The 72,089-nt window shown below is 44.3% G+C and overlaps 1 protein-coding gene across 2 annotated transcripts; it reads right to left on the bottom strand.

Annotated features, from left to right (window-relative positions):
* Nucleotides 1–26,325: 26,325 nt before the first annotated feature.
* Nucleotides 26,326–53,653, bottom strand: tp63 (tumor protein p63). 2 transcript variants are annotated; one of them, XM_056275871.1, is made up of 13 exons: nucleotides 53,518–53,653; nucleotides 46,422–46,679; nucleotides 36,528–36,714; nucleotides 36,305–36,420; nucleotides 35,263–35,372; nucleotides 35,036–35,160; nucleotides 34,710–34,792; nucleotides 34,440–34,564; nucleotides 30,946–31,107; nucleotides 30,865–30,881; nucleotides 30,439–30,586; nucleotides 30,107–30,200; nucleotides 26,326–30,011 (listed from the first exon to the last, which is right to left on the bottom strand). In XM_056275871.1, exons 1-13 carry the CDS (start codon nucleotides 53,557–53,559, stop codon nucleotides 29,715–29,717), a joined length of 1,764 nt encoding a protein of 587 aa, XP_056131846.1. In that variant the 5' UTR covers nucleotides 53,560–53,653; the 3' UTR covers nucleotides 26,326–29,714. The 2 variants fall into 2 exon arrangements, with proteins under 2 accessions (XP_056131846.1, XP_056131844.1); XM_056275869.1 differs by lacking the exon at nucleotides 30,865–30,881 and having other exon boundaries at nucleotides 30,962–31,107.
* Between the last annotated feature and the right edge of the window lie 18,436 nt (nucleotides 53,654–72,089).

Raw genomic sequence — 72,089 nt, 5'->3', positions numbered from 1 at the left:
TAAGCTACTTTACATCGTCTACAGTTGGTTCAGAATGCAGCTGCTAGACTACTAACTAGAACTGCATATCCCATATTACCCCTGTTCTTGCATCCCTCCATTGGCTTCCCGTAAAATTCGGAATACTCAATAAGATCTCATTAATTACTTCTAAAGCACTGCATGATCTTGCCCCAGATAGAGGTGCATCTCAAAAAAATTAGAATATTGTGGAAAAGTTCATTATTTTCCGTAATTTAATTCAAAAAGTGAAACTTTCATATATTCTAGATTCATTACACATAAAGTGAAATACGTCAAGCCTTTTTTGTTTGATTTAATCTTGATGATTACTGCTTACAGCTCATGAAAATAAAAAAATCCAGTATCTCAAAATATTAGAATATTACATAAGACCAATCAACAAAAGGATTTACAATACAGAAATGTCGACCTTCTGAAAAGTATGTCCATTTATGCACTCAGTAGTTGGTCGGGGGTCCTTTTGCACGAATTACTGCATCAGTGCGGCGTGGCATGGAGGCAGTCAGCCTGTGGCACTGCTGAGGTGTTATGGAAGCCCAGGTTGCTTTGATAGCGGCCTGCATAGTTCGGATCTTCTCATTCCTCATTCCGTTTCCCGACCACTCCGATCCTCAAGCCTCTGCCATTAACCCATCCCTCACTCCAACTGCAAAACAACAGGTGACCGCGCCTTTGCGGTTTTTGCCCCAGGCCTATGGAATAATCTTCCCCTGTGGTGGACACGTATTGGGGATAGAATTCACCCCAGGAACTAAGGGTTAAGTCAGGGTTGCCCTGGCAGGTTAACGCAGGGTTAAGTTATGGTTGTTCAGCAAGTTTTCTGATGCTTCTTGCCGCCTCCGCTCAGTCGAGCTGTGGTTTTGTTGTCTCTGATTTACCGTTGATTAAAGAAAGTTGCCTACACGGCTAAAGTGTGAACCTACGGTCTTCTCCGTTCCTTCGGCTCTACACTGGTGACCCCGACGTCGGTTTTCGGATAAGTTTTCTGGAACCACACACATTATGGCTACGAACGCCGTTGCAATTAAACTGCCGGAGTTTTGGGTGTCTTCCGCGGCTACATGGTTCGCGCAGGCTGAGGCACAGTTCGCGCTCAGAGACATAACAGCGGACGAGACCAGGTACTATTACGTAGTGGCAGCGCTGGGGGCGCTACGGCTTTCAGGATAAGCGGTTTCATAACCAACCCACCGGCCGATGGTAAATACGTCGCACTTAAAAATCTCCTCCTTGAAACTTTTGAACTGTCAACAACGGAGAGAGCACGTCGCCTCTTCGCAATTCAGGGCTTGGGAGATGGCAAACCATCGGAGCTAATGAGCAGGATGTTAAATCTCCTGGGTCAAGAAAAGCCATGTTTCCTGTTTATGGAGCTGTTTCTGCGCAACACGCCGCCCCACGTCCAGACTGCGCTCGCTAACTCCACCATCACTGATCCCCGTGAGCTGGCAAAGGAGGCTGACCGATTCTTCGTCACTACACAACGTTCCTCCCATGCCGGGGTGCTGGCTCCTACCTTCACTGGCCCCCCGCCGACATCGCGGGCGTGGCCCGACGGTGGCGCCACAGCGTCAGACCGCTACAAGCCCTCTGGACTCTATGTACCACGCTCGATTTGGTGCGAAAGCTAAACGGTGCCGTTCCCCCTGCAACTACAGGCCGACGGGAAACGAGAGGGCCAACACTCAGTAGTGGCCATGAGTGTTGGCGATACGAGCAGGCTACTCTTCATCCTCGACACTGTAATATTTGCTAGTAATATTTGATTTGCTAATGTCCCTTACGGCATTCCGTAGCGCCACAACAAAGTCACGTGATGTACGTAACAACGTCAGTGGGAATCCGGTCGGTGAATAAACACCCAGCACGAGAGAAGTCGTCCTTGCTTTATTAATGTTATAAGTTAACATAGCCAGAGGGCACAGACCATTACATGGTGTCAGAGTAGCGGAGTTTAAATACCCAATAGGGATTCGTACGGCGTTCCAGCTCCACGGATGGACTGGGAATCGGCGAACTTACCTGAAGCATGGAGACGATTTCGACAAACAACGGAGCTAATGTTCAAGGGCCCCCTGCGCGGGAAGAACGAAGAGGAGAAATGCAGCTACCTCCTGCTCTGGATAGGGGGGAAAGGGCGCGATGTGCACAACACTTGGACACTCAGCGGAGAACAAGCCAAGAAGCTAGAAACGTACTACGATAAGTACACTGAGTACATCACCCCCAAAGCAAACCCGATTTATGCCAGATATAAATTTCATGAAAAGATGCAGGGAGAGAGTGAATCCTTCGAACAATCTGTAACTGAGCTAAAGCTCCTAGTCAAAGACTGTGGCTACCCAAATGCCGACGAGATGGTCAGGGACCGCATCGTGTTTGCCACCAACTCACCCAGAGTGAGAGAAAAGCTACTTAGCCAGGGAGCTGAGCTAATGCTAGAAAAAGCCATAGATGTAGCCCGCTCACACGAGCTAGCAAAGCAACAGCTAAAGTTTATGGGCCAGGGCAGCACACATGAAACGGTGCACGCAATAGGCAGAAAGACTTACAAACCGAACGCACCCAAAGCAGCTAACGCTAACTTCAGACAAAGGGAGGGTAACGTTAGCACCGCCGCCAGGGCGTGTAGCTATTGTGGAGGGCTACACGGCGCTAAAGCCACTTGCCCAGCTAAGGGTAAACAATGCATTAAATGCAAGAAGCTCAATCATTTTGCTAAAGTATGCAAGTCTAGCTCCCAGGGACAGACAAAGTACTACCGCGGCACAGTACATGCCGTCGGAGAGAACCCAGAAGAGTACACCACTGACAGAGAGCAGGAAGAACTGTACTTCGACAACATTACAGTGGAGAGCACCGCTGTGGGAGAACAGACAGAGCTGTACATAGACTGCATCTCAATAGAGAACAACGGAAAAAGCAACGAGCAGGCTTACGTAGAGGTTGGAATTGGCACACCTCCACAGAAGGTAAAGTTTAAACTAGACACTGGGGCACAGGCCAATACTATTCCCACCAACCTGTTCCAGGCGCTGTTCAAAAATGTGACACTGAAACCAGCAATACACAGACTCACTGAATATGGAGGAGGCGCGCTGAGCGTGAAAGGCACATGCAAACTCAAATGTAAGTACAGAGACAATGCAATGATGCTGGACTTTTACGTCATTGACACAAACGCCCCACCAGTCATGGCAATGAAAACATGCCGTGACCTAAACTTGGTAAAAATAGTGATGGCTGTGAGCGAGGAAAACAATGTCACATCACAGAGCATAATGGATGAGTATGCAGATGTTTTCCAGGGAATAGGAGAGTTCCCAGGCGAGTGCACCTTCCGCGTCACACCAGATGCAACGCCGGTCGTCTGCCCGCCACGCAGAATTCCCATCGCCCTACGCAGCAAACTGAGGGACGAGCTTGACAGCATGGAGAAAGGCGGCATAATCTGTAAGGTAACAGAACCCACAGAATGGGTGAACGCACTCGTCATTGTTGAGAAGCCAAAGACAGGCAAACTTAGAGTGTGTTTAGACCCCAGAGCTCTTAACAAAGTGATACAACGACCTCACTACCCCTTCCCCACGCTGGAGGACGCCACCACAAAGCTCGCTAGAGCTGAGTACTTTAGCGTGTTAGACGCGCGGTCAGGCTATTGGGCCATCAAACTGAGCACTGAATCCTCAATGTTGACGACATTTAACACAGTGTTTGGCAGGTATCGTTTCCTCAGACTGCCATTCGGAATCGTGTCCGCTCAAGACGAGTTCCAGAGACGCGTGGATGAAACATATGAAGGATTGGACGGTGTGACGGCCATAGTGGACGACATACTAGTGTTCGGCAAGACTAAAGAGGAACATGACCAGCGTCTCAGAGCGATGCTGAAGCGCACAAGGGAGCGAGGGGTGAGGCTCAACCCCGACAAGTGTCACATATGCGTGTCCGAGGTAAGCTACTTCGGCCACACGCTCTCACACGAAGGCATCAAACCAGACCCACACAAGGTGAAGGTGGTCAAGGACATGCAACCCCCACAGAACAAAGCAGAGCTGGAGACAGTCCTCGGCATGATCAACTACCTCGCCAGATTCGCTCCACACCTATCACAGATAAACTCACCCCTCAGACAGCTTCTGAAACAGGACAGTGAGTTTGTGTGGGATGCAGTCCACGACAAGGCGTTCCAAGAGATGAAGAATCTCATTACACAGCACCCAGGTCCAGTACTCTCATATTTCGACCCGCAGAAAGAGCTGCGACCTCAAGTGGATGCATCCAAAAGTGGCCTTGGGGCTGTCATGCTCCAAGATGGCAAACCAATTGCCTATGCGTCCAAGTCACTCAACAGCACTGAAGAAAACTACGCACAGATAGAGAAGGAGCTCTACGCTGTGGTCTTCGGCTGCAAGAGGTTCCACGAGTACATGTACGGACGAAAAGTGATGGTGGGGTCAGACCACAAGCCTCTGGAGGCAATACTAAAAAAGCCACTGGCAGCAGCACCACCCCGGCTGCAACGGATGATCCTGGCACTCCAAAAATACGACATCCAAATCATCCACCGCCCCGGTAAGGACATACCGGTGGCCGACACACTGTCACGCAAGTCAATAGAACACCACGACAGTGACCTACAGGAAGGGATGGAGGCCCAAGTGCACACAGTCCTCAGCAACATCCCTGTGAGCGACACAAGACTCACAGAAATCAAGCAGGAAACAGCGCAAGATCCACAGCTCACCGCACTCAGACGAGCCACACTCACTGGCTGGCCAGACACAAAGAAAAAGTGCCCGCCCAGCATCCAGGAACACTGGAACCACAGAGCAGAAATCTCAGAAATGGACGGTATCCTGTTCAAAGGTGAGAGAATCATTGTCCCCCAAAAGCTTCGCAAGGACATGATACAGCGCATCCATGCCAGCCACCTTGGCGTGGAAAAAAGCAAATGCCGAGCAAGAGACTTACTGTTCTGGCCTGGCATGGGGAAACAGATCGAGGATACGGTAGCAGACTGCAGCATATGCCAAGAACGGCGCAGCACAAATGCAAAGGAACCAATGATGTCACACGCCATACCCGAGCGGCCGTGGCAAGTGATAGGCACAGACCTATTCACATGGAACTCACAGGACTTCATAGTCACTGTGGACTACTACTCCAGATTCTTCGAGCTAGAGAGACTTTACAGCTGCACCTCATCTGCCGTCATCATGAAGCTGAAAGCAGCAATGGCTCGACACGGAATCCCCGAGACTATCATCAGCGACAACGGTCCGTGCTACAGCTCTGGTGAGTTCCGCAACTTCTCACAGACATGGGGTTTCTCACACACCACCACAAGCCCCCACTACCCACAGAGCAACGGCCTCTCCGAGAAGACTGTCCAGACGGCCAAACGCATCCTGGACAAAGCCAAAGCTGAGAACAAAGACCCCTACATGAGCTTACTGGAGTATCGCAACACACCGGTGGACAACCTGAAATCACCGGCACAGCTACTGATGAGTCGGAGGCTGCGGTCCATTCTCCCATCAACAGCAAAACACCTGCAGCCACAGATCGCCAGTCAGGATGATGTTCACAAAAGGAGAGAGGTATGTCAACAGCGCCAGCAGGCGTACTACAACCGAACAGCCAAACCTCTGCCCCACCTGCCCACAGGCACACCAATCCGCTTCCGGCAGGAGGATGGATCCTGGAGACCTGCAACTGTGGAAAGACCAGCGAACACAGACAGGAGCTACCACATCCAAACCAAAGAAGGTCAGATCTACCAACGCAACCGTCAACACCTGCGACAAAGCAGAGTGAACACTCACACTACACACACACACACTTCACAGCAGACTGTTACCAGCGCTAACAACAACACACAAGCCCATCAGCAAGAGCATGCTGAACCTCCAGACACGAACAATCAGCGACAACCAGACACAGCCTGGTTACACCACGAGGTCAGGTCGCACGATCAAACCAAGACAAATCCTTGACTTATGAATGTTAAAAAAAGAGAGAATTTTACACCAACCTGTACTATACCTGCTATGTTTTGAAAATAAATATTTACAGCGTTCTCTTACCTTGTGTACCTACCTGCTGTTTGCAGTTGCCAGTAATGAAATGAAAAAAAAAAGATGAAATGTTATTACGGTGTCACATTTAGACAGTGAAGGAAATGTTTTACACTACTTTGTTGCAGTCCAGTTATATAAGAGTTCCACTTTCATATTCTTTCTTATTAAGATTGTATTCGCTTATAAACGTGCTCAACGTGGTCTGTATCTCTGCAGAGAAAGCAGCACTTTTCAGAAAAAGGGAGATGTAATATTTGCTAGTAATATTTGATTTGCTAATGTCCCTTACGGCTTTCCGTAGCGCCACAACAAAGTCACGTGATGTACGTAACAACGTTAGTGGGAATCCGGTCGGTGAATAAACACCCAGCACGAGAGAAGTCGTCCTTGCTTTATTAATGTTATAAGTTAACATAGCCAGAGGGCACAGACCATTACAGACACCATCTCCGGTCGGCGATTTTTCTGTGACACGGGCGCGCAGAGAAGCGTGCTCCCTGCTACTGACGTCGACATCATGGCCGGGGAGCGGGGCCCCCAGTTGGCGACGGCTGACGGTAGCCCTATCCACACCTACGGCGTGCGGTCTGTAGAACTGTGTTTTGGTGGACAACGTTTCACGTGGGAGTTCGTCATGGCCAATGTAACGCTTCCCCTCCTCGGAGCTGATTTTTTGTGCGCTTACGGTTTGCTAGTTGACATTCAGAACAGCCGTCTGGTCGACGCCTTAACCTTCTCCTCCTTCGCATGTACGCGGGGGAAGCGGCCTATGCAGGTCTAGCCAACTCTCTCTCAGAGGCAGACAAGTTGAACCGCCTCCTCGCTGAGTTCCCTGACCTCACCCAGCCTACCTTCTCTGCACCCACCGCTAAGCATGGGGTGGAGCATCACATTGCTACGAAGGGGCCCCCGGTCTACGCCAGAGCCAGGCATCTCGACCCCGCCAAACTCGCCATTGCCAAGTCTGAGTTCGAGCACCTGGAACGCATGGGGATCATCCGCCGCTCTGACAGCCCTTGGGCGTCCCCACTCCACATCGTCGCTAAGCCTGATGGAGGTTGGCGCCCATGCGGGGACTACCGCCGACTAAATGACGCCACCACGCCCGACCGCTATCCTGTCCCGCATATCCAGGACTTTTCTGCAAACCTGTCTGGCAAACGCGTCTTCTCAAAAGTCGACCTGGTCCGTGGTTATCATCAAGTTCCCATGCACTCCTCGGACATCCCCAAGACAGCGGTGACTACCCCATTCGGCCTATTTGAATTCCTACGAATGCCATTTGGACTCAAAAACGCGGCCCAGTCCTTTCAGCGGCTGATGGATTCAGTGCTCCGTGGCCTTCCTTTCATCTTCGTCTATTTGGACGACATACTCATCGCCAGCGCCTCCGAGGAAGAACAAAGGTGGAAGCGGTGGCGGCCTTTCCGCGCTCCCAAACAGCTCGTGCGCTCAGGGAGTTCATCGGGATGGTGACATTCTACCACCGCTTCATTCCCCCGAGCCGCCTTTATCATCCGGCCACTGTACGAGGCGCTGAAAGGCAATTCCCCCAACCAGGCGGTTGACTGGACAGCAGAGCGGGACCGTGCGTTCACCGAGACTAAAGCTGCGCTCTCCCAGGCTACCCTGCTAGCGCATCCTTCACCTACAGCGCCTATTTCCGTAACCACGGATGCATCGGACTATGCTGTTGGTGCGGTTCACGAGCAGTGGGTGAGGGGGGCTTGGCAGCCTTTGGGCTTTTTCAGTCGCCAGCTTACACCCCGAGAGCGCAAGTATAGTACTTTTGACAGGGAACTCCTCGGTCTCTGGCTCGCCGTCCGGCATTTCCGGTTCCTGCTAGAGGGCTGCGAGTTTACTGCGTACGTGGACCACAAGCCCCTCACGTTTGCCATGTCCAAGACGGCCGAGCCATGGTCCGCTCGCCAGCAGCGACAACTCTCCTACATTTCGGAATTCACTACCGACATCCAGCACGTCGCTGGTAAGTCTAACCAGGTAGATGACTGCCTCTCTAGGGCAGTGATTGGAGTGGTCCACCTAGGCCTGGACTATGCACAGATGGCCGCTGACCAGGCCACGGACCCGAGCATCCTCCGTCTCCGGACCTCCGACACGGGGCTCCGCCTGCAGGACGTTCCTTTCAGCGACACAGGTGTCACCCTCCTGTGTGACGTCTCCACAGGACAGCCCAGGCCCATCGTCCCGGACAGCTGGAGACGACCCGTGTTTGAAGCTGTGCACGGCCTCTCTCATCCAGGCGGTAAGCCATCCGTGCGCCTGACCTCTGCTAAGTTTGTGTGGGAGGGACTTAAGAGAGACGTGAAAGCGTGGGCCGACTCGTGTGTTGCCTGTCAGCGGGCTAAGATACACCGCCACATTAAGGCGCCCCTGGAACGCTTCGCAGTGCCGGAGAGACGATTTGACCATGTCCACGCCGACCTGGTTGGTCCCCTACCCCCCTCCCATAGGTTCACCTACCTCTTCACTGTGGTGGACAGGACTACGCGCTGGCCTGAAGCTGTTCCCCTGGCATCCACGACGTCTGCTGATGTGGCCCGGGCTTTTATTGGGTCGTGGGTCTCACGTTTCGGTACGCCTTCCGACCTTTCATCTGACCGCGGGCCACAGTTTACCTCAGAGCTATGGAATGCTGTGGGTGAGGCTCTGGGCGTCAAGCTTCACCGCACTACCGCCTACCACCCTCAGGCGAACGGCCTATGTGAGCACTTCCACTGGTCCATGAAGGCTGCGCTTCGGGCTACTCAAGGACTGCAACTGGGTCGACAAGCTCCCATGGGTCATGCTGGGCCTGCGGACCGCCCCGAAGGAAGACCTACCAGCCTCCTCTGCGGAGCTGGTGTACGGCACGCCGCTGCGAGTCCCAGGCGATTTCATGCCCAACGCGTCCCTGGTCGGCTGTGGACCAACGAGCCTCCTTGCTGGACGGGGTCAGAGCTTTCACACCTGTCCCTACCGCCCAACACGGCGCTCCGGTGTCCCAGGTGCCCCCAGGTCTGCAGTCAGCGGACTACGTGTTCATCCGTCACGACGCACACTGCTTCCCTCTGCAACCCCCTTATGACGGCCCCTTCCGCGTCCTGGAACGGGGAACTAAGCACCTGGTGGTGGATTTTGGGGGCACGGCCGAGCATGTTTCAGTGGACTGAGTTAAACCCGCACACCTGGACTTGACGCAGCCATTGGAGTTAGCCCAACTAGTCCATGGGCCAGAGCCCAAAAATTCCTATTTCGGTACACTCAAGGTGGCAAAACTTACTTATAATTTTTGAAAGGATCCATGTCTGTAGATTATATTTTGGTATGATAACCATTCCTGAGTGGCAGCTATATCACAGTTATAAGCTCATGAAGTTAACCACCCCCTAAAGTACATTGCATTTTAGACGCTGGTGCATATCCTGGTTTAGCCTCATGGTCAGGACATTTTTCAATGTTCTATAATATTGTCTTTGGTATCATTTTAAAGGGGACCTTCTTAGCTTTCATTCAAGCCCTGTTGTGGATATTTCTCACAAATATAGAGGTCACTTGAGCTCTTCAACCCGTCAATAACACACATCTTTCTGCAATGTTCGCCTAAACTATATACTTTCTTTTAGCCCTGTCGCATCTAGGAATATCAGGGACACAAAACACAAAAACTGGAATACTCACAGGACTGTAAAGATTCAGGAAATGTATAATATACCCATACTATTTCATTGTGTGAGGTGATTGTGAACCTTAAATTAGAAGGGCATTATTACTAAGAAACTAACTAGACCAAAGCCAGTTAGTCCATGGGTCAGACCAGATATCGATATCACCCAAGGTAACACAACTTCACTGGTGCCATTTTATTTGGTACACTAACAGAAGTAAAATAATACATGATAACCTTTCCAAATGAGCAGCTATTTCATTTTTCTTTCAGGAAACCTGTTTCTGTGCCTCTCACGATTGTGTATTTGCCCAGATTTTTACAAATATAGCATTTCAACACCCCTGGTACTGATTAGCCTAGCTTAAACTCTGGGACAGTTCTTAGTTGGCCAACAACCAAGGATAACCAGTACTGTGTACTTCCATTCATTGTGCTAAGCTAGGCTAACGTGCAGCCAGATAGCTTTCTACTAAACACATATAGAGGAAACTGGTATCTATCTTCTTGTCTCACTCTGGAGAAGATTGTAAGCTAATTTCCCATAATGTTAGCATGTTCTTTTAATGTATATGTTAATATGATTAGTTAAAGTGGCTACGAGGAACTTTCATCTTGCGTTGATTTTAGCGGCCTCATGTGGACAAAATACAGCTGTTGCATAGCAACTAGGTAATGCATCTATTTGTGGCTATGTAAGATAAATAATGGTAATATGACGCTGGTGAAGCAAAGTAAACTTTGTTTTAGTAGTGTTCATACACCTAAGTTACATGTATTTGTTTGTATGTGGCAGGTGAAAACTGACTGAATATGGCCACTGGTGAACAAGCAAGTTTTTACCCAATACCAAAGCGCCCACGGGTGGAGTGCATTATCCACTGTTCTGATGATACAGATAAGCTGGTTTCACTGCAAAGTGTCGACTCATGGAGAACTCTGCTCAGGGCAGCTCAGATACGAAATCATGCACCAGTTTTGAAACTGGCAAAAGACATTCCTGAGGGACAGATTCCAGCAATCTACTACCACAGAAAGTGTCGCAGTATCTTCACTATGAAGCAAATTCTTGATGGCCTCCTTGCAAAAGAAAAGAAAAGTTGTGTCTCTGCTGAAGAGAAACAATCTAAGAGAGTAGCTCGACATGCTCCAAGTACATCTAGGACTTATGATGCAGAGTGCATATTTTGTCAGAAAAACAGCAAATATTCCAAGAGACAGAATACGAGAGAAGTACTGGTGCAGTGTCGAGAACTGCGAGCTGATGCAAAGATCAGGAGTGCAGCCACAAAGAAAAGGGACAGCAGAATCCTTGCCATTGTGAGTAGAGACCTTGTAGCAGCTGAAGGGCACTGCCACAGGTCATGCTATAGACTTTACACCAAAGAAGAGGTTTCCAAAGGAGAGGTTGCCAGCAATGAAGATGATGATGCTGCAGCCCAGTATGAAGCTGCTGTGAATAAGGCAGACAATGAGCTGTTCCTCTTCATCAGGATGGAGCTTTTTGGCAATCCTCAAGTGATGACAATGACTGATCTCTCTTCTAGACTGGTAGCTTCAATGAACTCCCAAGGCATTGCCCAAGTCAAGGAATCAACCAAGAAGCACATAAGGCGAAACCTGGAGAGTGAGTTTGCTGGAGCCTTGCAGATATTCCCTGATGAGAAAGGAAAATTCCTCCTCTATCCCGATAACTTGTCCATGAGGGAACTTGCCAAAGAAAATCAGTCTCTCAAAAGGGAGCTGCAGACCCTGAAAAGTGTCAGTGCACAAGATGTTATAGCCAAAGCAGCCATCAAATAGAGAGCAGACATTAAAAGTCAAGATGTTCCTCAAACCTGGCCGCCTGAAGTCAAACCAGAAGCAGAATGTCCTACCATTCCAGAGTCGCTCATTATCTTCCTGTACTCTCTACTCACAGGCTCAAATGATCCTGATCATGCATCCCAGAGAGTGCAGTGCCTTCTGCAGTCATTTGGCCATGACATAGTATATGCAGTGACATGTGGAAATACCAAGCCTTCCAAGCACATTGTTCTGCCATTCAGTGTCAAATCGTTGACAGGAAATGTAGAGTTGATAAACATCCTCAACCGACTTGGTCACAGTGTGTCCTATTCACAGATGGAAGAGATCAACACTGCCCTGTGTCTCCAGAAACTCTCATCATCAGGGAGTGGCATTGCCCTTCCAACTAACATCCATCCTGGCATATTCACAACTTTAGCCTGGGACAATATCGACCGTCTTGAAGAAAATGTCAGTGGTGAGGGAACATCTCACAGAGTCAATGGGATTGCTGTGCAAGCAAAGCCAGTCAACCCACTTCCTGTCCAACCCATGCCCACTGTTCCCAAAACAAAGAAGAGAAGCATTGATGGACCCCCACCAATGTTACCAACTTACAATGCTGGACAACGGGTAGGGCCACCACAAAGCAAAAAGTCAGATGCCGATACTGCAGCCAATACTAAGCTTGCCAGAGAGAAACCCCTTCTTTGGGTCCTAGCACGCATGTCACAACAAGAAGAACAGTCAGTCAGCAGCTGGACAGGCTTCAACATCCTGACTCGAGGAGAGATGACGGTCATCCCCGACAATATAGGCTATCTGCCTACCATCAATGCTCCAGCGACACAAATGTCTACTGTCAACGAGGTGCTTAACCAGTCACTGAGCATCATGCAGTGCTTAGGCCTGAGGAAGATTGTCTGTGTCTTTGACCAAGCCCTGTATGCGAAGGCTGTCGAGATCACATGGAAACACCATGACAAGTTCCATGATATCATCGTTAGGCTTGGGGTATTCCACACCATCTGCACACTGCTGGCAATAATAGGAAAGCGTTTCCAAGACGCTGGACTCAAAGACCTCTGCATTGAGTCTGGCATGATTGCAGAAGGCTCAATTGCTGGTGTTATGGATGGCCGCAAGTACAACAGGGCAGTGCGACTACACCAGCTCCTGTATGAGGCTCTCATGCGACTGCCCTTGAATGGTTTCCTGTCCTGGTTGGAAGAAACTCACAGGAATGACATGGTTCACCTGAATGAGACACTGAAGACCATTGACAGCCTTGGGAAAGAAGTCTCACAACATGCTTTGAAGGAGGTCCTCGAGAACAGCTCTTGTACACGCATCATGGATCTATTTGAAGTCTACCGTGAGTTCCTTAGAGGTGGAAACGGCAGCCTCTCGAACTTCTGGATGTCCTATTTGGACATGGTTGAAATCTTGTTGGGGCTCATCCGAGCATCCAGAGAGGGAGACTGGATGCTACACTTGGCTAGCATTCGAGCAATGATCCCATGGTGCTTTGCTTATGACAGGATGAATTATGCACGCTACCTCCCCTACTACTACGCCCAGATGTCTGAGCTGCCCATCACACACCCAGATGTGTACACAGAATTCATGGAAGGAGGCTTCTCAGTCCAACTGGGCTCCACCAATCCCTTTGGCCGAATCCCTGTTGACCAAGCTATAGAAGAAACGGTGAACAAAGACACCCAAACAGCTGGAGGGACAAAGGGATTCAGCTTGAAGCCAGGAGCTGTGACCAAATATTATCTCACAGCTGAGTATAGAAGCATGTACCTCAGACAGCTGAGAGACCTGACAGGTCAAGGCAGGTGCAAATGGTCTCATCCAGATCTACAGAGTCCAAGGATCAAGAGAGATGAAGCAGATGTCCAGTCTCTCATGGACCTTATGGAGAATAACTGGCTCAATCCTATGTCCCCTGATGAGATTGATTTGGTTAGCCTCTCCACTGGCAACATGGCTCCACCTGATGTGACCATAGATCTCTTGAGAGCTCTTGAGAAAGGAGAAGAGGCCTACCAAGCATTCCAGCAAACAAGGTTAGATGCAGACCCACCACCTGTGAAATTCCACGACAAGATGACCAAGCAAAGTCTGAAAACATTCTCCAATGTCAGCACAAAACAAGCTCATGGAAAGAAAGCACAGGATGTGGTTCTGAAGGCAGATAGAAACCTTTTCAGTCACATGATCCTGGTGGCTGAAAGCAGGAAGGTGAATCTGAAGGATGTCCTTGCCTACCCATTGGGCCCACTACCATGGGCACTGGCAAATGCTGATGGGTCCTTACGAAAAACAAACAAGGCTGCACTTGTCAGAGAGCTTTGAAAGAATGTATCTCCTGCAGAAGACATCCCAATCCCATCTACTTCCATCATTGATGGGATGAGCCTGGTCCAAAAAATGAATGGCAACAACAAAACCTTTGCACAGATGGCAGAGTCAGCCTTGACCCAGGTCCTCCATGAGGGAGCACAGAGTGGGAGGATTGATGTTGTTTTTGATGTCTATCACCAGACTTCGATCAAAGTTGCTGAACGACTGAACCGGGGTGGAGACATCACTCTCCAGTACAAGAATCTTGCAGGGGGACACCACGTCCAGCAGTGGAGAAACTTTCTGTGCAGTTCCTCCAACAAGACCAGTCTCATCAAGTTTCTGGTGGAAGAGTGGAAACTCCCACGATACAGAGCTATGCTGCATGGCAAGGTGTTGTACATGACCTGTGAGGAAACCTGCTACAAGTTGACAGAAGATGGGTGTGAGGAAGCAGCAGAACTGCACTCCACACATGAAGAAGCTGACACCCGTCTGCTCCTGCATGCATTGCATGCAGCAAATGCGGGCTCAAAGTCAGTTATCATCACAGCTGAGGACACTGATGTCATGGTGCTTTGTCTTGGCTTCCAGAAGGACATCACCTGTCCCATCTACCAGAAGTGTGGGACTCAGAACCGCACACGGTTTGTCGACATCACCAAACTGGCAAGTTCACTTGGAGACAGCATCTGTGACAGCCTAATTGGCTTACATGCCTTCACAGGCTGCGACACTGTCAGTGCATTCGCTGGTCGAGGGAAGCTGAATGCCCTGAAGATAGTGAGAAAGCACACTTCCTGCCAAGAGACTTTTAGTCAACTGGGACAGACATGGAATGTGAGTGATGAGCTGTTCCAGAAAATTGAGCAGTTCACCTGTCGGATGTATGTTGCTAATAGCAGCACTGCTGAGGTGAACAAACTGCGTTTCCAGCTCTTCTGCACCAAAAGGGGAGAGGTTGAGTCCAGCCAGCTGCCACCATGTAGAGACTGTCTCTTTATGCATGTTCAACGAGCCAACTATCAGGCAGCAATATGGAAGTGCTGTCTGCAGGCTAACCCTGTGGTGCCAAGCCCTACTGAGTATGGATGGACAGACGATGAAGGCAAGCTGGCCATTTACTGGATGCGCTCCCCACCTGCACCAGATGTGGTCTTGGAAATGCTAACATGCAAGTGTGTGCATTCATGCAAAATGCCAAGCTGCATGTGCCTGTCAAATGGACTTCCATGCACAGACATGTGCAGGTTACAGACCTGCAGTAACCAAAAACAGCAGGATGGTCCAGAACTGGACTTTGAACTTGGGGAGTCAGATGATGAGAGAAACGAGCAGTTTGATGAATGACAGTGTGATGATTCTGATGGTATTACTGTGGTAGTAGTCTATTGATGCACAGGATGTTGATTCTGGACTTGGTTACCCAGAGCTTGATAACAATAATGTAACCATATTCACATATACCCATTACCCTACCCATTACCATTACATATACCCACTAATGATATGGGATTACATGTATCATTGACTAAGTAAATGTCAATGTTGTTTAAAATATTAAAATAGTTCATTACCTCACTATGGTATTCCTTTTTATCATGTATTTTGATTGTGTATTTAAACAAATGTATAGAGACCAGTTTGTGACCTAACTGGCTTTGGTCTAGTTCTCATTTAAGGCTCACAATCACCTCACACAATGAAATAGTATGGGTATATTATACATTTTCTGAATCTTTACAGTCCTGTGAGTATTCCAGTTTTTGTGTTTTGTGTCCCTGATATTCCTAGATGCCACAGGGCTAAAAGAAAGTATATAGTTTAGGCGAACATTGCAGAAAGATGTGTGTTATTGACGGGTTGAAGAGCTCAAGTGACCTCTATATTTGTGAGAAATATCCACAACAGGGCTTGAATGAAAGCTAAGAAGGTCCCCTTTAAAATGATACCAAAGACAATATTATAGAACATTGAAAAATGTCCTGACCATGAGGCTAAACCAGGATGTGCACCAGCGTCTAAAATGCAATTTAGTTTAGCGGGTGGTTAACTTCATGAGCTGATAACTGTGATACAGCTGCCACTCAGGAATGGTTATCATACCAAAATATCATCTACAGACATGGATCGTTTCAAAAATTATAAGTAAGTTTTGCCACCTTGAGTGTACCGAAATATCGCCTGGCCCATGGACTAAACCTCCTCGTCGCGGTCGTCCCCCGGCTCCGCCTCCTCCCCCCGTGGAGGCCCGCGCTGCCTCTTCTGCTCCTCAGGCCGACCTCCACAGGCCCGCGTCAATGCCTCCCAGAGACACTCCGGCCCCTGTTATCCGGAGCCGCCGCGGACGGCATGTCGTCCCCCCGCGCCTGCCTGACTTCGATTACTAGGGCGAATTCTGGGGGGGCTCATGTGGTGGACACGTATTGGGGATAGAATTCACCCCAGGAACTAAGGGTTAAGTCAGGGTTGCCCTGACAGGTTAACGGAGGGTTAAGTTATGGTTGTTCAGCCAGTTTTCTGATGCTTCTTGCCGCCTCCGCCCAGTCGAGCTGTGGTTTTATTGTCTCTCTGATTTACCGTGGATTAAAGAAAGTTGCCTACACGGCTAAAGTGTGAACCTACAGTCTTCTCCGTTCCTTCGGCTCTACACCCCAATCCATTAGATTCGCCGAAACTTTGGGCTGTTTTAAGTGGCTTCTAAAAACCTGTAGAGCCGAAGGAACGGAGAAGACCGTAGGTTCACACTTTAGCCGTGTAGGCAACTTTCTTTAATCCACGGTAAATCAGAGAGACAACAAAACCAAAGCTCGACTGAGCGGAGGCGGCAAGAATAACCAGAAAACTGGCTGGACAACCATAACTTAACCCTGCGTTAACCTGCCAGGGCAACCATGACTTAACCCTTAGTTCCTGGGTTGAATTCTTTCCCCAATACGTGTCCACCACAAACCCATCTTTTCAGGCAAGCCTTTTTTTTTATAGATTCCCACACCGCCTTCTGTTTTCATTCGTTTTTCGCTTGGTCTGTTACTCCTTATGCCATGTTTTTATATTCATTCAATTTAGATTATGTATTTTGTGGCGTTCCCAACGCAGAATATTAACCAGTGTGGGTTGGTTGGTTTTGAATGTGCACATTCAAATGTGATTGGTGCTGAATGAGGTGGAGGTCAGCTATTGGGTGTTCCTGAAGAGTATATAAGGCAGAATCGCCACCAGGGCGTCCTCTTGGTACTCCGCTCTACTCGGGATAGCTAGGTTGTTACAGCGTAATAATAAATATACTACGTTACTGTCATAAGTCTGCCGTGTGCACTTTCCAGTTATCTACTTAAACAGTTTTAGAACAGTATTAATGTTTCATACACCACAGTTTGGCGACGAGGATGGGATGTTTAAGTTGGAAGTCACAGAGTTAGCATGTCAAGCAGCTCCAGCGAGGCAGAAGTAAACGACGAACAACCAGGGAGACGTTCGGTGAGTGAAAGGACCGTCGAACAGAAGATGGCATTCGGTAAGCCAGAAGATTTCCACTTCGAGGAAAGTGAGGAAAGTTTTGATAGTTATCGCCAGCGGTTAGAGCAGTACTTCGCAGCAAATGGATTGGACACTCGAGATGAGAAAACCAAAGCGGTATTTCTTACGGTAGTAGGAAAAAGGGCACATAGCTTGCTGATGGATTTGTGTGCACCAGATAAGCCATCGGGTAAAACATATGAAGTACTGGTGGGAATGCTAGAAAAGCACTACATCCCGAAAACCAACTTTATTGCCGAGAGATGCAAGTTTCACGGAAGAAACCAAAAGGAAAACGAAACGATGAGTGAGTACATTGCAAGTTTGAGAAAGTTAGCAGCCACATGCAAATTTGGAACATTTTTATATGAAGCACTGCGTGATAGGTTTGTCTGTGGAGTTAAGAGCAGTGAGCTAAGAGATCGGTTACTCAATGCTGCTCACACAAAAGACTTAACGTTACAGCTCGCAGTTGAAATGGCGCTTTCTTTTGAGGTAACAAAAGGCAACAGTTTGCACAGAAAGGCTATAAAGCTAATGTGGTTGAAAAGAAGGCTAACCTAAAGCATAGAGAGGCTATGGTAAAGTCTACAGCTAATGGAAAGCCCTGCTATCGCTGCAATGGAAAAGGCCACAGACCGGATGAATGCAGGTTCAAGGACGCAGTGTCACCAGTGCAAGAAAAAGGGACACATCGCAAAAGCATGCCGTTCACCTAAAGAAGGAAGCTATGGCAAGGCATCGAAAGGGACCAGGCATTTGGAATGTTGCCACGCTCTCAAGCACGGGACATGTACAAATTCCAGCGCTATCAAACAGCAGGGAAGACTTGGTTGCAACGCTCCCCAGCACGTGGGCCAGAGCAACGCTCACAGTCTTCGGGCAGATGGAGATCCTATCCAGCCTCAGCTCTGCAGTGCCAGAGATGACTGCTGTGTGCCGACAAGGTGCATGGTGGATGCTGTACAGAACATTGACACTGGTCAGACATTGGACAGTGGAGGGGCCGAACTTTTTGCAATGGACACGGGTAAAGGTGACCTTGTGAAACCCTACTATGTGTATGTCAGTGTAAATGGTACAAGGGTGAAAATGGAGGTAGACACTGGCGCAGCCGTGTCAGTGATATCTGAAACTCTACTTAAACGCATGTTTAAAGATGTGAAACTTAGTCCTGCAAATTGTGTGCTGAAAACCTACAGTGAGGAACCATTGCCGTTGATAGGAAAATTCGCAGCAAAGGTGAAATGCAAGGAATGCTCAGAAAAGCTAGAACTACTAGTCGTGAAAGGAAGAGGTCCTGCATTAATGGGGAGAGACTGGATAAGTCAATTAAAGCTAGACTGGTCAAGAGTCAACAGAGTGGCTCCTGATAAGTGTGTTAAGAGTGGTTAAACAGTTGGTGTTAACTGGATGGCCTAAACATGTACAGGATGAGTCACTGAAGCCTTATTTTCAGAGAAAATTAAAGCTTAGCATTGAGGATGATTGTTTATTATGGAGTTACCGTGTGGTAGTGCCTGATAAACTAAGAGACAGGCTATTTTCGGAATTACATGAGCACCACTGGGGAATAGTTAAAATGAAGTCCCTCGCCAGAAGTTTATTCTGGTGGCCTACATTAGATGACAGTATTGAACGTGAAGTGAATCAGTGTACTATTTGTCAGCAGCAGCATAGTATGCCTGCTACCGCACCGATACATACATGGAAATGGTCTTCGAGTCCATGGGAAAGAGTACATCTTGATTTTGCTGAGGACCACAAGCAGATGTTTTTAGTAGTGATGGATGCCTATGCTAGATGGCCAGAGATAGTTCCCATGACCACTACTACTTCATCTAAGACAATTGAAGCAATGAGAAATTTATTTGCAGCTTATGGGTTGCCTAAAGAGGTTGTAACTGATAACGGACCTCAGTTCGTATCGCAAGAGTTTGAGTCATTTTTGACTAAAAATGGAGTAAAACACATCAAGTCACCTGCATAACATCCTGCAAGTAATGGTTTAGCGGAAAGATTGGTCCAAAATCTTAAGAAATCCCTTGCAAAGAATAGAGCCATTGGTGGTATGACGCTTGAGCACTGTGTAGCAAATTTTCTGATTGGGTACAGAAACACACCCCATACTAAGACAGGAAAGACCCCAGCTGAGCTATTTCTGAGAAGACAGGTGCGAACCAGGTTGTGTCTTATCAAACCAAAGTTCTCTCAGAGAATGCAGACCGAGTCTGAACCAAATCTTCCCCGTGTTAGGTCTTTTAAGGTTGGTCAACACGTGTTGGTAAAAAATTACAGGGAAGGGGATAAATGGTTGAATGGAGTTATAAGTGAAGTGTTGGGTACTGTCACATACAGTGTTGAAGTAAATGGAAATTGTGTGAAAAGACATGTGAACCAGATGTTGGATGTCAAGGGAAATCCAGATCAGACTCAAATGGACTCTTGTGATAGAGCTTCTTGGGAGATTGATGATTTCAATGCAGACACTGATGTGTCAGAACATCCTGAACCACAGGCTGTGGAAGAACGACCTGTAGAACCACCACCGCCAGTTGTGGAAAGGAACACTCGTCCTGTGAGAGACAGACGTCCTCCGGATAGACTGAACTTGTGACTGACATGCAGATGGGTTATTGAAAAAAAAAAGAGAAAAGAAATCTGTAATGTAATGTATGGTTACTGTTGAAGAAATACTGTACATGGTTATGAGCTTAAGAGCAAAAAGGATATGTTAGAATCCTAGAAAAAAAATGAAGTTTGAATTTACAGGGGAGGAGCTGTGGTGTTCCCAACACAGAATATTAACCAGTGTGGGTTGGTTGGTTTTGAATGTACACATTCAAATGTGATTGGTGCTGAATGAGGTGGAGGTCAGCTATTGGTTGTTCCTGAAGAGTGTATAAGGCAGAATCGCCACCAGGGCGCTCTCTTGGTACTCCGCTCTACTCGGGATAGCTAGGTTGTTACAGCGTAATAATAAATATACTACGTTACTGTCATAAGTCTGCCGTGTGCACGTTCCAGTTATCTACTTAAACAGTTTTAGAACAGTATTAGTGTTTCATACACCACATATTTATTGGTATTTTGTGTATTGAGTGTAAAGCACTGTATGTTTTTTAAAAGTGCTATATAAATAAAATGTTGCTTGCTCGCTTATGACATAGTTAGACATAGATAGGCTAGCCATGTGCCACTGAATACTGTTTTTCTTGCTAACCAGTCGCTCCATGAGGTGGTTTTTGATTCTTTTCTTTCTTTTTTTTTTGGTAGGGTTTTTGTCTCCTTTTTCTCCCCAATTATACTTGGCCAATTACCCCACTCTTCCGAGCCGTCCCGGTCGCTGCTCCACCCCCTCTGCCTGTCTGGGGAGGCTGCAGACTACCACATGCCTCCTCCGATACACGAGTCACCAGCCGCTTCTTTTCGCCTGACAGTGAGGAGTTTCACCATGGGGATGTAGCACGTGAAAGGATCATGCTATTCCCCCCAGGCGCCTCGACCAACCAGAGGAGGCGCTAGTACAGCGACCAGGACACATACCAACATCCGGCTTCCCACCCGCAGACGCGACCAATTGTGTCGGTAGGGACGCCCTACCAAGCCGGAGGTAAGACGTGGATTCGAACCGACGATCCCCGTTGTAGTACATAGTGCCGCGCACTGATACTAATACGAAAGTTGATGATGTGGAGGGGGAGTAACTCTGTTGGTGATTTGTCCGGCCATGCGTTCAGTGTAGCACGGGTTGTCGTTAATAAAGTCTTCTCATGCAGTCAAAGTCAAGTCTCTGTATATTCATCGGCTAAGTCGAGTCTTCCGGTCATGTAAAAAACCATAAGATGGTGTCAGATGTGGGCGGCATGGCGGCGCAGTGGTTAGCGCGGTCGCCTCACAGCATGAAGGTGCTGGGTTCGAGCCCCGGTGTAGTCCAACATTGTTGGGTCACCCCAGGTCGTCTTCTGTGTGGAGTTTGCATGTTCTCCCCGTGGCTGTGTGGGTTTCCTCCGGAGGTTCCGGTTTACGTTACCGTCGCCGCTAGTGCTGACAGGCAACTTGGGGGAAAATTGGAGACGATGGGAACAGCACTTCCAAATATACACGACCGCGAGTGGGGCAGATCGTAAGGAAGAAAAGGCAAAAGTAGACGTTTTATTGCACGCACTAGGCGAGGAAGCTCTCGAAGTGTATAACACACTTGATATTGACTATGACGAAGAAGAAAATATAATTTTTTTCAGAGCCTATTATCAGCCTAAGAAAAAACACTGTTTGAAAGACATCAGTTTTGGGTACACCCTATGTCAGAATCTATCACGATAGAGAAATATGTGACAGAGCTCAGGCAAAAGAGTAAAGACTGGGAATTTGGCGTCTCGGAAAATGACAGGAACAGAGACAAAATTGTTTCAGTATGAATGAACAGCGGCTGAAAGACAGACTTAAGAGAACCAAATCTTACATTAGAAAAGACCATAGACACGTGTCGTGCTAATGAGACTGCTAAAGCACAAATACACGCAACAGGTGCAGCATCCCAGGAGAGAGCTGTACATGCAGTGCATAAAAGCAGAAAACAAAAAGACAGTCAACCATGGAATAAAGGACAAAAACAGCCAGTTCAATACAAACAGAACAAGGGACAAGGGAGCACATGCAGGAAATGTGGAAAATCACACAAGCCAAGGCAATGTCCAGCGTAAGGTGCATCCTGCTGTAAGTGTGGAAAGCAGAACCACTATGCAAGGATGTGCATGTCAGGCAAAGCACAGCTTGGAAAGACTACATGATGTGAATCCTGAAATAGATGCCCTGTTTATTGAAACAGTGAACATTCATCAGCTAGACCCTAAAGTTGATAAATCATGGTAATCTGAGGTAAATGTAGGCAATATGTCTGTCGAGTTCAAGCTGGGTATGGGAGGAGAGGCCAATGTCCTGCCACTGAGGATGCTTACGTCCATGAAAAGGAAGGCAAGGTGTGAAAGGAGAGCACACCTACTACTACAGCCCACAAGAACAGTGCTGGTGACATGTGGAGGGATGAGACTGAGACCAGAAGGGAAACTCACTCTCAAGTGCTCCACACGTAAGGCTCAAGCGAGTCTACCATTTTATGTATCCAAGCACTACTCCATACCCATCCTAGGGAGGGAGGCATGTGAAGATTTGCACCTAGTAAAAAGAGTGGACATTTACACACTGGACATGAAACATCCAACAACAAAAGAGCAGCTGATAGCTCAGCACCCAACTGTCTTTGAAGGTCTGCGGGAGTCCTCTGGGGAGTATCACATCCACATGGACCCCAAGGCTACACCAGTTATACATGGCTGCAGAAAAATACTACTGGCAGTAATGGACAGAATCAAGCCACTCTGAACAATCTGTTACAAGCTGATGTGATTGCACAGGTAACTGAACCAACACCATGGGTGAATAGCCTTGTAGTCACTGAAAAGAAGGCCAAAAGAAGTTACGGGTTTGCTTGGACTCCAATAATTTGAACAAAGCAATACTAAGACAGCATCACTCAATTCCTACAACTGATGAAGTTTTGAGCAAACTTGCTGGTAAGAAAATATCCACAGTGCTTGACGAAAAGGATGGCTACTGGCAAGTAAAGCTAGACAAGGAGTCATCACTACTGTGCACATTTAACACACCATGGGGGAGATATCGGTTCAAACGCCTACCATTTGGAATAAAGTCGGTGAGTGAAGTCTTCCAGCAATGCAACTGTGAAACATTCAGAAACATCTAAGGAAGGAGTTCACATCATAGCTGATGACATGGTCATCACTGCATTTTCAAAGAACATGATGATATAATACAGAAGGTGATGGCCAGAGCAAAAGAGGCCAATGTGAAATTCAACAAAGAGAAAATACAGTATAAGGTGAGCAGTGTAAATTACATGGGCCACTTTGTCACTGCAGAGGGTGTTAAGGCAGATGAAGCAAAAGTTAAGGCCATTGCTGAGATGCCGCCACTTACCATCAAAAAGGGACTACAGCAAATGCTTGGTATGATAAAATACCTAGCACAGTATGTCCCTGGTGAGGCCACCATAACAGTGCCACTAAGACAGCTGCTACAGAAGGACAATGTGTGGCAGTGGCAACATGAACATGATGATGCAGTCAACAAACTGAAACATGCCCTCACAAATGCTCCTGTGCTCAGGTTCTTTGATTAAAGAAACAGCTCATAATACAGGCTGACGTACCTAAAGATGGTCCGGGGGCATGTCTCTTACAGGAGGGCCACCAATAGCCTATGCACTGTCTTAGACTGAAAAGAACTATGCACAAATTGAGAAGGAACTTTTAGATATTGTCTTCTCTGTTAAAACAGTATACCAGTATGTGTATGGGGTGAGGATGAATGTTAAATCAGAACAAAAACCATTGGAAAACATCCTGAGAAAGCCACCTGGAACAGCTCCTTCCAGACTACAGAGAATGCTGCTTCAGCTGCAGCAATATGACTTAGATGTCACTTACACACCAGGTAAAGATCTGCTGATCACAGACACACTCTCATGAGCTGTAATACAAGAACAGCACACATCAGCAGATGACAACACGGACAAGAAAGTTGTCTATGCTTTGGAGCCCACAGATGCCTTGAGTACAGATACTCTAGAGCAGCTCAAGGGTGAAACAAAGAAAGATGAAACACTGCAGCTGTTGCAAGTCATACAAAGAGATGGTTGGCCCTGACACAGGAAGCAGGCAGATTCAAGACTGACACTATACTGGCCTATCAGACACACAGTGACTGTAAGAGAAGGAATAATGTTAGCTGGAGACAGGATAATCCTCCCAAGCACAATGAGAACAGAAATGTTACAAAAGCTACATACAGCTCATCAAGGGATGCAGTGGGCTAAAGCATTGTCCAGAAAGCACTGGTACTGGCCAGGAATGACAAGAGACATAGAACAAATGGTTGAGACTTGTGGGACGTGCCAGCAATTCCAGCCCAGAAACCAGAAGGAGCCACTGATCTCACATGACATCCCTGAGCTTGCTTGGCTAAAAGTTGGGGCTGACATCTTTGAAATAGAAGGTTAGTAATTTCTCTTGATAGTAGACTACCTCTCAAAATACCCAGAGGTACTGAACATTAAGGACAAGACATCACACACTGTGATCAGCCAGATGAAATTGGTCTTCTTTAGAATAGGAATACCAAAAGAGATAGTGTGTGACCATGCTCCATTTGCAAGTCAGGAAATGAGAAACTTTGCAACGTCATGGGGCATAAAACTCATTCACTCCAGTCTGGGTTATGCACAGTCAAGTGGACTAGAAACTCATGCTGAAGAAAGCGCGACAAACAAACACAGACCCCCATCTTGCACTTCTCACCCTGAGGAACACACCTGTAACAGGCATGGTATACTCCCCAACACAAATGCTCATGAGCAGAGTCCTCAAAGGCACTCTACCGAGCTCCAGCACAGTTCTCCATCCAGCAGTGCCCAAAGTTACACTCAACTCTACAAAGTCTACAGAGAAGACAGCAGCAGTACTACAACAGAGGAGCAAAGTGGCTTCCAGAACTGCACCCAGGTAGTACTGTTCACACGGAGACAGCACAAGGTTGGCACCCAGCTGTGGTCATCACAGAGAGGTGAACGACAGTCCTATGACATAGTGACATCTTCAGGACAGCACCGCAGACACAACAGACGGCACCCGAGGAAAACACCACCCAGCACTCAGGTGAACTCAGAAACAGACTTAACAGATGAGGGGCAAAACAACACACCAGACGCAGGTACAGCAGAGAGTGTTGACATCGAGTTCTCATCCTCATCAAGGCCAGCTCAGACCAGGAGTGGTCGAGTTATTCGACCACCTGAGAGGTACAAAGACTTTCTGATGAGCTGGCGGTGAGAGTCACGGTCCAACTATGCTCATTTAAAAAAAAGAAAAAAATTCTTCAAGAAGAAAATGCGATTTGAAATTTTAGACTATTTGAGCAGTAAGTTCCTTTTTTTCTTATGTTACAACAAATGTGCGAGTTAGACAATAACACTAATGAGACAACTAACAAAGTTCAGTCCTAAACAGATCTTCATTATAGCAATGTTGAAGTGTAACTTTCATGTTGAGAAAGGAGGATGTAGCATATAGTGCCGCGCACTGATACTAATATGAAAGTTGATTATGTGGAGGGGGAGTAACTCTGTTGGGGATTTGTCTGGCCATGCGTTCAGTGTATGTGTATGCAGCACGGGTTGTCGTTAGTAAAGTCATCTCATGCAGCCAAAGTCAAGTCTCTGTATATTCATCAGCTAAGTCGAGTCTTCTAGTCATGTAAAACCATAACACCCGTGTTGGTAGGCAATAGAATAGACTGCTACGCCACCCAGACGCCCCTGTGGTTTATGATTCTGATGAGTACAACTTCAGCCAAAGACTGACAGACTCATCGGTCAAACCACCTGGTGTAGAGACTGGTTGGAAGGAACATCTGCATATATACCTTGGTGCGGTTTTGCTTCTATCTGTTGTGGTTTATAGTAATCTAGTTCCCTACCTCCTGGTCTGGGACATAGGCTTTTGTTTTGCTGAAAACTCAAATTTTCATGCATCTCTTGATGACCCTGAGCCACCTACCAGCACCTGCAGTACTGGTAGGTGACTCAGTGTCATGCTACGTCAGGTACATTTCTGGAACAGGTTCAAACCGTTGGCCTTCAGTTGAATGACAGCCCCCACCCCCCACACACTGAACCCCCTGTTGTCCTAATAATGTATGCATGTAGTGGGATGCTTTGGATTTGATTTGTGTTAGGTAGACTGGCAAACAACACTTATTCCCACATTTAAAACTAAACTGAAATGGTATTTACATGCAATACAGAAAGTATGGATATTTATTTTTGCTTTATATCAAAATAGCCTAGGTACATTGCAACATATTTACAATACATTATACAAAAATATGGTATTGTAGATGCATTTGGCGTTAACAACATACATTACTCAAAACTTTGAACTTTGACTAGGCCAATGAAGGGTACATATTTATTCCTTTTAATTAATACATGACACCAGACAATGAAGAGTTTGCTTCCTGAAAATTTTTGAGTGTATTTTATGGATTTTGGGTTGCTGATGAAGAAAATCACCTTAAAAATTTCCTGTCACATACCATTTTGTAGATATAACCTATTTTTGTGATTTCCCATCATCTTTTAAGTCTACTAGTATGTTGCCCACAAATCAAGCTGTTTTGGTCGGTGCATGCCTGGGCATGCACTCAGTGTAGGTGCTATGCAAATGTTGTCTTTAGGCATGCCTGGCAATGCTTAGTCAGGTTAGATGCTGGCAGACAGGCTATAAAAGCTGCTCACATTTACAGATGCTGTTTGGATGCATGTTGATGCACAAAAATAGGATTTATCGTCTTCAGGAAGACTTAATACGGCAGAAATGTCTCGTCAATGTTGCAACAGCTGCGATAAATTCTGTTGCATCTGCGCGAGTATACGTTTAAGGCTCAAAGACGCACCATGACTGCCCTTATTAAGACAGCCTATGATCCCTACTTCAGATGTAAAATTGGTGACCAAGAGAAACCCCGGGCTCCTCACATGTTGTGCAAAATGTGCAGTCAACCTGAGAGCTTGGCTCAGAAGTACTCAGAAGTCAACGCCATTTGCAGTCCCAATGATATGGCGAGAACAGAAGGATCTCGTGATGGACTGTTACTTCTGTCTGACCAATGTATCTGGCTTGTCTACTAAAAATAAAAAATCTATTTAATACCCCAATCTGCCTTCAACTATGATACCAGTGCTACATGATGACAGTTTGCCAGTACCAAAGCCACCAGAGACATGGAGCCTAGATGAGGCAGATGAAGATGCCACAACGCATAAACCGGATGTGGAAATTGACACTGATCCAGATGTTGAACGCTTTGTGCCTAGTTATTCTGATCTGATAAAACAGACAGAATTAAATGACCTGGTCAGGGACTTGGATTTGTCAAAAGCTAAAGCAGAAATACTTGGTTCAAGATTGCAAGGAGGGGGTTTGCTGTCACCAGGTACAAAAATGTCTATCTTTTGGAACCGTCAAGAACATTAAATTAGACAGACATTAAAAAGAACTGGCTGCTCCATAAGCATTTCATTCCGGGGCAGAAAAGTATGGTGCATAAACCACTTGTTGACTCAACAAAGATATTTCTGCCTCCTTTTAATATAAAACTCAGATTGATGAAACATTTTGTGAAAGCAACGAACAAAAGAGGTGATGAATTCCGCTATTTGAGACAGACGTGCCCAAGAATAACTGATGCCAAGATTAAGGGAGGTATTTTTGTTGGTCCACAAATCAGACAGGTCATCAATGACAGGGAGTTAGAAGATCTGCTAGCGGGGCCAGAGAAAATAGCATGGTAGGCATTTAAGGATGTTGCTAAGAATTTTCTTGGCAACTACAGAGCACCAAACTACACTGAGCTGCTTGACAACATGCTTAAAGCATACAAAATGAAGTGCAACATGACATTGAAAATTCTTTTTCTGCATTCACACTTGGACTTCCCTGCTGATCTTGGTGCAGTCAGTGACGAACATGGTGAAAGGTTTCACCAGGACATTGTGACCATGGAAAAGAGGTATCAGGGCAACTGAAATCCATCAATGCTGGCCGACTATTGTTGGACACTGACACGAGAGGCACCAGATGCTGAGTACAAACGAAAATCAGCTGCAAAACATTTTAAGCTCAGTTAAACTAACACAATGTGTCAGCATCATTATGCGATTAAACATGTTAAATTCAATAAAAGTTATTTTAATGTTTCTCCATATTCCTACGTGATACAGCAAATCTGAAATTATTTTTGTGTTCGGCTTGACATTGTCTATCATAAGCTTTTCTTTTTTTTTTCAGGAAGCAAAACATTTAAAACATTTGTTGTCCAGTGTATTATTTTGCTGATATAGCTACCAGGCAATATTCACATCAAGATGCATTTGTTCTCGTTGAAAATCAAGTATTTTCTTTAGGGAAACGTTAAGAAAATAACTATACAAATGTATATACATTTATATCAAACGTTTTGGCCAGCTATCAAATAAAACAAACCTTTACCAAAACTATGTGGTTCATGAATTAATACATACAAAAATAACCTGTGCTGAGCAACCATTCTATCAGTAAAAGATCATAGTTAAAGGGACAGTTCCCCCCAAAAGAAAAAATACGTTTTTCCTATTTTTTAGACTGAACTACACCTACATGAAACTGCTCACAACAAGGTCTGTGGATTATCTTGAGTAACCGGGTCATGATTTCCAGAAAGAGACATTGCTGTTGAGTTTTTTCAAAAACATTTTTTTTGGTGCTTTGAGCAACACAAGCTGAGTGCCATCCAGTTCCATTGTATTTGGGAGAAGGCAGACATATCTACAGCTGATATCTCCAAAACTCAGCAACTCACACCAAAATGATCTAAATGGATAAATAGCACTACAAAAAACACGGAAAAACGTGCGTTTTTGATTTTGAGGTGAACCGTCCCTTTAAAATGCAATAACAATAATGGATCTGCAGTGGTAAACAGTTGGACAAAAGACAAAGAAGATCAGTCATGGTAGCGTTACCACTGTAAAACACTCGGTCAAGAGCATTATATACGGCTAAATCAAATGAAAAACCATCTGTCACCTAAGCCTAAATACTGCGGAATCCCAAAGAGAGACTCATAAAACAGACAAAAACTGTATGCCCATCGTCTGAAACAAATTAACACTTCTGAGTAGAAAATTTTGAAATGTATACAATCAATCCTGGCTTGACCAAGATATCAAAAACAGTGTACTTGACTAAAGTGTACAGCCATCACTGTGGGACATCAAGTCTGAGAAACTAAAATATACATTTGCTATGGCCCACAGCAGAAAAAAGCCCCTCAAACGCAATTTTATTTCCAGTCACACTTTAACATTGGAATGGATTCTGAATACTTAAAAACAAAATCTCAAAAGCAAACTGAAAATTCTTGGCATTTCTTAAGGTTTCTCTCAAGCTAACTTTACTCAACACCATCTCTCCACGGCTATGTTAAGACAGAAAATTAATGAAAATAAGTGCATTTTTAATTGAATATAGAATTCGCTCTCAACAACATTCAAGCTACATACTGGAATTTCATATGAAATGTTCAAACAACAGGTTTGAAATATTGGATCGGGAGATAAAAAAACGCATGTGACATCAAGAACGAGAGTGCGTGCCGTCGTCTCACTCCCCCTCCTCCTTGATGCGTTGCTGTTTGTTGCGGCGGGAATCTAGGTCGAAGGAGAAGTCGGACCACTCGTCACGCGGGGGAAAGGAGATGGTCTGGCGGAGGGTGAAGCGCACAGCATCGATGACACGCTCGCCTCGGGCCTCAGAGGAGCCGACGCTGACAGTGGAGGCCCCGCTCGTGGTGCGCAGTATGTGGGGGGGTGGGGAGAAATCCATGGTCTGTCGGTGCTCCATGATACCCTTCCAGATAACATGTTGGAACTCTGCAGGGATCTTCAGCCTGGACAGGTCCTGCACACATCGCACAGGTCAGCATTAGCAATTGCAGGCATACGTTCATCCCTTTTAGGCCACAAATGACTTGTGTAGGATAAGCAAGGTCTCACCTCAATATTATAGTTTTCAATCTGGTATATGTTGGTTAGACCCTGTGCTGTGAAGTAGTCCAGGCAGCCTGAGCAGCCCAGCCGTAGAAGGAAGCTGTAAGGGGGGGACAGGGGTGGGGTGGGGTCGGGAGTTGACAAAGGTCCAAGTACCAAGCTGTCATTTTCTCACTCTTGTTTCAATATCTACACAGCTAATTTCGTGCAACATGCAACTTTGAGGGAAAAAAATGTTGATGTGTTATTGATTTTAACATAAAACGATGAAGAGTATCCCGTTCTACTTCTATCAGGAGTTGCCCCCACCCCACCTCTCCTGAGATCTGGTCAGGTACCTGGAGATGCTGCTGTCCATCGGGTATGGAGGAGGGGGTGTACAATGGGAGGAAGGTACCATGGGTAGCTGGGGCTGCAGTGCATGTGTAGGGCTCAGTGAACTCATGTCAGCACTCATGGGAACGTGTGTGCCCATCATGGGAGTCACTGGAGAAACACAAGCAGCCATGAGCTGTGGGCAATCTTTACTTGTCAGAGATGATGTCATACCAAGAGAAATGTGGGCGAATGGGAAGGGCCACATAGTGGTTACCCTCAACATGACAGACATTGCATCACAACAGGTCCTGCGGGCCCACAAAGGAGGAGAGTCTCACAGGGATCACATTGTTTTGTTAAAGGAGGGGGGGGAGCATCCTGACAGGGGGCTAAGATGTGGGCAGGTCGCTGCAACCTGCCCAGACAGGCTGTCCTGATACATATACAATACGCCTCGAGGGGGCTCTGAAGATTGGTGGCAAAAGGAGTTGGGGGGGAGGGGGGCTGAGCTAGACAGGGGCAAAAACAAAGGGGCACACTTACTGTCAGTCAGGCCTCCAGACATGCTGGACGGGGTGAGTGTGTTGCGCTGCTGAGGGTTGATGAGCTGACTGACAGAGGGCAACTTGTTGACTTTGCCATGAGTTGGAGAGCCAGAGCCGAAGGAGGGCTGAGAAGGCATGGAGGACCTGGAGCAGGAGAGAGGACGATATAGGCCATTATATTCATTGTTGTTAAAAAAAAAACAATTTTTCAGTGGCAAAGGTCTGTTCTGTCACAGTATCAACAATACAACAGCAATGACCTTTCATAGAAAAAACAGCTTGAGGCAACTGAGTGTTTAAATGACAATGGTCAAAAATGGCTTCATTGTGTATAATAAAGTAATGCAGTCAGACTGGCTAGCAAAGCAACAATAATAGCTAAATGGAATAGCTATTGAATAATTACTGATTTTAACAAGATCTTATTTTTGTCAATTGCCCATAATGTTATTAGACCCACACAAAATGATGAAATAGTGGCTTGTTATCTTTATTAAGGTTGTAGGCTAAACCAAATGTTGAAAATATTTCCCTTCTAAGCGGTGATGAAGTTGAATGAGAGAAGAGGAAAGAAGGTCCAAGCAGAAACAAAACATTTATTACGTTCTAACAGACAAAAGTGCAACAGCCACAATAATAAAACCATCTGTTTCAAACAGAACGGTTGCAGAGGTAAACGTTAAAAGAAACTTCTCTGTGCATAACAGAGCATACATTTGCAATTTCCTCTGTTAAAAGACATTTATTGAGAAATGTTACAAAAAAGATCAAAAACAAACACACAGACTGTCCTGCAGTGACGCTATAAAACATGACCAGCATTGGCAGTTAACTCCTGGATAAAGTCTCTCCCTCCCAAACCGCCCCCCCAAAAAACCCTCACAATATAGCCAAAATTTTATGAGTCCAGCTCTCATGACAAAGCAAAGACAACACACATACTTGGAAAAAGCTTAGTACATCATGTAACGTAGAAAAACAAACACTTGAGCTTGGTTCCTGGCCAACTTCAACCAGAGTAAAAGCTGAAGAGGCCAACTGAGACGCAGTTATTTTGCATAAAAAAAAAACTCTACACAATACATGAATGACACTTCTATAAAACCCAACAAGGATTGCCTAAATGAAGCTGCATCCTTGGCTATGGTGACTAAGAATGACTTTGCAATTAGGCTAGCTGACCAAATAGTCCTTTCATCTAGAAAAAAAAAATGCATGCAAAAACATCTTTGCCTAAATTATTACTAGACCCAATGGTCATCGTAATAAGAGCACCGTGTGCAAGGGATAGCTTTGTCCACCATATAGCACTGCAGCTACAGGTCAGAAAGAAGTTGTGTACTATTTGCACTATGGGTAAATAAAATGTTCACGTTCTAACCTATGACCATGTAGCAGCAACAGATCGTTGTTCATGTATCTCTTCTTGAGGATTTGATCATTTTAATGGAGGCACATCCTCAGCGCTAGATCCCCATGACCCAAGAAAGAAAGGAGAAAAAAAAAGAGGAAGAAAAGAGACATGGAGACAAAGTCCACGAAACTGGGAGAGGAGGAGGAATGTGGGGGGAGAAACTCAGGAGGAACTGCATCGTCGCCTCTGCTCTCCTGCAGGCTCCAGGAGCTGGTTACCAAGACGGGCTTTTAGAAGACTGCAAGGAAGAACCAGAGAAAAGAGAGAGCAGAAATAAGACCTCACTGAAGGAGGAAAGAGAAGTGAAAACAGAGAGAGGGCCCAGGGTTCATAAAGGCAGCTCAACATGCTATTGGAAAAGACAGTGGAACATTAATTCTGGCTGAAAGTGATTTTTTTTTTTAAATAAGCCACAAAAAAAAAAAAAAAATCAAAAAAAAAAATCAAAAAAAAAAATCAAAAAATCAAATCAAATAAAATCTTTGCGTTTCAATTTATAAGTTGAATTTCAGTTTTTGGTTGTCACTTGTGTTGATAATAAATATATCAAAGTTGTAATCTAGATTTCAGTGCAATGAGTACTTGTGTCCTGCACTAATGCCAACACCCAATAGGTGGCACTATTTATAAAGTTTACGGCGTTTCACTGTCATTGGAAGGTGCAGTGATTTCATACAGCTTTTCTTTTTTAAACTAAGGAAACAAACAAACAAGCAAACAAACAAAAAAAATAAATACATAAATAAAGCCTGACATCCACTTTAAGTTGACAACCTTTTATTTCAAATGCTGTGAAGAGAACATTGCAAGGCTTGAGAATACAGGTGAGACAGGTCATGGAAATGAAGGGAAGAAGAAAGTGGAATAAAGCAGCATGCACATAAAGTGGGGTGTGAGGATATTCCCAAAGGTAAACAATGATATGACAAAGATCTAGATGTTACAAGCCAGGTAAGTAGGATAAAAATGCCACATGCTACAAAGAAAAAGCAAAACTAAGATTCTGGCTTTGTAGACTACACATTCACAATACAAGAAGATATTTACATCAGTGAATGTAAAATAAATCTTGCCTTGGCAAATGTACCTCAAATTAACACCTGTACCACAACATTCATTTATCCATAAATACTTGATAGTCAGATAGCAATTAACAGACAGCCTGAAAAAAATCAAATAAAGTTTAAAAAAAAGCAAATGCCAGCATTATCTCACCACGAGGCTGTCTGCCAGTCTCTTAATGGGAAACTATAATGTAAGCAATAATTATGGTCATGGGACCGTCAAACTATCATTAAAACACATCCATCCTTTTCCATAGCTTCTAGTGGATGGGTGTGATCAAGGCAAAGTGTGTTTTGAATGGGTTTGTCCAAGACAGTTTTAATTATGCTCAAGCCAGAAGATGAGACTCAGGTAGGGATTTTGTGACTGATGCTGTTGTGCAAACCTGGCAAAGCACCCAAAGGCGTTACCATCAATCTTTGGAAGCTCCTTCTAAACAAAGCGTAGCCAGGTACATTTGTCACGATTTATCACGCTTGGCTCATTTCTCATGAGTGAGTAGGAGAGAAAAAAAACCCCAGCTCTACATAATAATGCAAGGTTCATCTTCTAGGGCACAAGCAAGGAACACAATTCTACACTTTTCTTGTGAAACACTGAGGAACTCATAGAGTGAGTTGCATATTCTTCTAAGAAAAATCCTCTGACGTTGACAGTTACCATGCAAGAGTGCTTTAATGCTCATAATATTATTAGTGTCAATAATATTAGTTTTTCTCGCCAATAATAAACCAGAATCAAGACCATAAATGCATAGCCATTATAAATACAATGCAATTTTGGAGCAAAAAAGTAGTGTATTTAGTCACAACAACTATTCAAAACAAAATCATATCCAAAAAGCGATTAAGGGACGTTTTCTTTGCCTACTTGATGAAGACAAGCCTCACTTCCTTTAAAATTCCCCTCAATCAATATTTTGCTTGCTAGTAATGTCTGCCTACAACTGAACAACAGATAGGGAGCTCCTGTGTTAGAAATGTATATTGTTACTCACTGTTTCTGAAGGAGATTCTGTTGCTGCTGCCTGTATGACTCAATAGTGTGCTGGGGCAGATACTGCATGAGTTCCAAAGACTCTTTGATTTTCACCAAAATTTCATAAATTTCACGACCTTTAATCTGTAAAGGGCGAAGGGAGACAGAAAATCATGAGCTGCTGACACAACCTTTGCTAGTTTAAAGGAAAAAAAAAATCAAAACAGGAATAAAGTCATAGATTGCACAATCCCTAAGAAATTCCTAAGAAAAAGGGTGGGAAACTCACAGGCAAACAAAACACTTCCTCGTCTGTAGATCTTCTCTTCTTGATAGAGGACATCTGTATGCCATGGGAAGCCTGGCGGAAAGCTAGGAAGAGGACAGACACATGGTCAATACCTGTGGGTACCTGGGACAGTCAGCCTCAGCAAAAGCAGGATGGAAACCAAGAAGCAGGAAGACTGCAGCGAGGAGGAGGGTGCAGGCAGTTGGCATGCATGCAGTGTTTGTGTGTTAGTGAGTGCACCGTTTTGATAGGGAGTATGTCTGATAAGGCCAGATCCAGTCTGTCAGCCCTTCACCAGCCCCAGCACTACTTACGGCGTTTCGTACCCTCACTGCTCTTTGTGCTATCCGTTACATGTTGCTTGCGGATGCTGTCCTCATCCGCTTTGCGGTCTCGGCCTGGGCAAGCACAGATCCTGGCTTCAAAGCAACGGCGACCTAGTACCTGACCACTGGGAGAAGACAGAGAGATACAGGGGAAGCTGTGGTCAGAGAGATTTTACAAGCCAAGGCGAGGGATCAGATGCCAGGGTGCTGATGGACTCGTGCCTTACTCTCTGGTTTCCAGAGTAACGATGATGAGGATGGGACGTCGGTTCATTCCCCCTACACAGCTCGAGTTGCACATGAAGTTGTACAAAATTGTGGTAAATTCTGTACCCACCTGAGAAAAGAATAGTGTCAATATTTAGTGACAACACCAGACTGCGGCTTTCCTATAAAGTCAGATCATACTGTTTTCTGTTTTGGCTCTTTTTCTTGATTCAACAGCTTTTAAATTGTCCATTGGGCATTTTCATTATCTTTTTTTGCTTCTTATGATTTCAGCCAAAGTTTGTTTAATTCTTCTTTTTTTTTAATAGGCTAAGGTGCTGCTGAAATCACAGTTGGTGAGAAAAATCAAGACAAAAAACAACAGTACTGCATATGAAATGACAATTATTCAAAAGCAAGTTGTAACTGCTTTAAATATTTTCAAGATCACTTGAACGGCAATGCTGCTCCCCTGTATGATGTACAGTAAACAGTCAGTTTGATCATGAGCTGGAGACCTGATCATCCAGTCAAATGTGGGCAATGCGAGAGATGTTTGCTAGTATCCCAATTACTATTTGCTAGTGAACAAGGACAATACCTTTTAATCAAAAGTAGCACCGCCTTTCCATATTAAATTACGGTGCAGAGGATTGGTGAGTGAAAAATAAACCCAGTAAAATCCTATATGCGACTCAACTCTTGACTTATACATTATATCCCTGTAATCTAGTTCTCACCCTCAACAGCGGTCTAGGCTGGTCTTCAAGTCAAAAGCCAAATTATACAAATGAGTGAGAAACTCAACATCAAACCCTTTTAAGGGATGACAAAGATTAAGTTAGAGTAAATGCTGCGGTGCGAGCTAATAAAAGGACTCGCTTGGATGCCAAGCTTGAGTTATGGGGAGGGGTAATCAGATATGTAAAGGATGGGAGGACAGCCAGACTCGGAGAGGGTCGAGTCTGTCACCGCCGTGTCCGTCAGAGTCGGCGGTGAAGTGGTGATGTGGTAATGACAGGACGAGGAAGCGTCTTATCTCTTGGCCGATGGGCGACTCACCTGAGGGGGCTCGTAGGGTACCAGAACACTCTGGCGACCTGTGATATTGTCCTCCACATACTGGGCATGGCTGTTGCCCTCCACGCGGATCAGATGGCTTGGAGGGGCTATCTGACCTGGAAGGGAGATGACATCACGTTATAAAGACAGCAAGGTGAACAGGTAAGGCCAAAAAGTGACTGGCAATAACGGTGCCTATTTTTCATCAAGTCAAAGTACTGACCATCGTTGAACTCGCGGCTAAGCTCGTGGTTTGGGCAACGTTTCACCACCTCTGTAACATGCTCAGCTTTTTTGTAGACGGGCATAGCCCTGATGACCGCCCCCTGCGGTGGGTTGGTAAGCACCTTAATCTGAATCGGACAGGTCTTTGCGATCTGGCAGTAAAGCTTCTTGAGCTCTGTTGAGTACTGGAAAGGAAGCCAAGAAAAAGAGGGCAAAATCGAAAAGATTATAAATCTTGTGATAAATCAACAAAATGTAATGATATCCCCAAGAATGAATGATGTGCTCACTGGACAAACGACCTTATGCAACGCAGCAAATTATTTATTTAGGTTTCAAAACAAACTTGGCTTAAGTTTTATGAGGATGAATTGATCCCTGCAACACCTGTTGCCTGGACTGTGCACTTCTGTTTCTCACCGAGAGAGAAAGGGTTAAAGACAAAACTGTGATTATAGCCCACTCACACACACACACACACACACACACACACACACACACACACACACACACACACACACACACACACACACACACACACACAGACTCACTGTGAAACTTCGGAGGACTCTTAAACATAACGTGGTTGCTTTACAACAACCTACCTGGCTACAGTTATACTAAACAGAGATTGGGATCATTTTGGCAGGGTAGGACCTTTGTTTTGTAATGACTAGTGTGCTCTTTCTTGTGGGTCAACTGGAAACTGACTCACTGAGTTTTGGCTCCGACCAAAAGAAGCCCGAGTCACTCAGGATCCACTCGGGATTTGTGGCAAAACATGGTGGTTGCTCCCACAGCCCGGCTAACGTTCAAAAGTCCAGCTCAGAAGTTATCAAATAATGGCTATATGTTCTCCCCCAGCACTGGTAGATCAGATAACCCGAAAGCCATTGAAAAGAAATGAAAAGTCTGTAATGGGCATAACACAACCTTGTGAGTGAAACTATTCAAATTATTTCTTTGCAGGCAGTGTCTTAAATCCTAAATGCAGAGGAGGGGGAGATGGGTGGGATGGGGGAGCTGGGGGGGGTGTGTGCGTGCATGTGTGTCTATAGACGTGCTTGCGTGTGTGTGTGTGTATGTGTGGTGGGTGGGTTGAGATTTTCCTCCCAGTTTTATTTCTGAGGGAAGGAAAAAAAAAGTATCCTGTGAACACTGAGAAAACTGCCCGGAGCAGTGTTTTAGAACAATGCCACATAAAATTCCATCTCTATTAAGTTTTGTTCCAATGAAAGGAGCACATCCCCATACCTGTCTGTGTTGACTTTTAATATTACACAAGCTTGGCACGGACGTTTCCACTCCATTCCCCAGGCACAACCTTTCATCAGGACAAACTCTGAACAGCACCTTCTCATCTCTCTCTCGCTCCTGCTCCCCCCCTCCATTTCTCTGTCTCTCCCCATATCTCTCTCTGTCTCACCCCCTCCCCCCCCCACACACACGCTAAAACACTAAATGTTTTACCCCAGTGAATTTCACCGAGAGTTGGGATCAACTAAGAGAAAGGTGGTTATTAATAACCAAAAACTCTCAACTATCTTCTTTTCCTCAAGTGATCTCATTATAAAAGTTTACATGCACAAGTTTAACTGATATCTGCGGGGACACGGCGCTATATGAAGGTGATCTGCTAGGGAATTATAGTATTCAGGAGGAAGGTAACCACTAAGGCAATAAAAGTAAAATAACATACCAAGTCCTCTGACTTCCCACTAGTACTTAAATACAGTGAGTCTGCACAAATGACACTTGTGGTGATTTAGTGATGAGGATCTATTCAGCTCTGGGACTTGTATGTCAACATGACGACTGAACTGATCGCTGCTTAAAATCAAAGCAGCTCACCAAGAGGTCTTACGAACAAAACAAAAAAAAAAGAAAAGAAAAAAGAAAGAAAGAAAGAAAAGAAAAAAAAAGAAAAGAAAAATCAAGATGAATAGTCCTAGTTGTCCCCTTGCTCCCAACCCGATCCTCTCCATGCGCCCCTGTCAATCAGTTAAATGAGGTGAAGAAGCCTGGCAGAGACAGGAAAGCGAGAAAGAGAGGAAAGAGCAGGAAGAGCAAGAAAGAGAGGCCCTGTATAAAGACTAAGTGCATGGTATTTTGAATAATTATAGGGCACTGTTTTTGTTTAGCTGAAGGCCAAAACAGAAAAAAATTGAATTATATATATATTAAAAAAAAAAGAAAGTCAGAAAGGTTAATGGCATAAAGCAACATTTTGTTGAGATTATATGCCAGCCTTGCTCCGTCTGTCTCTCTCTCTCTCTCTCGCTCACACACACACACACACACACACACACACACACACACACACACACACACACACACACACACACACCACACACACACACACACACACACACACACACACACACACACACACACACACACACACACACACACACACACACACACACACCATCCCATCCCAGCCCAGCCCTGAAGCTACAAACTTTGAGAGCACAAATATGTGCTGCTGGTGCTGTGTTTGCTCAGCAGTGAGAGCAGGAGCGTCTGCTGATTGCTGAAAGCAGCACAAGGCTGAAGCTCCCACTGTTCAGGGTGGGCAGTCAGTTGACTGATGGGATTCAGTGGCTCACATGGGGTGTGGCACTCAGGTGTTAACACGTAATTATGAGCCATTCATTGGTCATAATGCGTATTAAACAGCCAGGGAAAACAAAACACACAATATAGAGCAGCCCTAATCATATATATATATATATATATATATATATATATATATATATATATATATATATATATATCAACACAGATACAGGAAAAAAAGTTCTAATGCATTGCAGTAATTGCAGATGCAGGAAAAAAGTTTTAATGCATTCTTTTCCTGTATCTGTGTTGATATTCCCCTCCTCATTAGTTGAGCACTTATAACACCATTGACGATTTCAGGAAAAAAACGATATATATATATATATATATATATATATATATGTGTATAAACTAGTAGGTGTTTGGAACAACCAGACTGCATGACATCTTTAACTGGCAGGTATAACAGTGAGAAAAAGAAAAATTGAGCAACAGGCCAACAGAGATGATAGATAGATAGATAGATAGATAGATAGATAGATAGATAGATAGATAGATAGATAGATAGATAGATAGATAGATACTGGGCTAAGTAACCCAATCCATTTCAACAAATGCTGCCAAAAAGTGACTCCCACTAAAAGAGTGGCCAACAAGTCTGCAAGTCGCAGTGGGTATCATGAGAGTTTAACAGAAATGGATATGATAATGAAAGTGCGCCCAGCGCAAAATTATCTTTCAGTGTGTACAGTGCTGCATTTGTGCAACAACTTTCTCGCATCACATCAGGCACTAATACACACTTCCCGTGTAATGCAGGTTGAGACAGGTCCACAGCTGTAGCGTTCCTCTCTCTGTGACAGGCGCTGCGGGCGCATGCAGAAGTCAAGTCCTGACAAAAATCAGGCCTTAAACAAGCACCGTTTGGCGCCTCTGGTCTTGTCTCTGTCATACCGAACATGTCATATCATGCCGAGAGCTTCTCCTAAGCCTGTTTAATTCAACAATAAAGCAAAGGAGTTTTCTCCTCTCCCTTGTTCTGGAAGTGGGGGGGGGGGAACCCTGCTTCTTCAAGTGAACTACTAGAGAGGAATCTAGGACAACCTATACGATAAAAAATATTTCTTGAGAATTAGAAGGTCTTTGTGTTGAAGTAACCAGTGCCGATGTTTTCACAGCCCTGGTGATCAGGTCTGTCCTTAGGCAGCAGCAAAGTTGGACACGTGTGGCATCATGTTTATGTGGCAGGTCTTGAAAGAGTAGGATATACATCCATCACTCTCAGGATTAGTCAGATACTTACTGTATCTACACCATCCACCGAGTATAACGACAACCGAGTTCACCGCTGGAAATGGCAAAAAGCCAACATTTACCACACCAACCATCTTATTTTTCTATTAGTCAAAGTCCCAGCCAACTAATCGCTACGCCAAAGCAGCATTTTCCACACACGCACGTGCGCGCACACACAAAAACGTGTTCGATATCATTCAAAAGTCATATCTCTTAACCATAATATCTTATGAGTTATCACATTCTACTTGGATTTGAGAGTTTATCTATGAAAGACACCTCTCCTCATAGTGACGGCATAATGTCTTCCTTTTCTATGAACACATTTACAGACCTTCTTCTCTTATTTGCAGCAATACTGCTGTTTGTGATGTCGTGGGTGGTAGTTGTATTGTTTTGTTGCAAGATAAACAAAAAAAAACAATACTGGGTGCATCATATACGGTAACTGCCTGATAATGTTTTGTAGACCCATTTATGAGAAATTATGTACGTCATAAATCTTTTCAACTCTGCCTTTTGAAAAAAATCTCCCTCGTATATTTTTTTCCAAGCTGTAGGTTTTTAGGGCTTGTGTCTCTGTGATGGGCGAGTCGTGACAAGCTTCTTGACACAAACAAGTCTCAGCCCCATCTCGTGAGGCGTGGGACGGCCCGCAGATGTTCCAGGGGCAAGCTGTGGCTTGCCGCCTTTTGCTGGAACACTCTTCTCTTTGAGCGTTCAAGTGCCCTCCTCCTCCTCCGGCGCAATGTGAGATGCAGCCATCGAGCTTAACTCTCTCAAAAAGACAGAGCTCACCCCAGCAGCACAGGGTTCAGGAAAGAGGCACACAGTATTTACACAAGTATTATCTACAGGCCCTCAATCCATTACTGTAATCCCCCCAGCTCTGCAGAGTCCCAGTGATAGCCCAAACCATGACATTCCTCTCCTTTGAGTACTGCATGGTGGCAGGTAATACACACAGCAAACATAACCAGTCTTAGGCCTCACAATGGTAGTATCATTAGCCAACAATGGCTGCCTCGTTTGCAACACCCCATCAATTTAGCAAAGCAAAGAAGAGAAAAATACCTCTAACCCATGTAGACTTTATTCTTTGCCCTGGTTATATGCTTTTGCCTAACTAAATGATAAAGGATTAAAGTACAATGGTGCAGCGCATAGTAAACTCTGAATAGGAGGCAGTGTGTGAGTGTTTCGGGGAAACGTTGACGTGTTGCACCTTTCTCTGTGTGTCACAGGCGTCCTAGACAGGAAAAAGTTAAGGTGTGGGTTTGGGATTAGGTGTGTCTCCGTAAGAACAGTCATCAAACAGCACAGTACACAGCCCACTAAGTCCCACAGAAGATCTCACAGGTCTTAAAAAAAAAGTGTGTATGTGTGTGTGTGGGGGGGGGGCATTAGTAGATCTATGGATAGAGTAAAGCTGTGGTGGTGGCATCTTTGGTGGCTCTCTGCCATCAGTCCATCATGAGTCCAGCGGTCTGAGCTTTCCAGAGGATCTCCCGAGATCAAACGAGGGAGGCGATGGAAACCAACACCACCATCATAATTCTCTGAGCTGAGCAACCACTTCGAAGAGGACTCGCTTTCTCCCTGAGTCATTAAGCAAAACCATTAGCTAAACAAAATCACAAAATAATGCATGATGATGCAAAAATATGGCAAAGCAAACCATCTTTGATAAGGAGAAGGTTCAAGGTTTCTTTATTGTCACATGTTTAAAACCATGCATGTGTTAAACAACAACAATCTTCAGAACAGGTGACAACATTTTGCAGCTATGTAAATGGTTGTAGTACTGAAATTAAACCTGTGCCATTAAATGAAAATTAAAAAACAAAAACAAACCAACACCCCTCAGCCTTCATCAGCATTAATAGATTATTCTAATGATATATGACAAAAATTGTTATTTTTTTGAGCGAAAACAACTGCAAACTGAAACCAGAGACCCAGTGAACCAAGGCTCCATGGTGTGGTGTCAGCACTTCCTGCAGGTTCTCCATTGACAAACAAAAAAAGACAGACTGGGGATTTTACTGTTGTTTTTTTTTCAAAATAATTAAACAATTTTAATTTCGTATTAGTGATAACATTCTGAACTTGTAGAAGGTACCAGAAAATGTCACTTGAGGTATCACGGGTGTTAGCCGATAGTTTTTCATGTTCACAAATCTCAATTTCCTACTTTCTGTTTGATCGCATAAAATAATGACTCAGCATGCAAAAACAAAACCAGAACTTTGCTTGCATTGCTTTTTGGGGTAAACTGTATTAACCCTAAGGAGTTTAGGGGAGATTTACTTTAATGAACGCAGCATTTTAAAAAGAAAGTAGACACCTGTGAGGGTTCTCATAAAAAGTTAAACCAATCAAACCAGTCTTGCATCATGTGTTATGACTGTGATACTTAGGTCTGTTACCCTGCTGGTGTCTGTGATGGGATGTGTCATGAACCAGAGGGTAGCCCTCACTCTGGGGCGTGCCTCTCACACCCCACACTCGTACCGCCACACAATTGGAGATCAGACACTTTTGTTTTGGACTGTGAAAATAAGAGGGATGACTGAAGGCAGTGTGGGAATCGGGTAAATGTCACAATCCCACACTTAGCGTGGCCAATGAACAAGGTGAGATCTCCAAAATACTCTTCAAGTTACACCTGTTTACTCAGAGGCACACTGCATTACCACTGACATTTGTGCAATAAGCCCACAGGTTGTTCAACGCTCCTCTTTGCCAAATCTAAACTCAGGATTTGTAATTTGTGGATCATGACAATCAAGCCTGAATGCCTGACATAATGAATGCAATGCGGGACTGCACGAAAAGTACTCTGATGATCATTGCAGTTCAACTTTTCAAAGTCGCAAATGTGAATTGCATGACATAAACACAATTTATTGCGAAGCATGCATGTCATGTGTAAATGAACAACTCCATCTGGAGGTGAAATTTGTGCCACTCATTACTTGTTAGCTTTGGTGACAGCTAGTGTGCGCTTTTCTCCGCTTGTCACCAATACACGAAAGCATAGACGCCACGCTGCTGGTCTGCAGCGTGGCGTCTGCCTCGAGTATTGCAGCGTGGACGGGTAAACAAAACAAGCAGGTGGGGCTCTGATGCAACAGCTGTCCTTTAGCCCTATCATCCATAATGACAGAGCCAGAGGAGCTGGTTGTGTAGGTTTACTGAGCCATCACATGGTGACATCTAGCTGCACAGGCTATCACCACACCTGGACTAACTGTTGAACCTGTTTAGCTTTGTGATCAAATAAGTACCCTTGAACTCCATCCAATTTTTAAGTAAACTTCGGTGTAAACAAGATGATGACTAGCACGTGAGCATTCAGAGCAAGGATAACCTGAAAGGAGATGGCCTATATATGAGCAGAGTATTTGGTATTTTGTGCACTGAATGCACTTGTCATTTACCACATTAATTTCCCCTTGGATGATTATATTCAAAAGACTGTAGATGATTGTAATGATAAGACTGTCTAAGACAAAAAAAGAAAAGAGTCTTGCATTGATTATCTTTTGTCGTATATCTTGTTTCTTAAGTTTTTTTCCCCTTCAGCAAGTGTAGTAACTTGCAACGCTTGGGGTTTCGTCAAGATTTGAAGCATCACATCTGAAATAGCATTTTTCTTTGCTAGATGTGGTTGCGCAACTGGGCTCTTTCACACAGGGTGCAACCAATCTGCCTGGAGCACAACACAGTCTGTGGAGGTAAAGACTGCATGGTTTACAGAAATATCTCCTTACCCTGTCAAATCACTGTATCATATACAGTAATGACCCACCGTTATGTCAACAAGCACAACAATTTGTTTGGGATTAATTTTAGTTACATAGACAATGCATCCACATGGACAAATGCTTGCTCAGAAAAAAAACAACAAAAAACAATATGAATAATATGAGGTCAATTCTCAGTTGACCTCATATTATTTATATTTTTAAAGGCAGTAAATCACACCTGGGTCCAATAGTTTTTGCAAACACCTTTAATTTCATCTTATTTGGCTGTCAGATACTTGGGGTTTATCATGCAATGTGATAGAGAGTATCATCCCCCCCTTCTCCTCAGTTGTACTTGGCCAAGTACCCTACTCTTCCGAGCCATCCCGGTCGCTGCTCCACCCCCTCTGCCGATCCGGGGAGGGCTGCAGACAACCACACGCCTCCTCCGATACATGTGAGGTCACCAGCCGCTTCTTTTCACCTAACAGTGAGGAGTTTCACCAGGGGGATGTAGCGCATAGGAGAATCACGCTATTCCCCCCAGTTCCCCCTCCTCGCCTGAGCAGAGGCGGCGCTAGGGCAGCGACCAGGACACACACCCACACCTGGCTTCCCACCTGCAGACACGGCCAATTGTGTCTGTAGGGACGCCCGACCAAGCTGGAGGTAACACGGGGATTCGAATCGGCGATCCCCGTGTTGGTAGGCAACGTTCTAGACCGCTACACTACCCGGATGCTTGTGATAGAGAGTATTGAGGACAGCTAAGGAAATTACACACTTACAGGAAACTTTTACTGATAACTTACCTTTCACTAACTGAACAGCTTGAAAGCAACCTTTACCCCTTTTAGAGTTTGCTTTATTCCATTCCAGTGGAAAAACTAATTTTTTCAGCTATCTGGGTGGTAAGTGGCATGTTGAACATCACGATTTCTGATAAATGTCATTGTTTGAATTTGTGTTTTTCTGCCTTTCTTGGATACACGTCCAGCTTTTATCCCTTCATACTCTCATATTGTCCATCACTTGTTAGTCTCTAGGTTGTTAGGAGCTAGGTGAAAAAAAACACATACATACACCTAGCTCAAACATGGTTGATGTCTACCGTGTTACCTCTGTGGCTCAAAAAAAATTAGTTTACACAAAACTCACAGTTAGGACCTTGTATGCATGGCTATGTTGCATTGGAAAATGATGGACTTCCCCATTTGATCCAAACAATGCATACCTATGGAGTGCACATTTCTAGAGGCATTACAGTCTGAATTTTTCGCAATCGTACTTCACATACTTCACCAATTATGTGAAGTTGACATGCAGCACTATTTCTTCAATCAGCTCTAACGATAATGTGATTCAGTCAATGAGACGTTATATTTGAAGAGATTTAACTTTGAATCCTGCAAAGCTCAACCTTTAATATGTTGTTTCATGGAGCATGCATCTGTACTGAGCCACTGTCACCTAAACCACTTCATAGCATCATGACATGGCCAGCCAGCCTGTTAAGCCATGCTGTGTCTGTTTTCTCTTCTCATTTAGGTTGCCACTGCAGAACACATTATGTGCACTGTCATGTTGATATTTCATCACCTTTTAATAACTGTACTGTCGATAGGTTGTAAATGTAAGATAAACTGTGTTTACAGTTCTCAGGTGTGCCCCTTCAGTGTTTGATTTGATGTCAACTTGTCAATCAGAGCCCTTTTGCGAAAAGAATACACACTGCACTACTACTTGAGAGTGCAGCTAGATGTGGTGAAATTGTTAGTGCATTGAAACTATTTATTATTCAGTGGAGATACAAGTAAAATTGTGTATTATGGGTTTATTTCACAAGATGAATTTAAGATGGATTTAATATAATATCATATCATATAATACTTACATCTGAAGATTGCTGTGTTGTAGTGTTGTTATTCTAAGTTTAAGTACATTGAGAGAGCCATGAAACCGGAGTCAAATTCCATGTTTGTGCAAACCTACATGGCCAATAAACATGATGCTGATTCTGATGTTTTCCAATCAGTTTACGATTTGGAATTAACTGTCACTGGAATGGGTCTTTAGGCTGTACTGACTGTCCTTCAGTAATAACTGCTACTCATCTAGAACTCCATGCGGGTTAACCCTAAGAATTTTACAAATACTATTTGACATAGTTTGAGTTAATACAAAAATGAACAGAAATACCTTAAGTGCCTTGTGATAGAGATAAAAAAGATAAGATAAGCTAAAACAGAAAGCCTAACTGAATTAATAAATAGGTGTCTTACCGTCCAGGTGGCAGACTTTGCTGTGCTGGACTGCTGAAAGGAAACATCAAATGTATGGGGCCCCGCGTAGTCTGTGTTGGATGGGATGGCCGGCGAGGGAGAAAGGGCATCAAATGTAGAGCTGGGCTGGGCGTAGGGTGATGGGGCAGTCACGCTGTTCTGTGCGTGTTCATTGTTGTAGGGACTGGTGGAGGTGGAGCCTCCATTTTGGATGTTCTGGTCCATGCTATTCAGGAGCCCCAGGTTTGTGTACTGCGACTTTAGAGAAGATAGAGGGGAGGGGTTGAGGTGGACAGCAACAAAGGAATATATTGACTCATTACAGGAGAATGTTACAGTGATATATGTCTGATGGCACACAAGACCATAATATGTTGATGAAACTGACTCATTTAGATATAGTTAACTACCTTATTAAATTAACCCTGTTCAGAACTTACACAAAGGCAGATTTGCAGCTACCTGTAGATCAATACTTAGTTCAGATAAATGCATTTATAAATTGGCCAATATATTTGAGCAAATGTGGATTTTTAAAAAAAAATTTATTTGTATTTTTTCTGCCCTTTTTCTCCCCAATTGTACTTGGCCAATTACCCTACTCTTCCGAGCCATCCCAGTTGCTGCTCCACCCTCTCTCCTGATCCAGGGAGGGCTGCAGACTACCACATGCCTCCTCTGATACATGTAGAGTTGCCAGCCGCTTTCACCTGACAATGAGGTGTTTTGCCAGGGGAACATAGCACGTGGGAGGATCACGCTATTCCCCCCAGTTCCCCGTCCCCCCCCGAAAAGGCAACCCGACTGATCAGAGGAGGTGCTAGTGCAGCGACCAGGACACATACCCACATCCAGCTTCCCACCCGCAGACACAGCCAATTGTGTCTGTAGGGATGTCTGACCAAGCCGGAGGTAATATAGGGATTCAAACTGGTGATCCCCACATTGGTAGGCAACGGAATAGACCACCATACCACCCGGATGCCCCAAATGTGGATATTTTGGTTAGTGAAAATGAATTAATGAAATGCTGTGAATAAATCCATTGCTCTGATTCAGTAATCACAAAAACAAACATGTCGTACCTGAAAAGAAAGTACAGATTTGTCAATTGGTTAGCTACCAGCAAAAAAAAAAAAAAAAACATTGCAGAGAACGTTGCATTGCAAAGTTCTATCCAGACTGTTAGATTACCCTGTGCACTAACATGTATGAGCATGGCTTCTAAAAGAAACTTGTTATTACCTTCTCTATCAGTCATCTGGAGTATTTTGTTGCTAAAATGAAACAAGTGAAGACACTTTGATTCAGCTGAAAACTTTTCAACGCACTCAAAACGAAAACTCGAACATCACTGTACAGAAATGTACTGTACAGAAGTGCCCCAGATGATATAACAGCCACAAGAGTACCTCACAAAGGCAAAGGAGGATCTGAATCATCATTCATGCAATGAGCCATGAAGCTGTAATTATTTAATACTATGAGTTAAATTGTTACGACTTATTAAGCTTTATGTAAATAATGACTGCCAAAAAACTGTACTTTGCAAAAAAATCCCTCTCGTTCTCAAGTGTAATATGATTTCAAATTCACTCAAAAAACCACTCAGCTAATAATAGAAGAGTATTTGTTTCGTGGGATGTGTTCGATCAAAAAAGAGAACTCTAACTTAAAGGTAAACCTAAGGAAAAAAATTATTTTTGGTCAAACACCAAACTCAACCTAGCAAGTGAACCCTTATGGAGATCTGTGGCTTGCGTTGGTATACTGAGCTGAACAGCAGTGATTTTAATGCAACCGTTAACCCATCTTGTCCTGTGGGTATAAGTAAAGCTATGCATTTCCCAAATCCACATTCAGTGTCATTATCAGCCTTCCTTGGTTTGTCTTTGGATCAAAATCAACAAAAACATCAAATGTGACTCCGGTATCGCCGCCTAATGTTTCCCCTTCCTATAACCTAAGCTATCCAGACAAGAGGCATGGAATTAAAATGACTGCCTTTACACAGGATGGAGAACACGCCTGGGCTTTAGCCAGCCCCTTCCTGCTTGCTCTGCTAGCCATCCGCTCCATTCCATTCCAGTTATAAATGGCACATTCCTGGACTAGGTGCCATGGCACTCTCTCTTTAGACAGCCATTAATCTCTCCAGGGCCTCTTGTTTATTTCAGGCACGGCTGACCACAGCTGTCCAGCTCACACCCACTGCCAGGTGTTACTTGTGTGCCAGGTGACCAACAAAAACAAGAACATCTAGGGGCACAGATAATTTACCTGTTACCCAAGCTGGTACAATATGAAATACTAGGGCCACTTTATTACACAGAAACACAAGTGTAAGCACGAACGCACACACACACACACGCATGCACGCACGCACACGCACGCACGCACGCACGCACGCACACACACACACACACACACAAAGCACCTGAGAGAGGTCACTCAAGTCAACCTCAGCATACTTCTGCAACAACGCCACAGGCTAGCTCACTGCTTTGCATTGCTGTTGGATAGGGGTCACTGTGTGTGTGCGGCACAAGTCTGCTTAACCCCCGGAAACAATGACACCAGAGCTTATACGAGCCTGTCTGGAGAACAATATGCTGGGTATGCAGGTGTTAGGAGACAAGTGTTTTGTGAATGGAGCACACATGTGAGTGCATCCACACACACACACACACACACACACACACACACACACACACACACACACACACACACACACACACACACACACACACACACACACACACACACACACACAGAAAGGTGACTCCACTCTGGTGTAGACCCTCTAGCCTTTAGTAGGAAGAGGCTTTCCCAGACACGCGCTTCCTTACAATGGGGTAATTACATACGAGTATAATAGAGTTTAAACTCAATGGGCTATAGACTTGATCTCAGAGCACAGAGAATGGTTGTAGTTTAACCTCCTACAGAAATCTCAGAAACTGGTTAGTCAGTCCAGGGGACTGCAATCTGGAGAATGTGAGCCCCCCCCAAATACAACCCCCGCACCCTCCCCAGTTTAACATGACCAAAACAGCAAGCAGCCTCACTGGTGGACACAAACCGGTGGGGGGAAAAATCTTCCCAATTCCGCAAGAAAACTAAAAGTGTGATACAATTTCCTGCTTGGTGCTTCTTTTCCCGCATGTGATGAGTAAGAAGCAGTGATATCAGAGTCTGATTTCCCAAGTTATGACGCAAGATGCTCTTGCCCTCTCACTGCAGTTGCACTGACGCTTTTAGCCATTCACACCAGAGACAATCTCTCCCTTTAACTGATGATGACAGCTGCAAAGGGGGATGTGACAGGCACTAATTATCAAAGTCCAATTATTATTCTAATGAAAAGGCTGACACTGGCAACGGACTACAAATCACAGCTATAATCTTGGAGCAAAAAATTTGGACTGCTGGCATAAAAGCCTAAGTTGTAATGCAAGGCCAAGGATAATTATTTTTGTGGTTAAAATAAAAGTTAAACTCTAACATTAAGTATGAAGAGATAATGGGTTAATAACCGGATTCCAGTGCCCAAGAGTGAAATTTCACCTGGAACTCATCATGTCTGCATGTTTAATTAACTGGAAGTTGACTATCGACTTTTAAAAAGGGTTGTACAAGGGGGATTCAGGCCCTCTCTCCATTTCCTTTAATCAGATCCTATTCCACTGTAATATAGCAGCAATTTAATAGCCACTTTAGCTGCTCTTAAAAATGCCTTCTGTTTATAGTTGACTCTGTGCTTAGGGCCTTTGGGACGTCAGGCTGCGAAACAGAACCACAGTAAATCAAAAGCCTTGACATCCTCGACAGCCTTTAATAAAGTTGGTGAAAGGTTGTGCAGTCTGTTCGAAGCCTTAAACCATTTCTTTGTCTGAGACACATGCTGGAGTAAGCATTTCAAGCCGACAGGAAAGAGACTGATGACCTTCAGCTTGATAGCCTGTTGATACCAATGTAGGACTCTGAATAATGCAGAGCACATATCATGAATATCTGAAATACATACATCAGCTCTAATCCAAAAGGTCATTATTAATGTTGTCAAAGTGTCTCCTTCACATATACGTAGCAAGGCATATGAGGACGTTCAATTTTTTTTTTTTCTGGACCGCCTTACATTTATCGTCAGGCAAATTGATAAGTGAGTTCATTGAAAACTATTGTTTCCACCGCTGGGCTCCTCTTAGGAATAGGTTGCATGTAGACGATCAAATAAAAGCTCACTACATGTAAATGTACGAACGACTGCAGCAGAGAAGGCTCCTTCACACCAGCTGGTGACATGTAACAAGACACAAGATGTCCATGAATCTCCAAACAATTTTATTACTTCTACCAATGCTTGCATGACTATTGATTAGACCAGAACTTTGAACTGCCAATAAATGACAGGAACCAGAGCAGACCCAGCCCGAGGGGAGGAATAGTTTCCATTCCAGGCTCTCTGGTGACCTACTCTGTATACCCTGGGCCATCACATATGAGTGTCTGTGATGAGTGACCACGGGGGAAGGAGGCATTAAAAGCTCTGCTTGGGCGGGGGTTGGGGCAGGGCTGGCTGGGGGTCTATCTGCACCTCATACCTGCTGGGGTGGGCAGAGCAGGTGATTGTATCTACATCAACACACCATTAAAGCAATTACGATCCTGGGCTAAACAGCAGCGCCTGGCCAGCCACATTCTAATGGCTGTGGCGGCTCCCTGGAGACTGGGGGTCGGAGAACCTGATACCTCAGACACCAGGGGAACTGGGCTGGACAGCACTTAAAGACCCCCTGCTCAACAACTTAAAAGACAGTGACTTGACACACCTGCTATCTGCAACCTGCAATCTGAGAATCCATCACAATTCTTTAGGTTGGCAGTGTTTGGATGCAGAATTTGTAAAAAAAAAAAAAAAAAAAAAGTGAAAAGAATACAACTGCATGACAACAACAATGGAGAACTGGTGCAAAAACAGCAAAAACTAATGGTAGAAATGGCACCTGGGGTAAAAAAAAGGTGCTAACATTTCTGGAAAATCAAAACGGTGAATACAACCAAAGATGGACAAGCTTTTTTTTTCCAGCTCAGCAAACACAATGTTCACAAAGGATGTGCACACTACAGACAGTCGTAGTACTTAGTGATGAACAGCAATTTGCTTTTGGGGAACACAAAACCAAAGCTGTTCTGACCAAGGATCACAAGGGGCAAGTCAATGTATTAAAAGCAGGGGTTGTGCAAACTAGTGAATGAACAGAACCCGTCTTATGCAACATCCCTATTTAAATTGAGATTTTGCATTAACATGTTACAACTGAGCTTGGCTTCTAAGACTGCGTAAATGTAAAAACATAAAAGTAAACAAGGTATGACAGGGGCTGTGTGCAGCAAATGAAAAAAATAACTGCCATGGTAGCTTTTTTTTTCATAAAGAGAAAAAACAGGTCTCATCAAATTCATTAAAGGACATAGTGGCAGTAGAAACCCATTTTCATATTTGATTCTAATTTATAATCCTACTATAAATGTGGCTTTTGTGAATGTTGTTCTCCCTTTTTAACATAAGGATCCATTAATCATGACACTAACACTTTCATTTCGAGAGACTAAGCTCTGCAGATCGCAGAGATATTTGGCTTGCAAAGAGATGTACCTTTCATTTTCTATCAAAACGCTATTAAAAGAAACAAAATGTAAAAGACAAAAAGAAATGTTTTCTTGCTGTTGCTAGCCTGTGTAGTAAAACCCTTTACGGCACAATGTAGATCCTTACTGGGAGAGATCTGTAGTATGGAGAACCCTATAAACACAAAAAGTATGCTGACTGATTTCTAAATTCATAACAGACTTACATTATAAAAACTACTGACATCTTATGGCTATGTTGACAGTTTCATATCTTTGCACTTAAGCCTAATAAATGACCTTTTTCTACAGTTAAACACCTGAGCTAAAAGGACGTCTTGAAGGAGATGGTCACATACGCCGAAGCAAAGATGGTGTACTAGATCCTTCTAATAAACCCATCTGATATCCTAATCCAACACTGTCATTTCCTCCCTGACCTTTGGATAAGGCAGTTTTAAGATTACAGAATCACACACCTGATTATTTATTATTTGCTTCAGTAAGATACGAGATGGCTGGAGATGAAATCAGCGTTTCTTTTAAGAGTAATCAACTCAATATATTTTTCCAATAGTTTTTGACTATAGGTAGTTTCACTTAGTTTTTCTTGTCTCATCCTCAGTAACTCCCTGGATTTTCTTTTTCCAAGGACAGTTTATTAAGGAAATAAAAAAATGAAAATCTGAGCAACAACCCGTAAATACAGACTACCGGAAAGTCAAATTTTCCAATGTGTCCAGTCTATACAACACTCGCTGCATTAAAAAAAAAGAAATCACAGCAGACGCCACATTCTGTGCCAGCAGATTGCGGCCATTTCATAAAACGGTGCTATTCAACAGACACTCCAGGTGTTTACATTCCCCTCTTCCCTGCACTTACACACATACACACACACAGACGCACAGGCAAATACACACAGATATACACATACGTGCACACTTGCTCATGCACGAGCACACACACACACACACACACACACACACACACACACACACACAAACAATGTCACTGAAACGAAACGCAAACAAAGAGGAAACTACTGCAAAACATCCTAACAGCGTCAAGTCTTCTTCGTGGTAAAGGCTACTTTTTGAATTAAACACACGCACAGCGGCTTCTTTTTTTTTTTTGTAGTTCAGTTTCACTTAAACTTACTCATCCACATAAAACATTTTCTACATACACCACCGTGTCGTATAAATGTCCGGCCTGTATACGACAAGGATCCAGGAGCAAACGGAAAGCAAATATGACCGAAACGGATTTTAATCGGATTTCAACAAAGGCATAAAATATAAGTCCCCAAAGATCACCGCTTCTCTAACTCTAGGCCTGTTGGTATTGCGACCCTATGTCGCCGTTTTCTATTACATTCGTACCGTGGAGCTCTTGGGAACCAACCGAGAGGGAATGGGTGCTATGCTTAACGCCTCACCAGGAGCTCCTTCAGTGGCCTTACCTCGCTGTAGGATGCTGTGGTTCCCGTCTCTAGGTACAACATGTTGGCACTTAGATTGAGCAGAGCTGCTGCTGTTTGCTCCACTGGCTCCAGGATTCCACAACTCTTTTCCCTCACTCTCAAAGAGTGATGTGGACTACAGATGCAAAGTGGACAAGCAGAAGCTTCTATAGGAATCTATGGGGATGTCATATATACCAAGGAAGAGAGGGGAGGGGTCTGAAGAACTACCTGTTCAACACTTGAGTCCACACCCATCTCCTGGTGAAGCACAGTCTCCATACCCGATCCTTTAGCGTTCTGTAGGACTCCTCGAAGGTGTAATAGTTGTGCAGTAACTTATGGCTGGTGGTTTTCAATAAAGACGCAAACCATCTGTCCATTCATCATGTGTTTGCACCCTTCCATTTTTTAGTAATCTTCACCCAACAAAGGAAAATGTGCTTAACCAGGGACAATAACTGGTGTAATCGTTCACCCATAAGCATTTCATTCTTAATGACATTGCTAGCTTTTTTCACTTGGACCCTTAACAGTGAGATTCATGTCAGCAATTATGAGGGACCCAAAATATATCCAAATTTAACAAGTAAATAGATAAACATGTTTCCCTAAAATGGATGAAGAAAATATGAAAGTCAGAAATTATAGAAATGGGTGGGTGGGGGGTGCAATCAGTGCAGAGTAAACTCATTGATTTAAAGCAAAGAGTAAATAGAGAAAAATCCACTAACTAACCTGGTCCAGATGAGAGAGCTCTGGTTTAAGGCCAGCAGACTGTCAGCTGTACCCCCCCTAGTTAGCATAAGAATCCCCCTCCTAGCACCCCCTAAGCTATCTCTCAATACAGTGGCTCTACAAACACAACATGACTCCCGTAGACTGCTTGTATCTATCAGAGATGACTAGTGTAGATTTGTTTTGAAAACATGCATTCTTTCACTGCTACTGTAAATGTGACAGTATGTTCATAATGTGAGGGTTATAATAAATAGATGTCTGCCCATTAAAAGAAGAATATATATTATTTATATGTGGAAATGCACACTGGGAAAGTCCAATGGACAGAAGGAAAAACATTTACAACTATCAAGACCTAGCTTTTGTGTAAGTGTCTGACACTACTATGTCTTCAAATATATTTTGGAAAAAGAAATCACTTCGATGCTTATTTTTCACTGCCTTTCTCTTTATAGGGCTTTATAAAATAGACCAATGCACCATGCAAACAATAAAATTGCCTAATATCTTAATAGATTAAAGTGTAGAAGAGACATTGAAATCCAAATTTTAAGTAATCCAATGGCATTGTAGCCTAATGCCACAAATGTACAGGAGAGGCTGGCATTATTGGGATTGGTAGAAGACAACAAAGAAGACTGGCCAATGGAGTGGGGGGACCATTCTACTAATGGAGTACCACTGGGAAAACTCTCGCCCTATGGTAAGAATGATTTGAAAGCTGTTAACAAACTAAGCACAACTACTACGACCTGAAGTCAATGCCTCCAATCACCGACCACACCCAGAGCAGGCCCAGGGGCAATAGGCCTGGTCATTAAGACCAAGAAACGCTTTAAAAAGGCCGTTCTAACAGCCATGCAAGGAACCCAGACCTCACTCAAAACGCTGTCTCACCTTTTGAGGGTGACAATTAGTTAAGCAAAACAAACTTCTTATTATGTTAAAACAACATTGGTGGCTGGGCTGAAAAGGAGTTAGGGCACTCAGTGGAGCCCTGCAGCTGTATACGGGAAGACTATTCAGAAAAGAATCACTGAGAACAGGCCATCAGATATGAGAAAGGTATCATTCTTATACTGAGTCTCACAAGAAATTTACTTCTCAACGCAGAAGCAAAATTCCATTAGCTGTGCATCGTAATGCACTGAAGGACAGTGATACTGACTTTATAATCCCTTCCTCCCTGTGTAGTAAATACAGGAGGGGTATAATAAGCTCATGCTGGAATTTCACTTAAGAATGAAACTGAATTCAACAAACACTTTGACTGAAGCTCTCAATGTCCAAAACTGTAATGGGCTAATAAGTCAACACCAAACCAGCACTTGTTTGCAGCATAAGATCATTCCCTGGTCATGTACTAGCTAGCTAGCTCAAGGCTGTGGATCATGATTTACTGTGAAGTATTCATTAACTATACACTCAAGTATTACAGTCACAACCCCGGTTGAGCGCTGTTTAGACCCAAGGAGACAGCAGTCATGGATGCAGTGCTCAAACCCTGGAGATCTAGGGGCTCAGACAAAAGAGGTTTTCCTCAAACTTTTTTTTCCCCTTTCCTTTTAAGACCCTGTCCCTTAAGTCAGCTAGATTAGTTTAGTATCAAGTTTCAGTCAGCCATGGCTGGGAAGGCATAGGCACCTGCCGAGAAAACAGTGCAAACCCCCAACCTGCACCGACAGACGCAAGCAGACGGTAAGGAGAGTGGACACATCCTCGAATGGCAATTCTTAACACCTCTGAAAAGTCACTTGCAACCAAATACTGACACAGTGTTGTTAAATAGTCAACCATGCTTGAAAATATGATTTTTTTAGCTGCCAAGGTAGTTTATAAAATAGAAAAAAAAAATTGAACACCAGTTGACAAACTTCCAAAGTTGATTGTAAAATTGAATGCTTCAAATCTTGTTTTAATTGCAGTCTTTTTATAACACGGTGTTGCACTCGGAGTTTGCATTAATTTATAAGCCCCCAGTCATATGGATGCCAATATAAGGGGTACCAACAGTGGCCAATATTAGGATTAATTATTTTGGGTAGCAGAAATATTAACAAAAGGAATCAATTATAGTTTACATATTCAAAATATATTGTCAGCAGTAGTCAAAATTAGATATAAGAACATAACATTTGGTAACAAAGTTCATAAGTAGTCACATTTTATGCAAGCATTTTCCTGCTTATCCGTTGATGCCTCTAGGTAATGAATATCCCACTAAACGTTGTGTCCAGATGAACTGATTCACCTTTCTATGATTTCCTTACCCGGATTACTGAGCATGCATAAAGACAACTAGGTAATGAAAAAAAAAACACACATGCTCTATTATTATATTATATGCTATTCTATACTGTAGCACTATATTTAAAATTTTCTTCGTTTCTGAAATCACATAAGTTTGTAATATTCTCTTTTTGAAAGGGTGTGCATTACTTTTTCAGAAGGACATACGTTTCTGAAATCGATGTAGTAAAGCAATGCTTCAGAAGAGGTAACAAAATATTATAGAGGATAACAGATTATGAAGGATAAGGCCAACAAGGACGCACACTCTTTCCTTCCCACATGGTAAAAGAGATTATATCTCTCCCTTGACTCTTGACTGCAATGATTCAAGTGGACCATGTCAAACACTTGTTTTGTTGAATTTCAACATGATATTGGAAAAAAACCCATTGATTTTTTTTTGCTTGCCATATACACCGATTAGCCAAAACATTAAAACCACTGACAGGTAAGTGAATAACACTGATTATCTCATTACAATGGCACCTGTCAAGATGTGGGATATATTGGGCAGCAAGTAAACAGTCAGTTCTTGAAGTTGATGTGTTGGAAGCAGGAAAAATGGGTAAGCGTAAGGATCTGAACGACTTTGACAAGGGCCAAATTGTGATGGCTAGACAACTGGGTCAGAGCATCTCCAAAACAGCAGGTCTTGTGGGGTGTTCCCGGTATACAGTGGTCAGTACCTATCAAAAGTGGTCCAAGGAAGGACAATCGGTAAACCAGCGACAGGGTCATGGGCTCATTGATGCACATGGGGAGCAAAGGCTAGTCTGTCTGGTCCGATCCCACAGAAGAGCTACTGTAGCTCAAATTGCTGAAAAAGTTGATGCTGCCATGATAGACAGATGTCATAACACACAATGCAATGCACTTTGCTGCATATGGGGCTGCGTAGCAGCAGACCGGTCAGAGTACCTATGATGACCCCTGTGCATCACTGAAAGCATCTACAATGGGCATGTGAGCATCAGAACTGCACCAAGGAACAATGGAATAAGGTGGCCTGATCTGATGAATCAGGTTGTCTTTTACATCATGTGGACAGCCGGGTGCATGTGCATCGTCTACCTGGGGAAGAGATGGCACAGGATGCACTATGGGAAGAAGGCAAGCCGGTGGAGGCAGTGTTATGGTCTGGGCAATGTTCTGCTGGGAAACATTGGGTCCTGGCATTCATGGGGATGTTATTTTGACATGTACCACCTACTTAGACATTGTTGCAGACCAAGTACACCCTTCATGGCAATGGTATTCCCTGATGGCAGTAGCCTCTTTCAGGAGGATAATGTGTCCTGCCACACTGCAAAAATTGTTCAGGAATGGTTTGAGGAACATGCCAAAGAGTTCAAGGTGTTGCTTTGACCTCCAAATTCCCCAGATCTCAATCCGATCAAGCATCTGTGGGATATGCTGGAAAAACAAGTAAAATCCATAGAGGCCCCACCTCACAATGTACAGGATGTAAAGGATCTGCTGCTAATGTCTTGGTGCCAGATACCAGAGGACACCTTCAGAGTTCTGGTATACTCCATGCCTTGACAGGTCAGAGCTGTTTTGGTGGCACAAGGAGGACCTACACAATATTAGGCAGGTGGTTTTAATGTTTTGGCTGGTCAGTGTATATTGCAATATGAAAAAATACAGGGATTTTCCCCAGATGACTTAAATAGTTCTACTTGCAAAGATTTAATCACTCTAGAATGATTGGGTTGATTTTGTAGGGTAGTACATCTGCATAGAAAATGATAATTGTAGAGATTGATTTTTGTTTTAAGAGTAGTGTGTAAATATGTGGCCATCCTATCATGACAGCTGAAAACTTCTGTGTGCACCCAGCACACAGCAGGTAGAGAAGGATAAACAGTGGACAAATGCGCATCCTAATGTGGTTGGAAATAAACACTCAAAAATACACACGGTCCAAAATTCACAATATGTAGTCTGCAGTTCACCAAAACACAAACAATAAAAAAAAACAAAAAAAAAAAACAAACACCAAACTTGCAACCAAATCTTCCTTTTCTGTGTTTTCTCCTGTTCCTCGCTCATTTTCAGGTTGTGGTCGACAACAAGTGGGGCCTGCCGTTGTTGTTTGATAAACTGATCTAGAATGATTGTGATTGGTGGTTCACTGTGCATGCAGAGTCTGCATGTCATTTACTAGCAACAAACTCTGTGTATCCACAAACCCTTCAATTGGAGTAAATTATGTTATATCAGACAAACTTCTCTTGTAGATTAGTGATGGAAAATGAGAACCATGTGAGTTTTCCTTTTGTATCAAGGAGCAAAAAGTTGTAGCATGAGGTGTTTGAGTTCATTTGCCTTACTTCACATCGCACATCTTGTGATGTGACTATTGTGCATGTGCACATCGAGATGATGATGCTGAAACGATATACTGCCCAGCCCTAATTTCAGTTTAATGACATCTCCTCATATGCTGGAGGCCAAATGGTGGGGCTTGCATTGAAAGAAGCATAATACCAGAACTGGATATGATTCTGTCATCGACAAATAAGTTTGCTATTACTGGGTATCAAATGTGGCATGGGCTCCTCTAGAAGATGGAATAATTTGGACAGGGTGTCTGGGTGGCGTGGCGGTGTATTCCATTGCCTACCAACATGGGCATTGCTGGCTTGAATCCCTGTTATCTCCAGCTTGGTTGGGCGTCCCTACAGACACAATTGGCCGTGTCTGTGGTTGGGAAGCCGGATGTGGGTTTGTGTCCTGGTCGCTGCACTAGCGCCTCCTCTGGTCGGTCGCGGTGCCTGTTTGGGAGGGAGGGGGAACTGGGGGGAATAGCGTGATCCTCCCAAGCACTACGCCCCCCTATCGAAACACCTCACTGTCAGGTGAAAAGAAGCGGCTGGCGACTACACGTGTATCGGACGAGGCATGTGGTAGTCTGCAGCCCTCCCTGAATCAGCAGAGGGGGTGGAGTAATGACCAGGACAGCTCAGAAGAGTGGGGTAATTGGATGGGTACAATTGGGGAGAAGAGGTAGGGGGAAAGAATATGGAATAATTTGCTTTAAGTTTGTGGTAGCTGTTTTCTAGCAAACCTCCCTATAAAAACAGTGTTGTAATAGGGTGCCCTGGCAGCTCAGCTACAGTCAGATGAGCACAGGCATGAGCACAGTGTCCTAACTTCCGGTTCAGCCCAAGACCTTTTCTGCACTGCCTTTCTGTGTTTCTTCAACCTTTTCTTTCCTGTCTCTCTGCACCATCCTTTTTATAAAAAAAAAAAAAAAAGTCAAAAAAAGCATCAAAGCATTACTGCACACAAACATTAAAATACCTGAGTTTGAATGGAGTGAAGAGGAAACGGGCTCATTTTTAAAGTCAACTCTTCAGATAAGTGGAAAAAGGGATTATCAAAACAAAACAGGTATTAAGGCAGAAGTACTCAATCACAGGTAGAAATGATTGCAATACAACTGGCAGTTCATTCCGTGATGATGGCATAATCTGTATTCAACTAAATTCTAGTTTACTTACTGAATAATAGAAAAAGACAGTGTTGCTGCTCAGGCAGTGAACTAGACAGCAACATCTATCACACCTTAACACACCAGAGGTGTGGCGACGGGAAAAAAAAGTTGGATTCCAAACACAAACATGCAATTAGATCCCACAAAACCACTCTTTCAACTGAGCTACTCGGCTAGGAAGTTATTTAAACTCTTTCTATCTCTGAAAAGAGCCTCTGTCTCTCAACTCAACACAGTCGTCCACGCGCAGCTGATCAGAGCTTTATCTTTTTGTAAAATCAGCTGTTTAGGGTAGGATATAACGTTTCTCCTGCCACTGTTTCTGCCACATTCCTTCATGTTATTCTACCCTACACTTGCCTCCCTCCGCACTCTGCTGCCACCACCCCTCCCCCTCCCAAACACACACACCTTTGCGTCTGGAAGACACATACTGATAGATGGGAGCTGGGACCTCTGCAAGACAGGCAGGTGCTGCATTAAATTGTTGCCCTGCAGCTATAGAAAAAAAATCCAGAAGAAAAAGGAATTTCAGATTAAACATAAACCCTACACAATACAAATAAGTCCCCCAGGGCACAAAATACTGAGCTGCATTCTAATGACTCATGAGAGAGGCACACCTCATCAGGGGTGGAGGATGGGGGGGGAGTTGCCCACCAAGACGTCTCGTCAAATCAGACATCTGACTGGGTAATAACGATCGGGGCTTGGTGATTGGCAAGCAGCCATGGCAGCCAGCTCTAAGGCCCACACGGATGCTGCCGGAGTTGCTGGCATGCCAATTGCTGCGCCACGCCCCTCTATGGTGAAGAGGAAGGTGGGTGGTGGGGGTGGGGACATTAATCACCAGTTCAAGAGAGCACTGGCCCCCTCAGGGGATGCACAGGGCAACATTACTCAGCTCCTCCAAAAAAAAAAAGTTTTCTATTTTATTTTTTCACTCTGGCTGGACAACAGCATTCCTTCACAGGGAGGGGAGCACCCACTTCATCTTTCAGTAGCTTCAAAACTTAGGTGGATTTGTCCTAAGCAACAGGTCAGGAATAACTTACTTTCTACAGTTAGTATTAGAAACATTTCATGGCAAATATGCCTCTCACTTTGCAGCACACATAAATGCTCTGTAATGTGAAATTATGTATACATACTTATGGCAGCCACTTGTGGCTCCACAATAACCAAGCCAACGATTTAAGTCAATTTGGCACTTCTCAAATAAAAAAATAAAAAAAAGCTCATACACCAATATCATATCAGCAGAAATGTGATTGCCAAAATGCATATTCTACCATCTACAGACTGCCTAAGAGTTACCTATCTCAGAGGGGCCACCCAGGTCAAGCATTGCTTACCCTAAATGAGATAAAATCATCACCTTACAGCCACAACCCAGACAACAACTGATAAACTAGTCAGGAGTCTGGCCTACCTCAGTGGATGTTGTGTTTTTCGGCACCACTGCCTCTCATTTCAGCAAGGGAAATTCCAATGTTGGTATGAAAATGGCCATATTTACATGCTGTATTGTACAGCTTGCAGGATTTACCACTGGATATCCCAACCAATCAGAGTGAAATCTTCTAAAGTCATTAATGAGGCTACACTAAGAAAACAAAAACGGTTCATCTCATCATTTCCTGCACTTGTGGGGAATTCAAAGTTTTGTATGCTACAGAGAGACAACACTAAATCTAGAGTTGCACTGATCGATCGGCCGGTCAATCTCAGATATATCAATTCTGTGCTGGTCAAATTTAGATGGATACGCAGCACGATGGTTCCCCTCGCAAACACAGCAGCACAGACAATAACATCACAGCCACACACACACGCACGCACGCACGCACACACACACACACACACACACACACACACATAAAAAATGTTGTCGAAAACTGTTGTTTACTTGGGAAAGTAAAAAATGTTAGATAAAGTGGGATATACAGCCATTCATTTTCAGCTGGATTTTATTTGTGCAAAAAAGCTCTGTCAAGTAACCTGGAGTACTTTTTTATTTTGAGATTAGTTTGAGTGACAGTGAGAGAAAGTCCCGTAATCTGGTGCCATTTTGGAGAAAAAGTAAGTTATTCAATGTTTTATTATGAACATACAATTGAAATGTTCATTAAAGAAAAGTTGCAAAAATGTTTTTTTATGCTGTCAATTATAGTTCTTAGAAAAAAAAGAAGGTATCGGCCAAAATCGGTATCGGCAGGTCAGACTTAAAAAAATCGGAATTGGACAAGAAAATTGCAATCGGTGCATCTCTAGCTAAAACCACCTGTAGTAAAATTTTAGATAGCTGATTAATCTTGTAAATGAGGGGAAATACTAGTGTATTTCACTTATCTATTCCATATTTTTCAATCATCACATCTAGTCCATGTTTCTGTACAGTACTGAATCTAGGGCAAGGAACTCTACTGAGGATATATTGTGTTAAGTTGCACAGGTTTTACTGGACGTGTGCAGTGCACAAATGCTATTATAATTAACTATATGTATAAAAAATATTCTAGTTATCAATCCATTCCACCACCTTCTATAATGTTTCTGCTGAGTGCAGAGTTAAAATTTTATGTATTTAACGAATATAACGGTTTGCTTTGAATTGACTATAATCTGTTTACTCTTCAACACAATTACATTATTATAAATTCAGCACCTTTTGACTAGGAGCCTGCTTTTGTCTGTCCCTTAGAAATAACATAGTGGTTAAGGTTAAGGATAGGGATGGGCATGGTTAATCGGTAAACCGAAACAGATCCTTAATTGAAATGTCAACACCTGTAACGAAATGTCAAAATTTTTTAATAGGTATTACGATTATCTTCGCTGTTTAAATTAATCTCATCTCACCAACAGCCGCTTCTCTGGGGTCGAGTCATGGTAGCTGTTTAAATTAATGTTTTAAACAAATAAAATACCTTCTAAAGAGAGTATTCTGTTCTATTTTAATTGCTGGTTTGAGATTAGCAGTGGGATCTTGAAGTTTCGGGGGAAGCAGCACCGAAGGGAGTTTATGACTACAATGAGATCTCATGTGCAACAAAAGCACCATGACAAATGTCTCGATGAAGGAAAATAAGCAGATATGGCATCCTTTGTTACCGCTAAAAGCAAGTAGAAAAGTGAGGATAACACAAGCTTGTTATCACTTCAATGACTACGGGAGACATTTGTTTTCTTAATTTTGTTGAGGGGGGAGGCACGCAAGACAATTAAAGCGCGGGTTCAGAAAGAATACAGCGACAAAGTTGGGGAATTAAAATCCGACCTTTGTGCTTTCAACAATGTTGCCTTAACCACTGATGGGTGGACCGCCCTTACAACACAGACATATATAATTGTAACATGTTCCTATATGGAGGCATGGGAAATAAAATGCTGTCTTACAAACTCGCAGCACAGATGAGAGACACATGGCCGAAGACATCACTGCACACATTCAACTGTCGTTGAAGAATGGGGATTGACTGGAAAAGTCCGTGCATGCGTGCATGATGATACAAAGAACATGGTTATTGCAAACGAGACTTTGGTAGAAGAATGGGAATCGGTGTGCCATTATGCCCATACACTTCAGCTTGCCATAAAGGATGATTTCGGTATGAGCCATCTGGTGGGGGCGTGCTGCCTTTCAGACCCTCTTTTTCACCATAGCTCCACTGCAACAAGTGCATTAAAGAGAAAGAAACAGCTACAGATTTTGCCTGCCCCCAAACTGATCCAGCAGTGTCGCACACACTGGAATTCGGTGTTCCATGGAATGGCTGCATGAGCAACGATGGATGGTATCGGCCCCTTTGTCAGACAGGAATGTCACCAAAACCGGTGATGCATGGAGCCTGGAACTTATCGATGACACCTGGCAGACAGTAGAAAATATGTTGCCAGCACTCAGATCTCTGTGCACGACAAGAGCACTCTGCAGTGGGACACACATGTGTATCTCAGCAATTTACCCGGTGTGTAGCAAGCTCTTTCAAGAGGCGTGTGATGGATAAAATATCTCCTGGTAAGTTGCCATAGATACATAAACCATACATTTTATTATTATGTAACTAATTAGGCCTACTTCTTTAACACCCATTTCATCAAATGACATTTCATTACAATTATTTTGTGTTAACGTTCCAAGCTTTTCTCTTACAGACGCTTATTAGATGCTTGTTTGTAAAAATTCAATGTCCAAGGTTTTGTTTTTTTTTTTTGTTAAAATTTGTTGCTTTATTAATGTTTTCTAATACAAACTCAACTAAATAAATAGGGGAAAACACATTGAGTAGATAAAACTATGATTTTGGGGTGCATTTCACAAACTAGGGTCTGAGAAAGCATCTGTGGACACCAGCACACACACTTATAAATGTGATTAAAATACAAAAAATTGTTAATTTATGTGTTGCAAAGCGGTGCTGATAGCCTCATGCCTAGATCCCAGGCACAAGCACATCCGATTTGTGGAGCCTCCAATGCGCCTCATGAAAAACTCAGCAAACTCTTCGATGGAGTCGAACTGGACTACCCAAGGCCAGATAACCCAGGAGCGACTGTAGATGATGAAGAGCCTGGCCCCAGCCACATCGCAAGCTCCACTGAAATCCACTGTCTGTTTGGAGAAGACTATGGCACAGCAGATGACCAGAGAAACGAAACTGAGCTGTGCTTTAGTGAGCCATGCATCCCACCAAGACCAGAACCCTCTGCTGTGGTGGCAAATGAATGAAAGGAGATACAAAAAGCTCAGTATTCTCACAAAGAAATAATTATTGATTTTTGCAACCTTCGTCCCCATAGAGCGAGTGTTCTCCACTGCCGGTCTGACTGTAAATAGACTCCATACTCTGCTATCTCCAGAACATGTTGATCAACTCATTTTTCTTTCTAAGAATTAAGATAAGACTTGTAACCGTTCTTCTATTTGTCTATTTTCTTATATTTAAGTCTTTAAACCTATTTAAAATAAGAGATGTTATTAAAAAAGTGATAGACTGTCTATTTATCTGTTAAACCAGTTACCGGTGATTTGTGTTTCATTTTATATTAAATGGTGGTTTTGCAATTAAGTTGAGATTTTATTTATATTTTTTCCCAGTTGTGAAAGTACGCTATTTGCACATCATTTGTCTGTTTATTTGGTTAAATATAATATTTAAGAGGGGTATTGTGAGGGGGAAGTGGCCTATTGTTTTTATATCTAAGACACTATTTCGTTTGATCAGACATTGTTCCACATTTTGAAAGTTTCAATAAATCAATCAGAAATATCACTTGTAGATGTTTTTATTGACTTTGAGACTACTAAATGCATTGTGTATAATTAATGAACTTTATTGTTGGCTGTGGTCTAACATGTTGGCATGTGCTTTTACAGGTTATTAGACATATAAATTAACTGCTTAACCGATCAAATCCCGCCATTAACTGAACAAGGACAATAGCTGAAAATGCCCACCCCTAGTTAAGGAACATGAAAAACATGCATTGCAGCATTAAAAATTGACACCGCTCATGCCATACTGATGAATTATAGTTTTAGAACGACAACGACGTCCATCGATGGCATATTTGACAATGTTTTGGGCTGAGAAGTACTATGAGCAGAGGGTAATGCAACAACCTTTTCCTATCACTCAATCAGAAGGGTTGTAACAAGCACGGGAAGTGACAAAGATAAAATAATAAAAGATGAGAAAATATTTTGCTTGAACAGGAGGCCTACTTACAGAGAGAGCTTCCTCCGACCCATGCATAGTAATGCAGTCCATGCTGATCTGAATGGTGTTGCCTGCAGGCCCATCCGTTGGACTGTCTGAGAAGTTAAGCTCAATGGGCTGAACTGAGTGAATGGCAGATCTAAAGCCCAGGGTAGACATACAACGTTAGGAAAAAAGTCGATTTGCTATTTACAGCTACTTCAGCATTGTAATTTACAAATGTTTGAATATATCTTTGTGTTCACAACCCAATGAGCATTGACTTACTGGTCCAGCATTTCAAGCAGCTGGTTGAAAACATCTTGGCTTAGCATGTCTGAGGTCGGCGAAGGCTGATTCTGGGACATGGCGAGGAATGAATTTTCTGCCCAGGATAAACAGGATGAAGGGTCCCTAAGTCTGCAGGGTGAGAGTATAACCCAAGACCTTAATTACTTTACTGTCCATAAAAGTAAAGAATTTAGTGCACGAGCGTACAAGTCAACAGTATTTTAGACATCAGCAGTATCGACACATCGACAAACAGTCCAAACAAATGTTCATCTGCAGGACTGAAATGGTCATTTTGCTACCTTAGCCTTGCAGGAGAACGTATCCCTCTGGCAGCCATTCATGAAGAACAGCTCCATTATGAAGGAGTCAACCTGCATAATAATGAATATTTGTACTACACATAATGGTGATTATGCACCATTCAGACAGGGGCACTTTGACCTGCTCCCATGAAACATTACACCTGACATAGAGCTGAGCCTCCCATTGTTCCTGCTGAAGTGGCGCACGCCGCTGTCTGAGACGGGCGGAATTCCCCCCGCAGTCTATATGATAGCACTGCTGCAACATGCGGTATGTGTACAGCTGGACAGGGACCTGGGGATGGGTGGAAGCCATGGGGGGGCGGGGGGCTGGGGGCTGATCCGACGCTGGCACTATTTAAGGCCTCGGAATTCCCCGACACTGCGCGGGGGAATGATATTAATACCCAACTTACAAACACAGGCATTCTTAATGATGCATATAATTTGAGAAGTTTTAGAAGAGGGACACCGACCCGACCCCCCCCCCCACACACACACACACTGTAAGTGGTGTTGGTTTTAGAAAAAGAAAAACAATCTAAAAAAGTTCAGACTTTTAGGGGGGGGGTAAAGTTAGCAGGGGTAATGATTAAAGTTTGGAAACCACTGATTGGCACCGATTAGTTTTCAAAAAATCAACTCTGCGGCTTTTGCTTCGGTTGAATGGCGGTGGCCATTTTACAACCACATGCTGCATGGCAGACAACGCCTCGTTATTTATTATCAAACAAAATTAGAATTATTCAACCATCTTACCGACTTCAAATGTAGGGCCCTACAACTGACTCAACCTACAACTGACTCAACCATCAACATTTCTACTTCATAATTTCATTATTTCGGTAGAATTCGCAACCGTCCGCGATACACGTAGCAATTTTCCCCTCATTCTTTATTGAACACATTTTCATATGCAACGGTAAAAACACATTGACAATAGGAAAAAAAAGACGCAGCGATTTTGAAGCTCGTTGAAATTGTACCTGGTCAATTACCACACTCTTTTAGAGCCGTCCCGGTCGCTGCTCCGCCCCCGATCCGGGGAGGGCTGCAGACTACCACATGCCTCCTCTGATACATGAGGAGTCACCAGCCGCTTCTTTTCACCTGACAGTGAGAAGTTTCACCAGGGGGACATAGCACGTGGGAGGATCACGCTATTCCCCCAGTTCTCCTTCCCCCCTGAACAGGAACCCCGACCGACCAGAGGAGGCGCTATAGCAGCGACCAATACACATACCCACATCCAGCTTCCCGCCCGCAGATACGGCTAATTGTATCTGTAGGGGCACACCCGACCAAACCGGAGGTAACACGGGATTTGAACCGGCAATCACCATGTTGGTAAGTAATGGAATAGACCGCTACTCTACCTCGACACCCCCAAACCACCTTTTGTTTAGTTAATTACAATAGGCATAAATTAACACTGGGCAACAAAATTTTTCAAACGTTTTGCCTCCTGGAAAAAAAAAAAAAAGCTTACCGTAGACGTCAAGCTGAACACAAAAATAATTTCAGATTTGCTGTATCACATAGGAATTTAGAGAAACATTATTTTTATTGAATTTAACATGTTTAATCACATAATGATGCTGACATATTGTGTTAGTTTACTTGAGCTTAAAATGTTTTGCTGCTGATTTTCGTTTGTATTCAGCATCTGATGCCTCTCTTGTCAGTGTCCATCAGTGCCAGCACTGATGGATTCCAGTTGCCCTGATACCTCTTTTCCATGGTCACAATATCCTGGTGAAACCTTTCACCATGTTCGTCACTGACTGCACCAAGATCAGCAGGGAAGAAGTCCAAGTGGGAATGCAGAAAAAGAATTTTCAATGACATGTTGCTCTTCATGGTTTTGTATGCTTTAAGCATGTTGTCAAGCAGCTCAATGTAGTTTGGTGCTCTGTAGTTGCCAATAAAATTCTCAACAACATCCTTAAAACATCCTTATCCTTTCCACTTCTGGTGTGGGAAGATGGCGCGAACTCAGGTTTGCTATGGCCTCACCCAGTACTGGTGTGGGAAGATGGCGGCGTGAACTTACGTTTGCGGCAGCCTCACCCAGTGCTGTCCATGCAGTGTCATTGTCTGTGTCTACGTCTGGGTTTGTGTCTTCGTCTGATGGCAGGGAGAGCTGGTGCTGGATTGGCTGGGAGAGCTTGGTCTGCTGCGCCCCGTGGGACTGGGGACAACAGCCCTGCCCGGAGCTGTGCCCTAAGAGGAAACACCAAGGGCGGTCTGACAGGATGCGGAAGCGTGGCAGGTTAAGCTAACTGCTAGCCCATGTAGACCGACAGTTCCAATAAAACTGAGGGCGGTCTGGTGGCAGCCTCGCCTGGCGTTGACTATGTTTTTGGTGTCCTCGTGTGGGGTGCGGGGAGGTGTGTCAAGGATGTCTGGCTGGGAGAGTTGGCGTTGGATCAGCTGGGGGAGCCTGGTCTGCTGTATCCAGTGGGCCCAGGGACCATGACCCTGTCCAGAGCTGCGCCCGAAGAGGAAACACCGAGGGCAGTCTGACAGGATGCGGAAGTGGGGCAGGCTAATGTAGTGAATTCAAAGGGCAGCTGGGAACCACTGCCGCAGCTGGGAAGTGAACCCGGGCTTCCTGCACCACGGGCGACTGCGCTAACCAGTCAACCAGTCTGCCAAGGGCTAGAGTCTAGTCATCCATGGTCGTTATACTAACCCTCTCCTTCAGGAAGAGTGTCCCTGTGCTTCAGCATATTGGCTCTGTTATGCCTTCGGTACGGATGAACACTCGGACAGCTAAGTCTACTTCACTGACCTTTATTTAACATTGTCTTAACTTGCAGACCTCCATGTGTACACGGCTCCAACTCTCTATCAACGGAACACACTCTTCCTCGAGGCAAGTATATATATATATATCTATAAAATATATATAGAGTGCCCCCTTACTGATGGGCTCCAACACTGGTAAGTGCCTTAACTGTCAAACCTAGGATACTACACCTCCCCCTCTTTTAAGCTAAGAATACAATCAATAAAAGTGTCAACAATCATATAACTTTCACCAGCTTAATATCCGAAGTATTGGTCTAAAACAGATAAGTAATCTTAAAAGCATTTTTTTTCTTTTAAACATGTTAAAGTTCAACAAGGGTGGCACGGTGGTGCAGTGGTTAGCGCGGTCACCTCACAGCAAGAAGGTCCTGGGTTCGAGCCCCGAGGTAGTCCAACCTTGGGGGTTGTCCCGGGTCGTCATCTGTGTGGAGTTTGCATGGTCTCCCCGTGTCTGCGTGGGTTTCCTCCCAGTCCAAAGACATGTAAGTCAGGTGAATTGGACATACTAAATTGCCCCTAGGTATGAATGTGTGTGTGTGTATGCTGGCCCTGTGAGATGGCCTGGCGGCCTGTCCAGGATGTCTTCTCGCCTGTACATTCTTGCTCTAAAAATGATCTCACTCCCATCTAACAATATTCTTCAGCCAAGCTGGAGGTGCTCTTTTGTGTGTGGAGCTTCGTACGGGAAGTGCAACAGGTAAGTTCCAAGGCAAGTCTGACATGTGTGTCTCTGGTGCATGTGTGCTCTCAGGAATGGTTTCAGGTGCCTGTTCTGCTGCTGCTTCCGGTTCCAGCAACTCACCCAGCACCTCTGGAGACAAGCAGGATCCTCATCCCCGATGATGGTTTGGTCCCAACTGTTCTCTAGGTTGGCAGTGCTGGTCGTGGTAGTGAAGCGTGCTTTTATCTGGTCCACATGCCTCCTCATGCACTGTCTGTTCTCCGTGATGACGGTGTACGACACTGGGCCTGTGTCGCTCTTGATAACTGCCGGAATCCACTTCAGCCCGTAGCTGTAGTTCCATATGATACATTGTCTCCTGGCTGGAAACGCTGCAGCTTTGCATGTTTGTCATGTGAAGCTTTCTGTTGTTCCTGTTTTTTTCTGGAACTTTGCTATGACATTGAGCAGGAGCAGATCAAACAATGACCTTGGTTTGTGTGACATCAGCATTTCGGCCGGTAACAGGCCCATGGAGGCATGCAGTGTGATGGGGTAGCTGAAGAGGAACCGTGACAGTCTGGTTTCAATCGTCTCCCCCTTTGATTTCTTCATCCCTGCTTTGAATGTCTGGATGGCCCGTTCAGCTAGTCTGTTTGAAGAGGGGTGAAAGGAAGCTGACGTTACATGGCGGATGTCAGTCTACTTCATGAATGTCTCAAACTTAGTGCTTGTGAAACAGGACCCGTCATCGGACATGAGAACCTGTAGCAGTCCATGGGTGCTGAAACTCTGTCTGAGCCTCTCGATCGTGGCCTGTGAGGTTGCAGTACTCACAGGGTAAACGTCCATCCACGTTGAACGTGCATCCACAATCAGCAAAAACATCGTCCCCAGGAATGGGCCTGCATAGTCTATGTGGAGTCTACTCCATAGAGTCTCCAGCCACACCCAAGGATGTAACAGGGCGTGTGGGGGTGCCTTTCTGCTTTCTTGACACTCATTGCATGCCCGCACCCCTTGCTCTATTTCCTGCTCCATGCCTGGCCACCAGATGTATGCTCATCTAGGAATGCACACTTGCTTCAATTCAGATGCGAGCCTGCATCGTTCAGGCGTCTAAGGACCTCCCCGGGTTCCTCAAATGTTCGTCCTAGTCCACTCCTGTAATTAGGATGTCACCCAAGTACACTGGTACTCTCGGAACCCCCTACAACAGTCCCTCCATTGTCCTCTGGAAAATGGCTGGTGCCGATGAGACGCCAAAGGTAGCCGGTTGTATGTAAACATGGCATGTGTGTGTTTACAGTCAGATATTTCTTTGATTCCTCGTCCATGACTATTTGTTGATATATGCGACTCATGTCTAGCTTTGAGAATCGCTTCAGCCCTGATAGTGTCGCAAAGAGATCTTCAACTCGTGGTATGGGATACTGTTCTAGCGAGGAGATTCGGTTCACAGTCAATTTATAATCCCCACTTAAGCACACTGAGCCATCTGGTTTTACAATGGGCACTACTGGTGCTGCCCACTCTGAGTACTTCACCGGAGTGATGATGTCATCTCTCAAAAGTCTGTCAATTTCCGCTTCCACTTTTGTACGCATTGCGTATAGAACAGTGCGAGGTTGGAAGAATCTTGGCTTTATGTCAGGTCACACATGGATTGTAGATTTGGTGTCCTTTAAAGTGCCTAATTCGTCTTTGAACACGTATTCGTGCTTGGTGAGTATTTGCTGCAACGTGACTCTTTCTGTGTTAACATGCTTGACCTCAGCCCACTGTAACTACTACTACTATTTTCGGCTGCTCCCGTTAGGGGTAGCCACAGCGGATCATCCGTTTCCATTTCTTCCTGTCTTCTGCGTCTTCCTCTGTCACACCAGCCACCTGCATGTCTTCCCTCACCACATCCATAAACCTCCTCTTTGGCCTTCCTCTTCTCCTCTTCCCTGGCAGCTCCATATTCAGCATCCTTCTCCCAATATACCCAGCATCTCTCCTCCACACATGTCCAAGCCATCTCAATCTTGCCTCTCTTGCTTTGTCTCCAAACTGTCCAACCTGAGCTGTCCCTCTAATATAATCGTTCCTAATCCTGTCCTTCTTCGTTACTCCCAGTGAAAATCTTAGCATCTTCAACTCTGCCACCTCCAGCTCCGCCTCCTGTCTTTTCGTCAGTGCCACTGTCTCCAAACCATATAACATAGCTGGTCTCACAACCATCTTGTAAACCTTCCCTTTAACTCTTGCTGGTACCCTTCTGT

This window comes from Lampris incognitus, chromosome 3, assembly GCF_029633865.1.
Source record: "Lampris incognitus isolate fLamInc1 chromosome 3, fLamInc1.hap2, whole genome shotgun sequence".
NCBI classification, from domain to species: domain Eukaryota; kingdom Metazoa; phylum Chordata; class Actinopteri; order Lampriformes; family Lampridae; genus Lampris; species Lampris incognitus.
This window is presented reverse-complemented; position numbering and strand designations above follow the sequence as displayed.

What these genes read in the sequence shown, in the direction of transcription:
- tp63 (XM_056275871.1), bottom strand. Translation starts at nt 53,559, where the DNA reads ATGTTGTACCTAGAGACGGGAACCACAGCATCCTACAGCGAG. An exon ending in AGGAAGTGTTTTGTTTGCCT is followed by an intron (nt 34,565 to 34,709) that starts GTGAGTTTCCCA and finishes CGCCCTTTACAG; the next exon opens with ATTAAAGGTCGTGAAATTTA. An exon ending in CAGAATCTCCTTCAGAAACA is followed by an intron (nt 31,108 to 34,439) that starts GTGAGTAACAAT and finishes CTCCTGCTCCAG; the next exon opens with GTCCTCCATGCCTTCTCAGC.